Source organism: Nansenia antarctica, assembly GCF_963989245.1.
Source record: "Nansenia antarctica genome assembly, chromosome: 4".
NCBI classification, from domain to species: domain Eukaryota; kingdom Metazoa; phylum Chordata; class Actinopteri; order Argentiniformes; family Microstomatidae; genus Nansenia; species Nansenia antarctica.
The window spans coordinates 55410369-55477977 of NC_137689.1; the positions used below are offsets into that span (position 1 = coordinate 55410369).

At 42.6% G+C, this 67609-nt stretch overlaps 3 protein-coding genes across 3 annotated transcripts in view; all 3 read right to left on the minus strand.

The window, feature by feature from the left end:
• The window catches only part of LOC308156112 (meiotic recombination protein REC8 homolog), a gene marked incomplete at both ends in the record, with an annotated part of 15117 nt that extends 5436 nt beyond the window's left edge, over window positions 1-9681 (minus strand). The window contains 7 exons of the mRNA XM_080529471.1: window positions 2559-2629; window positions 3045-3120; window positions 3296-3416; window positions 6058-6133; window positions 6740-6882; window positions 7475-7543; window positions 9626-9681. Coding sequence (XP_080385597.1) covers window positions 2559-2629; window positions 3045-3120; window positions 3296-3416; window positions 6058-6133; window positions 6740-6882; window positions 7475-7543; window positions 9626-9681 — 612 coding nt within the window. The remainder of the gene's footprint in view (window positions 1-2558; window positions 2630-3044; window positions 3121-3295; window positions 3417-6057; window positions 6134-6739; window positions 6883-7474; window positions 7544-9625) is intronic.
• A 20732-nt stretch (window positions 9682-30413) lies between these two features.
• LOC308156113 (glycerol-3-phosphate acyltransferase 4-like) lies at window positions 30414-39561 on the minus strand (the record flags this gene model as incomplete). Its single annotated transcript, XM_080529472.1, has 12 exons — window positions 30414-30612; window positions 30694-30773; window positions 30948-31076; window positions 34605-34690; window positions 34825-34880; window positions 35039-35154; window positions 35513-35606; window positions 36824-36913; window positions 37040-37114; window positions 37669-37963; window positions 38097-38166; window positions 39406-39561. The coding sequence occupies 12 exons, from the start codon at window positions 39559-39561 to the stop codon at window positions 30414-30416; spliced, it is 1446 nt and encodes a 481-aa protein (XP_080385598.1).
• Window positions 39562-42142: 2581 nt separating this feature from the next.
• Window positions 42143-57872, minus strand: cabp1b (calcium binding protein 1b; the record flags this gene model as incomplete). Its single annotated transcript, XM_080529473.1, has 8 exons — window positions 42143-42168; window positions 42933-43005; window positions 43446-43520; window positions 45085-45194; window positions 45689-45832; window positions 46363-46393; window positions 47952-48122; window positions 57180-57872. 8 exons carry the CDS (start codon window positions 57870-57872, stop codon window positions 42143-42145), a joined length of 1323 nt encoding a protein of 440 aa, XP_080385599.1.
• Between the last annotated feature and the right edge of the window lie 9737 nt (window positions 57873-67609).

The window sequence follows — 67609 nt, forward strand, 5'->3', positions numbered from 1 at the left end:
CGATCTCTCTGGCGCTCTCTCTGGCGCTCTCTCTGGCGCTCTCTCCGGTGTTCTCTCTGTCCCCTTCTCTGACTCTTCCTCTCTCTCTGAGGAGTACGGGGCCTCTAGTGGCATCTCCATGGGCTGGCCCGTTTCCTTGTCCAGCAGCCACACACTGTCCCCCACCACCACCGTGTCCTTCAGCCTGGACATGCACACACACACACACACACACACACACACACACACACGCACACACACACACAATGGTGGGTACTATCTTAATAACCATCTAGCTTCCTCATTTATTGTAATCAGAAAACACACACAACAAAAATGAAGACTGTTCAAGTCCTAGCTGGACTTGAACAGTGACCACAGCCCTTGTGGCAGTAAGATCCGCCTGTGAAAGGGTCCCAGGGGACTTACTGGTCAATAGATGTCATGGCTCCCTCCTGGTCCCTTGTTCTCTCCGTCTCTCCCTCTCTCTCCCTTTCCCTCTCCTCAATCTCTGCGTCTGTCACACACACACACACACACACACACACACACACAACTTTTCACTCCTTTCACGCTAACAAATGTCCATATCGATCGCCTGTCATTACTTAGAGAATCCTACTATCCTCTCTCATCTCTCTTACCCCAGTCGAATTGGTCTGGCTGCTCCAGAAGCAAGTCGATCACTCTGCCTGTGGCTTCAGTTAGCTCCGCTCCCTCAAACTGATGGAGAGAGAGAGGGAGAGAGAGATAAGTAACCATAAAAACACCAGCTCAACACTCTTGTCTTGAGCCATTCAGTGGGGAACAGTATCCTTACGTCAACATCAACGAAATACAACATCAAAATATAAAACACAATTTTGGATTGGAAACAGTGCTAATAACTTAGTGAATCTTGATTTATTATTCAGCACAGTCTATGGCGGTGGTGGGTAAGGCTAAAACGTTCATCCTACGTTATTTGGCGTTCAGGAGACCTGTAAAGAATGGGATGGGTAATGTTTTGTATCTTGCTGTTCTTTTTTTGGGGATCTCGAGTTGGGTAGTTTCTGATTTGGCGATTTGATATTTCGGCTCTGGTAGGTGGCAGCCAGGTTCTGAAGGGGGAATTCAGAAGACCCAAGGCAAGGTCCTTGCACAGTGTATTTCTTCTGTCTTAAGTATGTTGCATCAGGTAAGGGACTACTGTTGTTATCAGGCCAAGAACCCACTGGTCTGATCCCATAACGTTAATGGGAGACTGTGGTATCAGTCAATTATTCAGTGCAGGAGTGCCAGTGTGTTTGGCTTGGTAGGCCAAAATGAACCCTGAGTGGTTAACTGTGGGCCAAAAAACCCTGACCATCCATTATCAATACCACCCCCCCCCTTCCAAAAAAGCAATATCCTAAAATGTTGGCTACAACGAATACTTGAAATTGTCCATTTGGGAATGCAATTATTCATATTATGATTTTATTACTAGTGACTAGTAGTGACCACTACTAGACCACATATGTGACATGTTCTAATGCTTTGATCCTCATATGATCAGACTTTTTTTTAGAAAAATGTGAATACAATTCCTCGTTGTTGAAAAATAAATGACACATCACTAGTCAACTAACGCAGCTTGTTTTGTGAGCCTGCTAAGTATTGTCATAGTTTAACTAGGTAGCAGTGGGGATTACTCACCGAATCCATTGCGTTGCAGTATTTTGGCTTGACTAGCGAGTTTGTGTTGTGATTCTCAACAATGTTGAAACGTAGTTCCGTGTTTCAAAAGAAAAGTCAGAACAATTTGACTGGTCGCCGATATGAGGACCAAAGCATTAGAACGTGTCACATAATGTTGCTGGTGAAAAGGTCTGTATGTCGGCGATTCTCACGTCACGCAAATGACCTTTTTTTTTAATATATATAAATGTGAAGTGTTGAAGTGTTGAAGAGCGCACCTGATATAATAATAATAATAATAATAATAATAATAATAATAATAATAACTTGCTTTAATCATTATATAATCATAATTTAATTATTGAGTCATTTAAAGGCAATATTTAAAAGATGGGTTTTTAGTCTTGACTTGAAAATATTTGCTGAGGTTATAACAAACAACAGTTTGTTACTTATGATTTGTGAATTGTATTCACTACATCATCTGCCATGGACTACTAGGTAAGTGATAGATGGCTTGTAAACAAACTTTTAGGACGTGTGCAAAAGCAAGGACTGTGTGATCATCTAATTATGTGGAGTTATGTGTTTTTAGCATGTTGATGTTCAATCAGCATGTTGTGATGTGATGCTACAAATGCAGTTAGGTGTTCATGGTGATGTTCCTTGCTAGCTACTAGCAACTGTTTTGCGTGTGTTTTGATTCAGAGCGTCTTTCTCCGGTATTTGGTTTGAGGGGTACCAACATTCAAATAAGCATATCTTCTTCAACTAGATTTCAGATGTCAATGTATGACACATCGTTTGAAAGCTTACAATCTGCACTTTCATAATATGGAAAAACAGTTAAAACGAATGAATTTCAAAATGACAATTTTCGATGCTAATCCAAGAACCCTCTCCCAGGCCCACGCCTTCACCTGAGTGAAGTGAAGCATGACCGGCTCCGTCTCTTTCAGGGTGATGGCTTCTGGCGTGGATTGGTTAAAACCTGAGGTGAGAGGGACATAGAGACAAGAGAAGGAAAAGAAAAAAGGGAGAGTGGAGGAAAAGTACCAACGTTAGAGACGCTGATCTCTTGGTGAAGATTTGTCATCTGATCTCAATAACAGACTATGTTTTAGCCCTGTCCGGAAGCAACGGTGTGCCCTTGAAACTCGTAAAGATCTTTAGAGGATTGTACAAGTGGAAGCAATATACCTATTCCATTCTGTCACATCCACACGTGCTTATATTAGGGGGGGGCAACTCTAACATGTCTTATTATCTTTCTAGCGGAAACTTCTGGTGAGTATTTTGACCTTATTCCCACTTTCTGTTTCAGTCTGTGTCTTTTTTTTTGCAACTCGAGAAAGAAGCTTCTTGTAGAGTTGCAACTAGTAGAGGTTGGCTAGGAATTGACTCACCCTCCCCCTCCGATGCGGTTCTGGAACTGACCACTGGAGAGCGCTGTGTAGTCACAGCCGCCATAATCTGCCATGGCTGGGGAAGTAACAGAATCGCCATAAAACAAGGTCAATCAATGTACCACCTTTTCTGTGTGCTAAGCCTTAGAATAATGCTTTGTAAATACATTCGATGAATCAACAGAGAATTTGAATTCTAACTCTAATTAAAGTAGAGAATTTTTTTTGTTGTTGGTTAACGTTGAAAGTACCTGAGGGATCCTGTAGGGACTGGGGAGCTGGTCTCCTGAGCCCATCACACCAAAGAAGGGGTCTGGAGCCCCCTCAGCCTCCTCCAGAAGGAACAGGGAATCAGCCACGTTCAGGGCTAGTCTGGGACACAAAAGGGCCAATGTTAAATGCAAAATGGCTGCTATGCATTGCCCAGGTGGGTCTGACACATAGGCAGGGAGTGGGGTGAGATGTCCTCATACTAGAGCATAAGTGTAAGCATAGTTACAAGCTTATGTTTGAGTTTATGGTTAGACCGAGGCTACAGGTAGGGTTATAGGCTGCTCATCCGGTTAGACTGAAACGTTATCCCTAACCAAACATAAACTTACTGTATACCTAACCACAACCTTTACCCTGAAGATAACAATTTCTTACAGTAAGCGTGTTGTGTTTCTGGGTTACGGGACTGATCTTTATTTATGATGGGGGTGGTACACGGATGGATTTAACCTCTAAAATACCAAAATTGACGACCCTCCCCTTACGCAAAATATATTTTCGCATAGCCCTCGAATACTTGAAAAACATACATTGGCTCTCCCCCTACAAAGATGAATGATTAAAACACAGTGGTGTTTCCACACGCTGTAAACATTTCAAGGCAAATTAAACTATATATTTAGTAATGATAGAGTAACTACCTTTGATCGACAACACTATTGTTGTTAAAACTAAAGCAAAAGTGAAAGCGTTATGATGTTCCTTTTGACAAGAATAAACGTGAGTCGGGTTGTGATCATGCAACCCAGCTCCATACTGTTCAAGAGTCCTGGGGAGAACCCTGCTGTCCATAGTGCCGTCATTTCAGCTAAACAGCTATTACAGAATCATTGGCGATTCATAATCTATATTTTGTACATTTCATGCAATTCCACAGCAACATTTCTAAACACTGGAGAAAAACCTGCCATCCTGCATCAATTTAGTGCCATACCAAGGGCCTATATTTCACTTTGAAAGAGTCAGTGTTGCACACAAGATCTAGATCGATCAAGTGTTTCATAGGCACTACTACACACATGAAATTAACATAGTACATGTTGTTTTTGATTAAATAATTTTCGCCCTAAAGTAACCTAGCTTTTAATTACTTTACTTTGGCTGCGTTTTTTATTATTATTCTGAAATACTGTACACATCTCAGCAATGACAGTTGGATTTGTAAAGTGTTCTTCATACAGAACAAACAACAGAAGAAGAAAAAAATAAGCCTTCTGCATATACTCTACACAAAGGCCACAAGACCTTGTCAACATCACAGGTAATGTTCTCCCTGGCCAAGCAGAGGGGAAAGTATCGCCTGGCATGACGAATCCAGCCCTGATATACTTCAGATATATTTCAACACAGGAGAGCTCACCTTTAGCCCTTATTGCTTAAGCTATGATTGCTAATTCAAATGCAATAGGTGTTTGCCCATATGGAGTGTGATTGATGTTTTGAGTTTAGCATTCTGAATGGTAGTGTTTTCCATGTGAACACAAGAGATTTGATCAAGGAAGTGTGTGCCAAATGTAGAGAATTGTATTTAGTGTTTTGTTAACTGGGTGGTTTAGAGTGGCAAAGACTGGGTGGTTTAGTAGTGATAAGCAAGAAATGTGTTTGTCAGAATTGGTGTGAGATAAAATACACCAGTTTCAGGTTTTGGTCATTGTGTTTGAGGTTTGGATGTTAGTGTTAAAGCGAAAACCTGTAAACACTTTATTTATTTGTTGTTCGACCACTGGTTGGTTTTGTGGCGCTGTTCCGACTTTCAGGACTTCAGAAATCGACAGTTTGTCTTGCTTATGTCTTGCTTTCAGACAGTTTCTTTCTTTAAACTGATCACTGTTGTTTTCATTCTCGAACTGCTATCACAGAATACTGTATACTTTAGCTCCTACATAAACTAAGAAGGACACAGGTTAAAGTATACCATTCGTTCTTGAGATCACTTTAGTACGGAGCCCCCCTGGGGTCACATGGTAGGAAAAAAATATTTGATGTGTGAATCCGTTCCCTCGGTTAAGTAAATCTGTTCCCTCGGTTTAGTAATTAGTTCGTTCGGTTTAGTAATTAGTTCCCTCGGTTTAGTCATTTGTTCCCTCGGTTTAGTAATTCGTTATGGTTAGGGTTAGGCCCTACGAGCCAGAACGATCGCAAGGATTCTAACCCTAAACCTAACCCTAACCCTGACCCTAAACCTGGTAGGGCCTAACCCTAACCCTTGGGACCCCAGGGGGGGTCCGTACTTTAGCCTTGTGAGAGGAAGGGGAATTAGCTCAAACACACAAAACGAGCGGCTCTTCAGATTTGCGATGACCCAACACTCGTTGTTGGTCAGTGGTCCACTGAACGAATACTACTGTGTATTTCCACCGTATTTCATATTTAGTAACATGTAAGCAAAAAACAAAGTTGTCAGAAGCAGAATTTGAACCCATGACTCCAGATGAGATTGCAACCTGAACCCAGTAACTAATATAGAGTTCTGTATATACCGTGGTAATATGATTCATTCGCGTATTATAATTATAATTTTTTACCGCGTAAAGGTTTGCCAAATTAACCGCGATCGTTAACGAATAAACTAATATTTCCCTTTTTAGCTTTGAGAACTTCTGAGAAGTACGGCTAAAACAAACCCTTTACTCTGAGTGTGTTGAGGGGAGACACCTAAATGCCTACTCTGGGGCAGGTGTGTGGGTGACATTGTGTATGTGTGTGTGTAAGCGTGTATGTATGATGTGTGTCCCCTGACCTGTCAGGCTCAGGCAAGTCGATGCTTATGTGTATCTTGGAGCGCAGCAGGCGCTCGATGGTCTGCTGAATCTCATCTGGAAAAGAGCAGGGAAGTTACTACAGTATATCATGAGGTCAAGGTACTGTGTGACATCACATTCATTTTACAGGCTGCACAGTTACCGTGGTGATTCTGCGTGGGTGACCTGGAAGATGATGTGATTCTGCATCTACAGTACCATCACAACTAACTTTGCTGAAGTGTTTATGGTTTATGCTGCATTCTGCGGTGGAGGAGGTCATAAATCTGACAGTTTGGCTGGTAACGAAAGATAAACTACTACTACGAATTAATTCTGCTTAATGGTAATAAAATAAAAGGTATTATTGTGTACCAGTGTTTTGAAGAGACGGTAAGTCTCATCCATTAGTGAGTTGTATCTACCTCTAATGACAATGTGCTGCATGTGCTGTGTTTTATCAATGAGTGTGTATGGAGGTGAGTGCGTGTAGTAGTAGGTCCTGTGGCTTTGGTGGTTTGTATTTCAGATCAACCAGTGCCCTTCACTGTGCAGCTGTCAGACCTGATGTATTACTTTACCTTACTCTCATTTCTGTGTGTATCGACAGCAGTTCTTTCCACAATGACATTTGTTATGCCCTGCCTTCCCCCAGCCCCACTCCCTCCCTCCCTCCCTCACCCAGAAGAAAAGCACACTGGCGGTGGTAGACGATGACTACGCCGTACTGGAGCTGGGAAGACAGGTAGAGGGAGAAGCGGGGCCGGGGGAGGCCTGGTTGGAGGGGAGGCACCCGCACCATCACATAGTCCATGATGTCATCACTAGGATCAACGTGACACATATCAGACACACACCCATCAAAGATTCTGATCTAAAGCACCAGTGTGTGACCTTCAGACCTGAGTCAAATACTATTTGAAATCCTTTCAAATACTTGAGCGTTTACTTGAGCCTGTCTGGAGTCCCTGAATGGCATGATTTGCACTTTTGGGGATTATTCAACAATGGTTCAATTGCTCCAGGCGCCATCAGTCAAGCACAGATATTTGAAATATAACATGTGTTATTTAAACCTATGTCTGGTGGCCTCATGCTGTACTGTAAAGTCTGACACACAATGTACATCATTAAGCATTTAGCAGATGCCTTTATCCAAAGCGACTTACACAAATACATTTGTCTGAAGTAAGTGAATCATCTATGCATCAGTGATTACAAGAAAGTAATCTATGCTATGACCAGGGGCCATTGGCAGTTACAATGCAGGACAGGTAAGATATAGTCTGAAGAGATCAGAAAGGTCTGTACAAGAATTAGTACTGCTGTGACAGAAGTTTCAATAAAACCATAATGCTAAATCAATACCTCGTATTCCCTCAGACAGTGGAGGGGATGGGGGGGGGGTTTACATACCATGTTTTCCCAACATTGACCTTCAGAAGCTCCCTGCGTGTTATTCTGGTTCCTTTCGTGGCTGCCAACCTAAAACCACCCAGATCAGGCATGAAAATGGGTCGGGGTGAAAAAGGTGAGAAGGATACGAGACCCGGAACCTTTTTTTTGTGGAACAATTAGCTTCCATGTGCTCATATCTGTTTTTTTGAGATTTACTCTAGTGGTGGTCACATGCAGAATTACAAGATTGAAAAAAAAAATAAGTATGGATGTCTATTTTGGATTCAAAACGGCGAATTTCGCCGAAAGGTGAGCGATTATCATGCCTGTATATTACATTACCTCAGAATACCACCAACAACATCACATTAACTATGTTACATTACCTCAGAATACCACCAACAACATCACATTAACTATATTACATTACCTCAGAATACACCAGGAACATCACATTAACTATATTACATGACCTCAGAATACACCAGGAACATCACATTAACTATGTTACATTACCTCAGAATACACTAGAAACATCACATTAACTATGTTACATTACCTCAGAATACACCAGGAACATCACATTAACTATGTTACATTACCTCAGAATACACCAGGAACATCACATTAACTATATTACATTACCTCAGAATACCACCAACAACATCACATTAACTATGTTACATTACCTCAGAATACACCAACAACATCACATTAACTATGTTACATTACCTCAGAATACACCAGGAACATCACATTAACTATGTTACATTACCTCAGAATACACCAGGAACATCACATTAACTATGTTACATTACCTCAGAATACACCAACAACATCACATTAACTATATTACATTACCTCAGAATACACCAACAACATCACATTAACTATATTACATTACCTCAGAATACTACCAACAACATCACATTAACTATGTTACATTACCTCAGAATACACCAGGAACATCACATTAACTATGTTACATTACCTCAGAATACACCAGGAACATCACATTAACTATATTACATTACCTCAGAATACACCAGAAACATCACATTAACTATGTTACATTACCTCAGAATACACCAGGAACATCACATTAACTATGTTACATTACCTCAGAATACACCAGGAACATCACATTAACTATGTTACATTACCTCAGAATACACCAGGAACATCACATTAACTATGTTACATTACCTCAGAATACACCAACAACATCACATTAACTATGTTACATTACCTCAGAATACACCAGGAACATCACATTAACTATGTTACATTACCTCAGAATACACCAGGAACATCACATTAACTATATTACATTACCTCAGAATACACCAGGAACATCACATTAACTATGTTACATTACCTCAGAATACACTAGAAACATCACATTAACTATGTTACATTACCTCAGAATACACCAGGAACATCACATTAACTATATTACATTACCTCAGAATACACCAGGAACATCACATTAACTATGTTACATTACCTCAGAATACCACCAACAACATCACATTAACTATTACATTACCTCAGAATACACCAGAAACATCACATTAACTATATTACATTACCTCAGAATACACCAGGAACATCACATTAACTATATTACATTACCTCAGAATACACCAGGAACATCACATTAACTATGTTACATTACCTCAGAATACCACCAACAACATCACATTAACTATTACATTACCTCAGAATACACCAGAAACATCACATTAACTATATTACATTACCTCAGAATACACCAGGAACATCACATTAACTATGTTACATTACCTCAGAATACACCAGGAACATCACATTAACTATGTTACATTACCTCAGAATACACTAGAAACATCACATTAACTATGTTACATTACCTCAGAATACACCAGGAACATCACATTAACTAGATGGAACAGCCAACACAGCATTGTAACATCAGGGTTCTTCCCAAAGAATGTAAGCGGTATTACATACAAATACATATCCAGCTATTCCTCACAGGTTGAACTGAAAAGGTGCAGGCTTTAGTTTCCAGTTGAGTTATATGAGCTAGATCCCTTTCAGTGAGGTTTTTATCAGAAGCGAGCTACAGAGGTAACTTGTTAGCATCAAGCTAAACTCTTAGCTAGCTACATGTTGTCATGGACTTACCAAATGGTGGAAAAGCAGCCACTGCGACGTCGAAGAACATTAGGATAATAAAACATTTCCTCACTCTCACAAAAGTGCCAACGTTGCAAAGGAAACGGGGTTGGTCGGTAGCTATCTCGGAATGAATTATTCGGGTTTCAAACTATGTGATGATTCTCCTAAATCCCCTCAGGAAAGTCCGCGAGTGAGGAGATTCCGCTGTTGACAAAGACTGAATTACTACTGGTTATTACTGGTCCAATCAGCGATGAGATTACCTTCTGGTCCAATCAGATGTGGGATTACCTGTTTTGACCAATCGCCTTTCTCTACTTGCCTTAGATACAACAATCTAAATATCTGTGACTGTAACCAAAGTGATAATAATATATACAACAGTTAGTTCCGACCAAGTAATTTGATTGGACAAGAGGCATTCCATGAGTTACGATATACAGTATAACAGCACTGGGACTTTTAACTATATGTTATGTAAAAAGGGTGACAACTGTGAAAGGGTGAATAACTGTCCGTGTAGCTACAGTTCACAATATTTTTTTTAAGCATTCTTTAATTCATTATAATTATGCCACCTGTTCTAACAGCCACTGTGTGTGTGTGTGTGTGTGTGTGTGTGTGTGTGTGTGTGTGTGTGTGTGTGTGTGTGTGTGTGTGTGTGTGTGTGTGTGTGTGTGTGTGTGTGTGTGTGTGTGTGTGTGTGTGTGTGTGTGTGTGTGTGTGTGTGTGTGTGTATGGAGGACCAAGTCTGACAAAATTAACAATAAATATATACACACATAAATGAATGTATGAACAAATACACACAGTATACCGCAATATTTCTATATGTATTTATTCTTTTCCACATTTATTCTTTCTTTTCCACATTGTTTTCCACATTCATTCTTTCTTTTCCACATTGTTTTCCACATTCATTCTTTCTTTTCCACATTGTTTTCCACATTGTTTTCCACATTAATTCTTTCTTTTCCACATTCAAGCTTTCATTCTTTCCCCGATTATCAGTAATGTATGCAAATATAGGGGCGTGTCTTGCATGTTGTCCTCGCCCCACGCATTTTCATTGGTTGATGCCCCACGCATTTTCATTGGTTGATACCGCGCGTGACGTGGTAAAAGCGACAAAGTTGAAAAGTCCACCACAGAAGAGAAGAGCACAATGGCTGTCACCTTACCTGAGAATCAGAATCAGAGAGCCTTGCTGGCCAGAGAATTGTTCGCCATAGCTGACCTGGCCGACACTGCTCCTCTTGATTATGTACTTTTCCGCGTGGAGGCTGTTGTTGATCGTGTGGCGGAGTTTGCGGCATCGACCGATGAAGAAGTTAACCCTGACATCTTCCGCATGTTGAATGAAGTCGTCCATGACATGAATGTTGCTCAGCTGCATTCAGCTAACACCACGACAGTGGGTAGGCCCTCGTATGTACTGCCCGTGGAGACACTTGAGGGTTATTTATCATCGGGGTTGTCTGTACGCGACATTGCCAGGCTTTTTTGAGTCAGTGACCGTACAATTCACAGACGAATGGCAGACATTGGCCTAAGGTAAGTCTTGTTTACCGGTATGATATTCCGATTTACGAGTAGCTCACGTTTAGCCCCGTAGTGACTTCAGATGAACCACTGTTGCTCCATCTAATCTCATCTGAAGGCGTACAGGGCTAGTTTATGCTATAAAAATAAACTATCATACTATGGATAAATAGCCTACAGTTGGCCTTGCTATGTAAATCAATAACGTAGTCTACCTATTTACCTATCCCAAAAAGTCCTGAGTCTGACCATAAAAACTCTTCTTTAGGGTTTCTGGCATGTATGCCAACATGGGGGATGCTGAGTTGGATGAAGTAGTCCAGGAAATCCTCGAGTATCACCCAAATTCCGGCTATAAAGCAATGGTTTCTCACCTTGATGCTCGAGGCATACGGATACAAAGTAAGTTAATTACCACTAACGTCTAGCCTAATGTTGATAGATTACTCACCATTTAACCGTAGCCAGGTAAGAATTTTCTAGGTTGTTATAAGTCATATTGTGTAATAGGCTACCTGTATTAGTATATGATTGAAAGATCAATGAAAGTATCCCAGGTCTATTCAAATAGGGAGATTCTCCTGTATTTGGTCATAAATCCACCTGACTTGTCCTATATTGACTACTTGGCCTATAGGCTACTTCCCCATCAACCATGCTAATACACTAGGCTACAGTATAATGACAATAAAGCTTTGAACTTTGTATAAGCAATCGTTATTTGCTTTGGGTTCTTATTTTGTTTTTTCCTGCTTCTATAAAGGACAGCGTGTCCAAGAAACCATGCGCTGTGTCAGTCCAGAGGGAATTGCGAGCCGCACTCTCCAGCTGCGTACAGTAAGGCGCAGAAGGTATTCTGTTCCGGCCCCCAATAGTTTATGGCACATCGATGGCAACCATAAACTTATACGGTAAGGCTATGGTTTTGAAAGATACACTGCATATGATACAGTAGCCTACCAAAATTATGCAATGCTGTTTTCCATGTGTGTAAGGGGATGGTATAATTGTTCTTTTTGTATACACAATTTGCAATTTCTTACATTACAGGTGGCGAATCGTAATTCACGGTGGCATTGATGGCTTTAGCCGTCTGGTGACATTCCTGAATCCTGTCACCAACAACCGTGCCTCCACAGTATTGACAAGCTTCCTTGAAGCAGTTCATATCTATGGAGTGCCGTCCCGTGTCAGGTCTGACAAGGGAGGGGAGAATGTCAAGGTTGCGCACTTCATGGTGTCCGCCAGAGGCCCAGGCCGGAATTCGCACCTCACAGGCCGAAGCACACACAACCAGAGGTATATCATGCTTCTCCAAATCAACGTCCAAAATATACATGTCCCAAACATTTCTCAAAAACTCTTTTTTTAAGTATGTTTTTTGTTTTGTGTAATATGTGTGTTTCCCCCCTCCCACCTTTTCCATACCCTATCTAGAATGGAGAGATTGTGGAGGGATGTGTTTGGGGGAGTGTTGGACCTCCTCTACACCATGTTCAACAATGGAGAGGGAGGGTTTGCTGGATCCTGATGATGAGGTCCACATGTATGCCCTCCATTGGACCTTCATGCCACACATCCGAAGGCATGCATTTGTTAATTCTTATTCTGGCACGGGTACTTCAACACTGGTTATGCTCTTGGATGCTGGTTTAACATAGGCTACTTACGATTTCTGATGACTGGCAGTTCTCCTGACCTTCAATGCCCAATGCACTGATTGTAAGTCACATTGTATAAAAGCGTCTACTAAATGACTAATGTAATGTAAATGTAATGAAGGCATCTACAGTCCTTCCGGGATGGCTGGAACCACCATCGCTTGCGTACAGAGGGCAATCGGTCACCACTGCAGCTGTGGACTTTCAACCCCCGGGAAGGAGATGAGGACCCAACCCAGGTTTGTACTCAGAGGAAGCACAATTCCAACCTCATGTAATTGCACAACACACTTTCAGTCCCAACATTGGAAAATGTACAATTTATATTTATTGTTCTTAATATCAAATAATCATCTCAGTAATCCAATCAGATTTCATTTGCAACTATAACATTAGGTAGACCTGGAGTATGGTATTGATTGGGAAGGTCCACACGGGCACCACCGAGAAGGAGTCCACATCCCAGACATCCAGCTTCCACGACCACTGACTGATGCAGAGATTCAGAGTTTGCCTGATCCCCAAGGTCCTTTGGTCAATGCGTTGCATGTATTTAATGACACAAAAGAGACACTAACTAGCATAATCTAAGGAAGAATATGTACAGTAGTGTGAGTCTTTATCATTGAAATTGAGTTGTGTGTGTATTGAAATATAGCTGAAAACTGCAGATCTGTTTTGTGTGTATCATTTTATTACAGTTTTTTACGGTCGCTAAGTCACAGTGTGCAATACTGAAGTCACAGAGTCACAACTCTTCATACAGTCAGCAAAGCAGAAGCCCATGTGAACAAAACTGTGACTCTTACTCTGTGATTTGTGCATTGCTTTCATACAAAATGCATTCAATGACCACGTTCTCCAAAATCCATAACACTTCTCTCATTCAAACTCCCCCACCTGCAAAACACTATGTATTTGCAACACATGTTTTCATTGTTAACATACTGTGTTCAAAACGGTGAAGAACACGTTCAAAACAAAATGATTTGGTGTATTTTTGCAGTAATCATATTCCTATCATATATGACAGAAAGCTCACAATAAACAGTTTTTTTGCACAGTGTTTGAGTGACTGTTATTTTGCACTCTATTGATACTCTTCAGTTCCAGCACCTCAGCAAAGTCTGATAAGGGATGAGCGGTGGTATTTTCACTATTTGCAGTAATCATATTGACATGTCTAGAAAATATTAGCAGAATATATACAATGAAATGAAATAGACTAGATGCATTGCCAGGGAAGACATTAGATGTGACCAGATGCAGACCAGAGGGTGGACCAAAACCCTCAGGAGTGAGACATTTCTGGTGTGATTGCTATTGTATTGTAGCCCTGGAATTTCTGTTTTTCTTTTTTGTTTGAACTTTGCATCTTCCACTTTATTTTCTACTTTTCATTTTACACAAGTAAATGTAGTGTACATTGAAGTAAATGTACCGTAACTTACTTTCTGCAAAGATACTGAAAAAAATAAATACACTTAAGGATAGAAGCAAATTGCGGCATTTCTGATTCATTCTTGTTGCCTAATACTTTACAGTTTTACAGTCAACTATTCTGTCTATGATTACTATAAATCAAACCATTCTTATAATGAAATATTCATTCTTGTAAAAATCATTCAGACTATGTAATGCTCCCTGTTGTTAATGTTTTGTAAGTCAGAATGTTATGAATGACTGTGTATGCTTTCTGAGTGAACATTGTTGCCAGTGTATGGTTGAACGAGCTTCTTTTGAGACATGAATGAAGTGATTGGCCAACATCCAAAGTGATATTTTAATCACGCTCTTATTCTGAAAGAATTATAGAAAAAAACGGGAGAGCTGTAGCAATTTATACAATAAACAACAATGAATACATTAACAAGTTCAAGTTCAAATTCAAATTCAGGTTTCTTTATTGAATATTCTTTTTGCATTTTGTGAAACTGAAATACAAAGAAAATGTATTCACGTGAACATCAATGAAATACAACATAAAAATATAAAACACAATTTTGGACTGTCTCTGGCGGTGGTGGGTGAGGCTGAAACGTTCATGCTGTGTTCAGGAGACCAGTGCAGAATGGGATGGGGGATGGTGTTTTGGGGATCTGGAGTTGGGTACTGTTTCCGGTTTGGCATTACTTCTTCTTGTTACAAAATCTCACAACATTTCTTATTCTAATTTAAACTTAAACTAATTCCTCAATGTACAAAGTTACTATTTAATTCCCATATTCCCAATAATATTATATATAATATAAATATATACAAAGTTGTATACTACAACTGAAAGCTGCCGCTACTACCGCTACCATGGCAACCGGAGACAAGCTACCGTAGTTCACATAAGGCTGGAAACGCTACAAGCACACACCTGACACCATCTCCAGGAACAACAACAAAAAACACAGAGGGAGATCAGGCACCTGTGAGGGAAGGAAAAGGTGATCATGTCAGATCTATGGTATAGAGCTACATGACTGGGGTCTTAATCGCTCTGTATAAATGATAGATGAATGTAATGATAGTGGTATCTCCAGATGTACGTCTGTGTGTGTATATGTGTGTGCCTGCATGTCATGAAAGTATACTTTATTATTTCTTTTATTCAATGTTATTTACCTTTAATACTGGCCAAAGCCATAGGAAGCGGTCGAAATGCTGGCCATCGGGTCGCACTGGAAGTTCTCATATGTCCGTGGATGTTTTGACAATTTCAGCTTCATGAAGCAAGTGGATGACTGTGGTAGAACACAGTCAACCACTTCCACTTGCAGGTATTCTGGAGGGACATCCCACCCAGTCCAAAAAGCCAGAAGTCTTTTCAGACCTTCAGACGAACCTAGGTAGTGGATAGGATATCAATTCAGAAACAATCCATTTCAACAAGGGCCAACAACGAATGTCTCCGCCCTAGGAGACCTATCCTAGAGCAATAGGTGGCAGATTTTGGCAGAATAAAGTAATTAATTGCAAGTGCCCTAGAGAGTGCTGTGGTCTAATGCGCTTGGTGCTTGTTCTGTATACACATCCATGTAAGGGCATCAGTATCGAATAATGAAAAATAGCCATACTTGTTTCGATGAAGGTCCTCAGGAATCCCAGCATCCTCTCCTGGCCCTCCTCATCGCCATCTTCCGAATCTGCCTCCGGCCATTACATTTTCTCCAGAATCATCTAATATAAAATGCACCGGTTACAATTTGCTCCCCCTTTATGCTTTTTCAATTACAAAAGCCGTTTCAATACACAATCTTGAAAAAAATAATCGAGACACATTTAATGCAAAGCTACATGTGATAAGTTCGCACTTTGGCGACCCCACTGGTCATGATAAAAATGATCATGTGTTTTAAGAACCATATCTCCTACAATTCCCTCCTCTCTTGCTGTGACACTGCTTTGTGGATTCCGAGGGGGGAGTGTTGATGTCGTTGCATGCTTAAAAAGTCACTTCTGGCAATATTTCCCATGGTATCTAGCCTAGACACCTATGTCTAAAATCTGAAATTCACAGGGTGTCATGTCCCGGAAAATATTTTGGGGATCTTGCTAAGGCCAATCCATACTCTCGTAACAAAAACAAGTGAATATTTAGCAATAAAAATGCTGTCACATGTAGCTTTAACGTTTTCATTTGCATTACCTGTGGCGTGATCCTGGTTTCTGCGGCTCTTGGCCATAAGACGGGCACAGTGTCCGGCCTGGAACTTAATAGCTCCCAGACACCGGTGTCTTTTAGCCCCCTCCTCAGGTGTTTGACCTGCTTTTTCGTCCTTTCCAGCACCTGTAAAAGGATGACCTGTCCTGGAAGAATAACACAACAGCCACCATCAAGAAGGCACAAACAGCGGCTCTACATCCTGAGAGTCCTCAGGAAGGAACACAACAAGCAGGAGATACTGGTGGCCTTCTACCGCAGCGCAGTGGAGAGCATCCTCACCTACGGCATCTGCAACTGGTTCTCCAGCTGCACAACCGCGGAGAGAAATGCGCTACAGAGAGTCGTGAGAACAGCCCAGAAGATCACCGGCGCCCCCCTCCCCTCTCTGGAAGAGCTGTACAACACACGCTGTCTCAGGAAGGCCTCCAAGATCTCCAGAGACCCAACCCACCCTGGGTACGAACACTTTACCCGGCTGCCCTCGAAAAGGCGGTACAGGACCATGGCCGCAAGGACAAACAGACTGAAGAACAGCTTCTACCCCAGGGCCATCCAGGCCCTGAACATAGCAAAGACCTAGGTTCTGGGCCTTGGACAGTCTGGACGGATTGATGGCAGCTGCTGGACTGAAAAAAATCTGGTGTAGTGCTGAGGCACAAATATGTACATTTCTAGCCTGCAAACTGCGACACTTCAAATGAATGTGCAATAACACTATGTGCAATATGACAACCCTAGTCGTCTATCTGTACAGTATAGTATAGTGGATAGTGTACATAGCCTTTATTTATTTATGTAAACCAGCTCCTTCCCTTCTTGTGTTTTTTTTAGTTTTCTTTTTCTTTCCTAGCACCGGGGGAGCCACCCCTCCTAAATTTCGTTGTTTGGTACCTGTACTATAGCAATGACAATAAAGACCATTCATTCATTCATTCAAAAAACAAATAAACCCCCCCAAAAACGTGTCATGGTTATATTAAGGCAACAGTGAATTCAATGAGAACCAGTGGTTTCGTTTAAATTCAAAGACTTAAGAAAGACAAACTTACAGCATGCACCAATAGTTTCTCCGCCAGCCACATCCTGTTTGCTGATGTAGGCCCTGGGAAATCCCATGCCTGGCATAGGGAGAGGACCTTCTCTTTGTGGTCCTCGGTGAGGTCATACAATGAGGTTACTTAACACATTGTAAATAGAGAGCAATATAACATCATGAAATACTGCACAATACTAGCAATTAAAAAGCTATTTCTAACCAGTTCCAGCGCCTCCCGAACATCCATGTCCACACAATCCAATGGGGAGACAATTGTCATGTGCTGCGCCCCCCAAAACAGGACATGTGCAATGGCTGGGCTCAGGCCGGTCAAGCATGGTCCACCATGCAGGAAACTGTGCCCCATCATGCGGCCCGCGACAATTAAGAAGTCGCTGTCGAGGAGGGTCTGGTCAGTAGACGGAACCAGATGGTCCGTCTCCCCGTGGAAAAGTAAGTGACAATTGCATTCTAAAATCAATTCATCTTAAAACCATATCCTCTGTGATGTTACTGACGTTGGCTTTTAGGAAGATAAGAAAAACCTTATTGTGTGTGTGTGTGTGTGTGTGTGTGTAGAATCGCGCAGAGGCTTCCAAGGTGATGCAGAGCAGACAGCCTCCTAGGAACTGCAGTAAGGCCTTCTCGAAGGACGGAGATCACATCTACAACAACCGCTTCTATTCCTCTGAACAGAAGAGGGCCTCCTACCTCAGCAGAGACTTCGAGGAAGAAATCAGGTGTGTGTGTGTGTGTGTGTGTGTGTGTACGTGTACGTGTACATTCATGACTGCATGTAACTCATACCATATTCGCAGATCTATTAGTTTTGAAGAGATCCCTCATACTTGTTCTCTCTGAGCCCCCATTTTTAATCTCTGCTTTACGTTTTCTCTCTCTCTCTATCCTCTTGACTCCCCCTTTTAACCACCCCATTTCTTCTTCTATCCCCCCCCTTCCCTTACTCCGTCCCTCCCAAATGCCAGGCACCTGCAGGGGGAAATAGAGAACCAGGATGCCCAGCTAGATCGCTTCCAGCAGCAGATGAAGCGGGTGGATGAGGACGTCAGGCAGAACCAGGGACTCCTAAAGAGGGCCTGTGATGACAGGAAGAAAGCTAAGGTAAGAACCAGGGACTCCTAAAGAGGGCCTATGATGACAGGAAGAAAGCTAAGGTACACCCACCTAATATATAACACTATCTGCCATTTAGCTGATGCTTTTATCCAAAGAGACTTACATTACAGTGAGTGCATACATTTTTCAGTATATATGGTCTGGACTGGTTACTATAGCAACTTAATTCTTCCTTCTTCTAGCGTTATGGCTGCCAATGGCCCCTGGTCCGGGCATAGATAACTTTTTCTTGCGATGACTGATGGATAGATGATTCACTTTCTTGGACAAATGTATTTTTTGTAAGTCGCTTTGGATAAATCCATCTGCTAAATGCCAAAAATGTAAATGTAACATAAATTCTTTGTAACATCAAATAAAACATGTCCTCTCCAAATGATGTCGACCTCAGTTCTCCTTATGTCATCTTATTGCAAGACCTGAAACCTGTTGCTGCGGAAGAATTCTACAACCGTTTAACATCTGTCTTCCTTTTCCTGCAGTTAACGAGTCCCTGAACTCATTGAAGGATTAGGGATGGACGGTTTCCAAATATTGAAACCGAAAAACCGTCAAAGACTAAAACCGGGGTTTTCCGGTTAACCGAAGAAAAAAAAAATATATATAAAAAAAAAATATATATACACAAAAAAAAGAGCGCCAATTTCAAATAATTGAGCCCTACTGCTACAATACACTCATGTCGAACACCATTAAAACACCGTAAGCACAGTCGCAACACATTTAGGCTACTTAGTTTCACAAATATAAGTGGAAAGGCAGACTTTTGTAAGCTACACCATACATGAAAACACATGAACACTTAACACACCAGCTCCGCTGATCCAGGGTGCACGCCTGCACGGAAGATCATCTCTTGGAACAGCGTCTTCATTGAATGAACTGCTTTCTCAATATCTTGGTTCTTAGACAAAGTTTCAGCTGCTGCTCAATGTATTGAAATATTTGAATACTGCTCAATAATCACTGAAATATTAGACTTAGAATTATGCAGTGAACATACTTAAAGCTTTTCATAAATACCACATGCCGCGAGACTGACTCGTCCTGAACTGTCGTAAGTCAATCAACAAAGAATGCCCCATCAAAATAAAAGTGCCCATGGTAGAGCTGTCAAAATAGAGCTTTCAAAATAAATGTACTAATACAGATAGAGATAAATACAGAACTACCTTTGCGTCACTAAGTGACCGCGTATCTTCTGAGACATGCGTTCTGTCATCACTTTCAGTAGCGCCTTCACACACAGTGGCGCTGTGCACAAACACTCTTGATCCGTATAGCTCTTGTTTTATTATATTGTGGTTTAGTAAATACTGCACTTGGAGTTACATTCAATGCAGGATTTGTGCTATAGAACATAAATAAAGTTTGATTGATTGATTGATATCAAATCAAATCACATTTTATTTCTATAGCGCATTTCTCACAAAAGTGACCCAATGCGCTTTACAGAGAGCAGCGAAAATGATCTTATTAAATGTAAGGGAGTAATTGTAAAAAAAAAACTTTCCTATCTACCAATAACTGAAGGCAACTATCTTTCCCATAGAGTGATTCGTTACCCTTAAATATAATCCCAATTAGATATTAATCCTCAGTTATTCTTCACAACTGACCAAACCTCTCACTCATTGCGCGGCAGATTCAGACTGTATCATTGTTATTTTCACACACGACAAACATGTGACATGTTCCAGTTTTATTCTTTGAACAACATAGAATATACAATAGAATAGAAAACGTTCGCGCTCGTTCACGCTAGCCATTGTTTTTTTTCTCCTCACTCTCTGCTCTGAAGAGAAGCTGTCACGTGACCCGTCTTTTTAGACATGTCATTTATTTGACAAGTTATAACAAAGTTATAGTGTTTACAAAATCACTTTTATAGCATCGTCAACCACACACTCTTGTACACACTCTAGGCATGTATTATATAGCAATCTATGATATTTTGATAAAATGTAAAAAAATAAAATAAAAAAAATACAAAGTCCGGTTTCAGACGGTTTTGATAAAAAAACGTTTCTATTTTTATAAACCCCGGTTTTCGGTATAACCGAAAAACCGTCCATCCCTATGAAGGATACATAGTCACTTGATTAGCACTTCTGCTCCTCCAGATAGGGAGCACTGTACTACTAACAGATTTTACACCATCTCATGATCCCATCTCCTTCTCCTCCTCTCTTTTCCTTCTCCTCTAGGATAAGTTCCGGAGACTGGAGATGGAGATGAGTGACTTGCAGAACGTGGAGGAGCCGCAGTCAGAGGACCTCAACCCACTGGTGGGTCGTAATGAACATCAGTGTCTGTTCTTATGACGTGTCTCAGATTGGATGGAACTCATGGACTTTCTCCACATCTCTTCTGTATTACACACACACACACACACACACACACACACACACACACACACACACACTCCCCTATAGGAGGAAGAGCTGCAAGAGATCATTGTGAAGATCTCTGTGTCGCGTGCTGAGAAGGATGCCGCTTGCGTCCAGATGGCCCAGCTGAAGGCCTCCAGCGAGGAGGCGGAGCAGAGGTACAGACAGCACAAAGACACCATCACCGCTGTGAGCGAGGAGGCCGAACCCATCAAGGTCAGTTTAACCAACGCCTCTGAGCATTCTGGGAAAATTTGTTCTCTAGAATGGCAGTAGAACAGGTGCTAGATCTGCTAACTCTGGACATTTCAGGCTGCATTCAGTGTGAAAGATGGTTTATAGCTTAGATTGCCTTTAATTGTGATGGATTAAGGTGTGTAAATTCTACAACTAGTTGAAGTGATACAGGATGTTTATATGATGTCAGCCTCTGGTTCTAAAATCTGCCAAAAACTGGCCCCGACAATTCAGTGGCGATTCTAGAGATTTATACATGGGGTGGCAAAGGGGTGGCAAGCAGATATTTTAGTGTGGCCATCATTTTGATAAGTGGCTATCTTAATGTCTTACATTTATGTATATTTATCATCCCTTACAGCCTGTTCTACATATAGAACTAGTGTGTGCATGTGTACAGGTTTCTCTCTCATCCAGTAAATTATTACAAAGACATAGGTTTGTGGGAGAAAAAAACTCTGGGAATGAAAATCTCTTTCATTCTGAGACAATAAACAAGGAACATGAACAATGCGCGCTGAACTTGATCGTCAGAACAAACAAGAATGAGAGGTTTCATGTCCAAGCAAGACCTTGAAAAACTCATCCATGCATTTGTTTGGAGTAGACTTGAGTATTGTAGTCTACTAACAGGCCTATCTAAAGGAGCTGTTCGTAAATTGCAGCTCATCCAAAACACCGCTGCTAGGGTCCTAACAAAAACAAAGAACTTTGAACACATTACACCAATCCTGAGATCCCTGCACTGGCTACCAGTCTCTCAGAGAATTGAATTCAAAATCCTCCTAATTACATACATTTTTTTAAAAACGTATTTTTAAATAATGTAAAGCACTTTGAATTGCCCCTGTTGTATAAGTGCTATACAAATAAACTTGCCTTGCCACAAAATCTGCTATTAAAAAAATAAATAATACAAAAATACAAATAAATACATTTACAAAAGCTGAATGCGACGATTGCTATGCTGTGCAGCAAATCACTTCACAAACTCATCCAAATTGAGAGCTTTTGCACGTTTAGACTCAATGCTGAGAACTGCAATACTTGTTAATCTATTCTCTGCCATGGTAGAGCGCAGGTGATTCTTTATTATTTTAAGAGTTGAAAAACTCCTCTCACATGCTGCACTGGTGACCGGCAATACTACAGCTATTTTACATAATCTGAACATCTCCAAGAAAACCATCTTGTATGGATCCAAAAAAATAACTAATTCCATTAAACTGGAGGGACTTTGTTTTCCATTTGTTGCTTGTTGATCCAACAATCTTCTAATCTGCTGCAGTTCGTGTTTAAGGTTATCTACATTTGATCCATCCTAAAAGATTAACTGCCTCCTCATTCAAAAAGCTGCTGCTGGATGGATTCAGTGCCTGGATACCCTGCATGATGTGACAGTTAAAGCTAGAGAATCGTCTTTGCATTTCACCAATCATGCAATCAATGACAGGATAAAATATTTTAGTTAGAAAAGACTTTTTGCTGTCTGGTATTGTGTGCTGTCCTAGTGTAGACGTGATAACACTACCTTTAAGTTTCTTTGTTATCCGTCTTGCCCTCTTATGAGTGTGAGTTGTAGAAATGTTACAACTTTCACAGGTGTTGAGTATTTCAATCCAAAGCTCATCAAAATATGTCTCAGTACGATAGTTTTTTAGAGTCTGTTGTAGTGTTTCAATTAGCTCAACAGCTTTAGTAAGGTCAAGCTGTGTTGACTGGAGCATATCTGACAAAAATCGGGTGTCACCTAGTACTTTTCTAAAAACTGTAAGGCATCCAATAAAATTCAGATCAATTTGAACCAGTAGCCCTCTTGCTTCAACAGCTCTGTCCGGATTGTCCTCATCTGAAATGTCTTCAAGTACTTGCATTAAAGCAGGCAACCTATCCATAACATTGCGACAAGCTAAATATCTGCAGGCCCATCGTGTATCGCTGAGCCGCTGGAGTTCCCTTGGTTCACCATCAAACATCTCCCTCTGCACCGCCAACCATTTGGGATGGACATAAGACCCTGATATAAATACATACAGTCGCTCTAACAATGAAAATAAATTTGCAGCGTCGGGTACAGATTTCACACTGTCCACTATCACTAAGTTTAAGCAGTGTGCACTGCAATGAACGTAAAATGCATGCTTGGCTACTTCTTTTATTTTGGCTTGGACACCAGAATGCTTCCCACTCATAGTTGATGCTCCATCGTAGCCTTGACCAACTAGGTTTTTCTTATATTCTAGCCCATGCTTCTCTAAACAGCCTATCATTTTTTCTGTTAAACTGGCAGCATCCAGTTTCTCTGCCTCTTGAAACTCCAGAAAACTCTCATGTACTACACCGTTATAGTAGTAACGAAGAACAAAAGACATCTGCTCTTTTTTCTTGACATCTTTCGTTTCATCCACTAGAACAGAAAACTGTGCACTCTCTTTGACCTCCTTTATGATCTCCTCTTGAACCATCCCTGCCAAACACTGGAGTATTTCATTTTGGATACTGCTGCATGCGTATTTAGCATTTTTGGCTTGCTCTTCCATTATTTTCTTTAAAAATGGGTCATGCTTGCATAGGACATCTAAAATCTCTAAGAAATTGCCTCTATTATCAGACTCAGGAGATTCCCTGTGACCCCGCTGGGAAATATTTTGAGTTGCTGTTAACAGCAGAACTTCACCTAGTGTTTTGATATATTTCTGATTTTCGATTACTTTTTTTCTGGACTCTTCATCCATCATTACTAACATTGATGTGTTTTTATCTATCATTTTCTTATTCTCTGTCCACGCAAACATTGCATTAACATGGCTCTCAGATTTAGCATGGGAACAAAATCCACTGTCCTTAAATGTGGCTTTCTTCCAATTTGAATATCCATCCATAAACACACTCTTAGGGGCATTAGGCAGAGAAAAGTGTCTACAAGAGAAACAATAACTTGCGTCTTTCGACTGGGAGTATTCCAGCCAGGGATGTATCTTGTACCAGTCGGCACGGAAACTCCTTCTGGCTCCACCCTGCAATGTCTTGGGAAACGTCTCCAAGGATGGTTGTGTCGGGCCATCTCCTCTGTGTTTGGAAATATCTAGGAAAATAAAAATAAAGGAGGGGAAAAAAATCAGATATAGGTCTGATCGGATTACTCCCTGATGGTCAATGTCACAACTTATATTCACCAAGTAAATATACTTTTGATTAAAGCTAACACATGATACTGTACTGTAGCTTTGATAACATGTCACTACTTGTATTATATGGGTTTGATTCAAATGTAATAATGGACTGGAACAAAAAGTGGAAATCATAAACATTCATACCATGAGGACCAGCTGCAGCTGAACTAGGGACAACTGGTGTCTCTTCCTCAGCCTCTGTACTGCCATGACTCGCTTCCTCAGCCTCTGTACTGCCATGACTCGCTTCCTCAGCCTCTGTACTGCCATGATCTGGCTGATGTCGCTTGCCAAATAGTTGTCACAAGCCCAGAGCGCCCTCTCGCGGCTGTAGACGGTAATGTAAAACTATGAAAAAAAGTGTGACTTATAGTCTGGAAAATACGGTACATTTGTTTGTTTGTTTTTCTTCTGTCATCACATCTCTTGACAATTTTGGGTTTTGAATTGCCTCAAAGAATTAAAGAATGTAAACAATTATATATTTTAACATCAAGAAGATCCATATCTGGGGTGTAGCTAGGCTAATTTAGCATGAGGGCATTGTTTAGCTAGGCTAATTTAGCATGAGAGCACAATGTAGCTAGGCTAATTTAGCATGAGGGCATTGTTTAGCTAGGCTAATTTAGCATGAGAGCACAATGTAGCTAGGCTAATTTAGCATGAGAGCACAATGTAGCTAGGCTAATTTAGCATAAGGGTATTGTTTAGCTAGGCTAATTTAGCATGAGAGCACAATTTTGCTAGGCTAATTTAGCATGAGAGCACAATGTAGATAGGCTTATTTAGCATAAGGGCATTGTTTAGCTAGGCTAATTTCGCATAAGAGCATTATGTAACTAGACTAATTTAGCATGAGAGCACAATGTAGCTAGGCTCATTTAGCAAAATGTGGTTAAATGGCTGGTTTGTCTTCCCCTAGTTCACTCCCAGTGAACAAGATGATCCAAATCATCCGCCTGAAAGACCCTGACCGTGGTCAAACCACACTGCCATTTGGCCAGAGGAACCAGGAAGGGGAAGACTGAGAATCCTCTTCTTTAAAGCCACACCGAACAGAACACCTGCCTGTGTCTGTCTGCTTGCCTGCCTGCCTTCCTGTCTGCCTGTTTTGATCTCTGACATTGCAGTGCTCAAGGAATGACTTAATAAACTTTTCTTTTTTGTGATCAATTTTTTTATTTTATGTTATGTACAAACACACAAAGGACAATGACAAAACAATTACCAAAATACACAACATTCATACCTGCATACATTCCACCTACCCACCCTCCCACACCAAGGTCTTACTCCGCCCAAAAACCCTCAAGAAGGATTTAAACCAGCTCAACATAAATGCCACCAAATAAAATAAATAAACATAATAGGATAAACATAAAACATTAAATACTATAATATTCAAATATCAATACCCACACCATTACAATTATTAATAGTAGCCTATTTAAGATTATTATAATAGTATTTTAGTACTATAATGTTATAAACATAATGAATGGCCTTTGAAAGAAGAGAATAAAGAAAGGAAAATGGAAGAGAAGGAAAAAAAATATATATAATCATACTAGTGGAATAACCATAAGTTATGCATATCACCTCTGCATACATTCTATAAAGGAAGTCCATAAACTAATATTCTCTTCTTGGGCGCCATGCATGCTGGCCACGGACCTTTCTAGTTTGGCTAGATCTAACACAGTGTTTAACCAATGCTGATAGGACAAGTCATGGGGGTCTTTCCACCTCTGAGCTACCAGTTTTTTGGCGGCTGTGAGGCCTACCAGAAGCCAGCGTTGGTGCATCATTGATAAATTTAAACTGGTAAAATCATTCAGTAGTAGAATTATTGGGGAGCAGGGGATAGAGGACCCAAGAAACTCAGACATCTTATTGATGGCCATACCCCAGAATGATTTAACACCAGGTCAATCCCACACCATATGGATGAAAGTTCCTGTTGTGTTTAATGAGCATAACTGACAGTTTGGCGAGGGTGTTAATTTCATAAAAAAAAGTTTGCGGGGTGTACAGTATAGCCTGTGTGCAAAGTTATAGTGAATCATCTGATGATTGGGGTTGCGAGATGCTAAGTTGATCTTAGTCCAAACCGTAGTCCAATTGATTGTAGATGGTGAGATAGAAAGGTCATGGCTCCAACGCAAGTTAATTTGTAGAGGGATATCTGCACATTTGATCATAAGTGTGTAAAGGTTAGAGACTAAGGCTGTGGTAGGTTTACCAACAAACATTTTGTGGATGGGATGTACCTTCAAGTCTTCTCCCCAGGGGACTCCGTATGCCCGTAGGGCACTGCGGAGCTGGAGGTAGAAAAAGAAAGAGGTGCCAGGTAAATTAAAGTGAGATTGCAGGTCTTGAAATGATCTAAATTCATTACCTACAGTGATGTCAGATAGGGTGTAAACCACTTTTCCACTCCACTGAGAACCTCCTGAGCAAATGGCAAAGTTATTAAATAACGGAATGTAAGGATGGAACTTCAGATGAATGTTGGCCTGCATTTCTACAGTTCTCCATGTGGCGACAAGATGAGAGATTAAAGGGCCAAACTTGGATTTACAGGTTTTGAGAGGAATGTTAGAATAGATAACATCCTGAAGCCTATGTGGGCTCACCAACTTCTCCTCCAGAGATCGCCAGGCTACTTGTGCATCTGGGTTGAGCCAGGTGTGAAGAGCACGAAGGGTTGTTGACCAAAAATAAAACTGGAAATTAGGCAATCCAAGACCACCAGAGGATGTGTGTTTCTGCAGAGTGGACATTTTCATCCGTGGGCGTTTCCCTTTCCAGACATACCTGGAGACCAATTTATGTAATTTGTCCCAGTGTCCAGCAGGTGGAGCCAAGGGGAGCATAGCACTACAGAAGTTAACCCGGGGCAAGATGTTCATCTTAATAATGGAAACTCTAGATCGGAAAGAGTTGGGAATAGATGACCAGCGCTCCAGATCCGTCTCCACTTGTTTCAAGGTAGAGTTATAATTATAAGGTATTGTAGTTTGTAGTGATGGATAGATTGATAAACCTAGATATTTGAAATGGTCAACCACTGGGATATATCTGATGGTAGTGATGCCTGCCTTGAGGCCTCATTGATGGGAAGGAAAGCCGACTTGGACCAGTTAATTTTATAACCGGAAATGCTCCCATACTGGTGAAAAATAGATAAAAGATGTGGGGTTGAATTTACGGCATCACCAAGATAGAGTAGAATGTCGTCACAATAAAGTGAGATATAATGATCCGTGCCATGGGCAGTTATCGGAATGTGGGGTGACTGACGCACAGCCTGGGCTAAAGGCTCCAAAGATAAAGTGAACAAAAGTGGAGAAAAAACGCAGCCTTGGCGCGAGGAGCGTCCGACAGGAAATAAAGAGGAACACACATTCCCAGTCATAACCATAGCTGAAGGAGAGGAATAAAGGGTCTTTATGTAACGATGGTCAAACAGGCAACCTTCTTTACATCAATTCTTTTTATTTGACCTGCAGAGAAGACATATAAAACACAATTCTTCTCTGTTCTGCAACTCTTGTGAATCCATTAAGATGGCGGCCATGTTCTGGTACCACCGTCTATGTATATTTCACATCAGGATAATTTGTTTACAGAACGAACACAAATTTCCCTCAAACATTACAAATAACAATTACAAACAACATGTGGAGCAACATACCTGCAGAGAAGACATATAAAACACAATTCTTCTCTGTTCTGCAACTCTTGTGAATCTGCGCGTTCAAAATAACATACAATAAATGTTCTGTTTCACATCATCACAATACATGTAAAAACAAACAGCACAGTACTACACCAACATTTTCACCCTACATTACAAGATTCTCCACACAAACAACAAAACACGAGGAGCATTTCACATCACGCACATACCCATTAAGATGGCGGCCATGTTCTGGTACCACCGTAGGTACGGCAACAAGAGAAGGACAAAAGAACGCGCAGACCTGCAGTACACCCAAACTCCAAAGGGGGGCTCCAACAACAACCAGGGCTGCTCAAGCACGGCGAAACTCATCTACATTCACCACAACTAAACATACATTCCCAACTCTGTTACATTTATCATGTTGGTGAAATTTGTCCCGAAACCCATAAGCTGGAGAACAGACCATAGGTAGTGCCACTCCAGACGGTCAAAAGCTTTCTCTGCATCCAGAGAAAGGACCGCACAGGGAGTAGCATTATCAGCAGAATAAACTTTTCTAAATATAACTTGAGGCTAAATAATTAGGCTACTTTAAATCATCTCATTTTGACATGTTTTTTTTTGCAACCAGTCCTTGGTATTGTGGCTATCATAAAGTAAGTCATATTCTTCATTAAAATCAAGATGTAGGCCTATGTATTAAATTGAGTTTCCCTATAATTGTGAACATGACGGACTGTGGCTTTAAGGGCACTGTGCCAAATCCTACTAGCGCATAAGACCAGTCCATTGGAATTCACGCACATAACTTCAGTTGACAACATCCCTCAGGAAGTGGCACTTCTCATTCCAGCACTGCAGCACAGAACGCCAGCAACCACCTGACCCTCACCAAAATGAAGCCCAAATCAGTCGTATCGAGGTTATTTGATGGCAACACAGAATTGTCAGGTGAGACGCACGCAGGAGGAGCAAGGTATCAGCGACAGGTAGACAGTTCGGAACGGCTGGGGAGCACTGCACCTGGCGATGGCTCACAGGTAGAGAATGGGAACAAGAAGAAAGAGAAGTTTTACAGAGAGGTTCATTTCGCCTTTTTACCGGAGAGGTATGAGCCCCTAATTGAGGAGGATGAGGCAAGGGAAAGAGCGAAAGAAGAAAAGAAAAACAAGAAGAAAGAAACATACAAGAAAGTCAAGAAGGTACAGTGTGATAAAATCCTTCTTTCACCGACTACACCGGGTCGTCGGGTGGTTCTCCCCTTCGACGGGCATCAAACAAAGTATGAATTCATGGCTTTCTCCTTTTACTCACTTTATTCACACTAAACGCGAGGTCCAACCGTCGAGTTGCGGGGAAGCTCACCTTCTGTTGTTGAATTTAACGGCAGCTTGCATCCTTACGTCTATGGAAGCATATAGCTGACTCAATTCAAATGCTAATGCTATATGAGATTGCAATTGCATGTTCCACTTTTGCATGCATTCTTTCAGACAATATTCAAATTCAAATGCAATTCTAATGATTTGCATTTTCATTTTCATGTACCCGATGTGCACATTCGCTGTCAATATTACAATTATAATGCAAAGCCATTTGACATTTAATTTCCAAAGTCATGCGCTGCTTTGTAGCTGACAAAATTCAAAAGTTCATTCTAATGTGCAAATGACTTTGCAATCCCAAAATAGCATACTCATTTGCCACTTTTGCCTGCGTTATTTGAGTCAATATTCAAATTGTAGCATGTTTTAATTACAAATACAACAGTCGAGGTTACAAGGTTACAATGGTAATGCAGCCCTTCAAAGCATGGTTCCAAGTGTACTGTGAGAACATACAAAAGAGCAAATCCTGACCTATCATGTTTTATTTATCTGTCACAGTCTGCACTTCATTGGCCTATAACCCCATATCCTTAAAATATCTACTTGTAACCCTTCCTCCTATTTCACAACATGCACAAATGAGTAACAACAACATACATACTCATACAAATATTAAATAAAAACATTAAAACTATTAACATTAATCAAATCATGTGAGCATAGTGCAGCACTTTTTGGCTTGCAGCCAAATGGAGAATAGAGAATAATATTGTTTCAGTCACACTGAACGTTTGAAAAGCTCTTACATATTCTCAATCTATTCTAGTAGTGTATTTGATTGAGGTCATTAACTTTGAGATTTCCAGTCATATAGTTTAGTGACTTGTATCAGATGACTAAAACAGTGACCTGGGCTCTGCCACCACTTCGTAAGAGGAAAACCATCTTCATTGGTCCTTTTTGGTCTCTGAGCCTCTCTCCTGATTGAGTTGTTCCTGCTCCTCTGCTTCCTGTTCCTGTGGTCCATCTTCAAGAAGCCTATCTTCACTAAGGTCCTCCTGGTCCCCAACCAGCACCTTGCTGTACAGCTTCTGCTGCTCCTCTTTAAAGGTGTCTTTCACCTTAGCTCTCTTCAGCCCTCCATCCCTGAGAGAGCAGACAAATACATCAATAAATGCAAGGGAAGGCAAATCCCAAAGTGTGTGTGTGTGTGTCTTCAAAACTCACCAAAGCAGGTCCACTAGCCCTCCCTGTGTGGCGATGGCTGCTTTCACTCTGTTGGCAAACTGCACAGCATCCTCTCCCTCCTTAACAGAGAAACACATGAAAAGGAATTAGTCTGAACATGAGTCAACATGGACTCTCATCTACAGCAGTGTTCAGTGTTGACTTATCTCAATCGCTCCTGAACTAGAAGTCCTTATTAACCCAAAAAAGTATCACACAGGCCAACAACCTCAGGTGTACATGACAGGTCTCACCTCTCTCCTCATGGGTGGCAGGTACCAGACGCTACAGACGATGGCCCAGCTGCTCATCATCCTCAGCAAGTAGTTCACCATTCCAAACTTACTGCTGTTCCAGAACGCATCGCCGAACCGAGGGTCGTACTGTCACACAGAGCAGGACACAGGTTAGAGTGTTAGAACACATCGGATCAGAAAGAAAGAGAAAGATGTGCATACACTAGAAAATCATTGTTGGCCATCTTTGGTTTATAAGTAATGCACTTTGCAAGGTAGAATGTTATCAACAAGTGTCTTGAACGACAACATGTTGAATGAATGAATGAATGGACTTTATTGTCATTGCTACAGTACAGGTACCAAACAACGAAATTTAGGAGGGGTGGCTCCTCTGGTGTTAGGAAAGGAAAAAAAAAAAAAAAAAACTTTTAGAAAAAGAAAAAATCACAAGAAGGTAAGGAGCTGGTTTACATAAATAAAGGCTATGTACACAATCCACTGTACTATACTGCACAGATAGTCAACTAGGGTTGTCATATTGCACAGTAGTATTTTTTCACGTTATTTAAAGTGTCACAGTTTGCAGGCTTGAAATGTACATGTTTGTGCCTCAGCTCTACACCTGATTTTTTCAGTCCAGCAGCTGCCATACAATCCGTCCAGACTGTCCAGGGCCCAGAACTTAGGTCTTTGCTGTGTTCAGGGCCTGGACGGCCCTGTGGTAGAAGCAGTTCTTCAGTCTGTTTGTCTTAGCGGCCAGGGTCCTGAACCTCCTTTTCGAGGGCAGCCTGGTAAAGTGTACGTGCCCAGGGTGGGTCGGGTCCCTGGAGATCTTTGAGGCCTTCCTGAGACAGCGTGTGTTGTACAGCTCTTCCAGAGAGGGGAGGGGGGCGCCGGTGATCTTCTGTGCTGTTCTCACTACTCTCTGTAGCGCATTTCTCTCCGCTGTTGTGCAGCTGGAGAACCAGTTGCAGATGCCGTAGGTGAGGATGCTCTCCACTGCGCCGCGGTAGAAGGCCACCAGTATCTCCTGCTTGTTGTGTTCCTTCCTGAGGCATCTCAGGGTGTATAGCCGCTGTTGTGCCCTCTTGATGGTGCCTTTTGTGTTGTCCTTCCAGGTCAGGTCATCCCGCATGTGATGTCCCAGGAATCGGAGGGTTGAGACTCTCTCCACGCTCTCTCCGTCGATGAGCAGGGGCTGGATCTCGGACTTTTTCCTCCTGAAGTCTACGATGAATTCCTGGGTCTTTGACTTGTTCAGCAGCAGGTTGTTAACCTTGCACAGCTTGCTCAGTTGCTCTACCTCATCCCTGTACGCCGCCTCGTCCCCCCCCGAGATACATCCCACCACGGTGGTGTCGTCTGCAAACTTTACGATGTAGTTGCTGGGGTGGACGGGGGTGAAGTCGTGGGTGTAGAGGTTGTAGAGGATGGGGCTTAGCACGCAGCCCTGGGGGGACCCAGTGCTGAGGCTGAGGGCTGTGGAGGTGTGGGGGCCCACCCGCACCCTCTGGGGGCGGTCGGTCAGGAAGTCCTTGATCCACGCACATATAGAGTGTGATAGACCCAGGTCTAGTAGTTTGGTCACTAGCCTGTCTGGAAGGATGGTGTTGAAGGCGGAGCTGAAGTCCACGAAGAGCAGTCTCGCGTAGCTGTTTCCCCTCTCCAGGTGGGATAGAGTGGCGTGGAGAGTCGTCGCGATGGCGTCCTCTGTGGACCTGTGGGCTCTGTAGGCGAACTGGTATGGATCCAGGTTGGGCGGGAGGCGTGTGAGTATGTGGGCCCGGACTAGTTTCTCGAAGCACTTCATGATGATTGGTGTGTGTGCCACCGGGCGGTAGTCGTTTAGGCAGCTCACCGTGCTTTTCTTCGGGACTGGGATGATAGTTGAGGTTTTCAGGCAGGGTGGGACGGTGGCCTGGGACAGGGACTGGTTAAAGATGTTGGTGAAAACCCCGGCCAGCTGGTCGGCGCAGTCTCTCAGCACCCGTCCCAGGACGCCATCCGGCCCCGAGGCTTTCCTGGGGTCCACCGCCTTCAGTACGCGTCTCACTTCATGCTCTGTGAGGGTGAGGCTGCTGAGAGCTGGAGAGAGTGGTGTTTGTGTTGCGGTTACCTCCGTTCGCCCCTCGTCGAACCGGGCGTAGAAGGTGTTCAGCTTTCCCGCCAGCAGGGGGTCGTCCTCTGCGGCTGTGAGCCTGTTGGCTCTGAAGTTTGTCATCTGCTGAACCCCCTGCCACATCCGCCTGGAGTCGTTGCTCAGGAGGCATTCCTCAATCTTCTCTCTGTGCTCTGCCTTGGCCGCTTTGATTCCGCGCTTTAGGTTGGCCCTGGTGGAGCTGTACAGCGGTGTGCTCTTCCCTGCGAAGAAGGCGTTGTCCCTCTCGTTGATCAGTTTTTGGACCTTCCCAGTCATCCATGGCTTCGTGTTGGGGTAGACCCGGACCCGTTTGTCCACGGTGACTGAGTTGGTGCAGTTCACTATGTGGTTCAGAACCGACGACGTGTACTGTTCCAGGTCCTCATGTTCATATTCCTGCCATAGGGTGTCATTTAGGCAGATCTGCAGTGGAGCGGACCCTTCTGGCCAGGTTCTGACAGTCTTAGTGGTGATGGGAGCACTTTTCCCCATGGTAGTGTATGCAGGAATCAGGAGGATTGACACATGGTCAGACATGCCTAGATGAGCTAGCGGACTAGCCTTGTAAGCACGTTTGATGTTGGTGTATACCTTGTCCAGTGTTTTTTCTCCTCTCGTTGCACATTTCACATGCTGATAGAACTTGGGTAGTACTGCCTTCAGGTCGACATGATTGAAATCCCCCGCTATGATGTGAATAGCCTGTGGATCAGTGCTTTGTTGGCCACTGATGACTTCATATAGTCGCGCCAATGCTAGGCTGCTGTCTGCGCTAGGCGCTATGTACACACATGTTATTAGCACCGCGTTAAACTCCCTCGGGAGGTATGTGGGTCGGCATTTAACAGTCAAGTATTCCAGGTCTGGGGAGCAGTGGCTACTTACAGTTTTCGTGTTTAAGCACCAGCTATCCTTCGTCGATATTATGATCCCACCTCCTCTTGACTTGCCGCTAAGCTCCGTTCGGTCAGCGCGATGTAGCGTGCGCCCCTCCAAGCTAACAGCTGCGTCCACAATGTTGTCATTTAGCCAGGTTTCGGTCAGAATAATCACACAGCTATCCCCTACGATGTTGTTTTTGGCAACCTGTAGTCTCAGTTCATCCATCTTGTTCGTCAGGGATCTGACGTTGGAGAGGAAAATACTTGGCAAAGCAGGTTTGTTTGGGCTACGTCTTAATCTTGCTAGCAGGCCTCCCCGGCGTTTCCGCCTCAGGGAGGGAACTGAGTACCAAGGTTCTCCCGGTAGACGGGCGATCTCTTTGTTTATCCTGTTTTGCTCCAGAAACTCCGCCGTAACTATCTTGTCGTTTTGCGTGCCGACTTCTAATAAGTCGAGCCTGCTGTAGGTACAATTTACGCAACTGTTCCCTATAAGTACTAAAATAAAAGTGTACATACAAATGTACTTAAAAACACAAAGAAACACCAGTGTGGAAGCCACTCCAGCTGCAGCGTCTAAGCGCGCGGCCATCTTGGACTGTTGCCAGCGTGGTAGATGTGGACAGCCCTTCAGAGAGGACGAGTTCCTACCTTGATTGCCACGGGGTAGACAGTGCAGCCGATCTCAAAGCTGCCCTTCTTGAACATCATCACCGAGGTGTTGTTGATGCAAGTACCTACGTGGAAAATATATCAATGACATGCCATCATTTGCATTAGACATTAGCACAGTGAAACAGACATAGCTTACAATCATCTATGCTGACAATCTATGCAATGTATTAACTACTCCCAACCTCACCATACTAACCCTCTGGGAAGATGAGAATAGGCAGTTTAGTTTTGTCCGCCACATGGTCACTAAGCCTGAAATAAAATTTAAAAAACCTCTTAGTCAATAACAAACTGTGTTCACCAGATTATGAGGCGGTGGTGGTGTTGCTGCTTTTTAAGTCCCTTTAACAATAGTCTGAGAATGACAAATTGTGTGTGTGGTGTTTCTCAACAATCAGCTGCAGTGTTACCTTTTGGCCACATGGTGTCTGTCTTTGACTTGAGATCGCTCAAACCAGATGTGGGGGCAGGATTTCACCATGGCTCTCTGGACGACCCCCATAAGCCCTCCGTGTGCCTGACCAACCTGAAGAAGAAGGTTCACACTCAGCTTCATAACAACACAACTCCAGATGTGGGTGACACATTTACAATAATATGCTGTCCATATGATACCACATGTAGCAGAGGTGATTTGGAATCCCTGCCTGTAACCTCTAAGCCTAGATATAATGTACATGTACCACGAGGATGTCCTCTTGGTATACTGCTTTACATCTGTGGTATCCAGGCAAGAGGTCCCCAGTTCAAACCCTGCCAGTGGCACACACATGATGCTAACCATGCCCATAGGATTCATACACAACTTATAAGAAAGTCACCCCTTATTAGGGTTAGGGTTAGGGTATCAACACTAGACAGTTTCATCCTGGGAATATCCATACCATAGCATAGCAGCCATCATTGGCCAAGATGATGACATCAATGGGAGTTGTGTGATTGGCCACACAGATGCCTCCATTCTTAGGTTTGTTCTCACTGTGGACAGAGCAAATGGACTGAATGATAGTCTACAAAGCACCAACAATCCGTGAGTACCCTGTAGCATCCTAATGGACATACAGTAGCCTGAGTAAGTAATGGGACAGTGAAGAATGTTTTCTTCTTGTGGCTCTATACTCCAAAATGTTGGATTTGAAAATCAAACAATTACTATTAGGTCAAAGTAGGGATTCTCCGTTTTTATTTGAGTATCCATGTAGGCTAAATAATATGGTTTCACTATTTAGAAATCACAATACATTTTATAAATTGTTAAATCACCAAGAGTAATGGAACAATGGCTTGACAGGTGTTTCTGCTAAGTCAGGTGTGTTCCATCACATCATTTGCACAGGCATAACAGAGCTATCACTGTGTAGTATTGATTCTAGGCTTTGTGTTTGCCTTTGGAGTCTGCTATTGGTGTGTCAACATGAGGACCAAAGAGGTGTCAATGAAAGTCAAGGAAGCCATTATTAGGCTGAAAAATCTGAAAACAACTATAAGAAACATAGCCAAAATCTTACACTTGCCAAAATCAACAGATTGTAACATAATTCAAGAGAAAAATCTTGTGGGGTCAATGGGTCACAGACTTCCGGCAGTTATTGCATGCAAAGGATTGTCAACCAAATACTAAACATCAGTGCTTAATTTGGACATTATATGAATCTGTCCCATATGGTACCATGAAATAGGAGGACTATGTATAAAACATGTTGTAATTTCTAAATGGTGAAACCAATGTACACAAATACTATGAAAAATAAGATAATGTCTACTTAACCTAATAATTGTTTGATTTCAAACCAAACCTTTTGAAACAGAAGTAGTATATAGCCAAAAGAAGAAAAAGTGCTTCACTATCCCATTACACTGTCTCACTGTATGTCATGCTTAGGGCTTACACACCAGCAGTTCCGAACGCCGGTTCGCGTTCGCGTTCGGAAACCTCCGAACGTTGGCGCTGTCTGGCGAACGATACACTGGTATGAACACGGGCTCGTTCGCCAGACAGCGCCAACGTTCGGAGGTTTCCGAACGCGAACGCGAACCGGCGTTCGGAACTGCCGGTGTGAAAGCCCTAGCTCTGAGCTCAGCACAAGGTGGGTATTAAGTCACTGAATAGAATAAGTGAGAGCTCTCCTGAAGTTGCTGTGTGTTTCTGTTGTGCCAGAGCCCTCACCTGCCAGTGAGTATTTGGTATACAGTACCTGTGGTGGTAAGTGATGATGGCGGTGAGGGCTCTCACACAGATGCGGAAACACATCAGATGAACTTTCTCACTGAGGTATGTCCTCAACCTGAGGAGAGAACATACTGGGAATAAGCCTTTCACTCACAGAGAAACCTGCCATAAGAACAGTACACCTTGTTCTGTATAAAGTATGTCAGTCTGGGTGTATTCTAGGAAAGTGTTGGAAACTTACTTGCCGTTTGGAAAAAAGCCCAATATAGTAGTCAGGACCAAGAACAGACCAACACTAGTGGCAGCCAGAGTCACCCTGTAGAAGAATGAATTGAATCTGAATGTTAATCTTGTCCACCACACTGGTACATCAACCTACTGAACAGCATGAGAGAACTACGTTGCTGTGTCATAACATAGCCTTGTCCGGAGCGGTTCACTTATTCTTGATAAGGACATCCTCTTATTCACTGTTCTCATAAACTCATCTCATTCTCATAACTTGTGGCGTACGAGTCCAACACCAAAACAAAAGCTCTTTATTCAATTTCTTACACTGTCATAGAAGTTTCCTGAACTGGCCTGACCCTCTCTGGCCTGAGCCTCTCTGTCCTGATACTCTCTGACCTGACCCTCTCTGTCCTGACCCTCTCTGACCTGACCCTCTCTGACCTGATACTCTCTGACCTGACCCTCTCTGTCCTGACCCTCTCTGTCCTGACCCTCTCACTCTCTGGCCTGAGCCTCTCTGTCCTGATACTCTCTGTCCTGACCTTCTCTGACCTGAGCCTCTCTGGCCTGAGCCTCTCTGGCCTGAGCCTCTCTGGCCTGAGCCTCTCTGGCCTGATACTCTCTGACCTGAGCCCTGACCTGAGTGGCAGCAGAAAGCCGTAGCGTATGAGGAGGCCCAGGCCCCAGAGCACGCTGAGCCTCAGGCTGATGTGGCGGAAGTTGTAGTTGCTGCGAGTCAGCAGGTTCCAGGACTCCAGCTCCTCGGCTGAGAAGCGCTTGGTCACCTCGTCGTCCACGATGCTCTCCACTCCGCGCCGGCAGAAGTAAAAGATGTCAGCCATCTCAAACTCAGGCTCAGAGCCCAGACCGCTGCCAGTCCCTCGGATCGCCTGGATCTCCTGCTCCCAAGAGGAGGGCTCTTTAGCAATGATACCTGAGAGAGATGGAGAGAGGGAGAGAGATGGGGAGAGGGAGGGACAGAGAAATAGACATATAGAAAGATTAAAGTTGCTGACCGTGAACAATTCCCATAAGTGAAAGAGACTACTGATAATCAAAGCCTTTACCATTGCTATAGGGTTTATGCAGATGTTGATTCTTCTCTTTTGCTCCTCTCTCCATACGCAGAGTGGCCCACTAAAAAGATACGGTAATATTATGTAATATTAATATAATTTCATTATTAGAATGAAACAAGAAATGTGTGGACACTGACTAACTGTCATCAAGCAATGCATTACATTTCCACTTTTGTGCTACCACAGAACTGACATCACCTCACATGCCAATCAATTAGTCTTTTATGGGGCAGAGATTAGCAATCAACATAATTTCAGATGGCCAACTCCAGTAGTTGTGGGTTAACACACTTCACTCAATGTTATGTAATAACAGAATACTGGGAGGACAGCAGACTGTACGTCTAGATGTAATATCCCTGCCTAAATGATTTCCTCGCCAACTTGCCACATCTAATTAACTAATGTTTGTTTTTCTTTGAAAGAACCACAATCCTTTGTTAGAATGAGGTAGTAGATGATAATAATGATTGTATCCATGAAATGCCCAACACCACATCAGTGAATTGATCTACAGTAAGATGGCCTGAGGCATACCATATGTGTGGGCGGTGCTGCAATCCTTGAAACTGTTCAACAGCAGCAGGGAGGAATTGTGAAATGTAGTGCAGAAAAGTCAGCCCATACAGCAGGGAACACTGTCAGATGCTTATGTCTAATGCAACAGGTTGGTGTCTGATCATGTGTTAAGGGCAGACACAACAGGACCAAGCCCTTGAAAATCCAGGGGCCAATCTTTTTTTTTTTTACATTGAATCCAGATCCCTAATTAATCCTCATTAATTTGTTGATACTCTATTCTCATTCTTCCGATGTGCATTAATGTGATGTTGTGCTCTAGATAAAGGTTCTGTTCAAATAAAACATAATTGTCACCAGGTTAACTCAGAGTTCACCATTAATGTCTAATGTTCACATGCACGTAGACTCGAGGTAATGGACCATGTGTAAACTCCTCATGTTTTCTTCTAACTTGAAAGCATGGTAATACCACTGGCTAGTCTTAATGGAATCTAGGATCCAACATGATCAAGGGTCTGTCACACAGGGATGAGCAAATCATTATCGATCCTAAAAAATATTTTGGAGTCAGATATAACGTAATGATAACTTGTGTTAGGCTAGTTGGTCATGTGACCACTAGTGTGTAGAGTCTGCTTTATAATGTCCCTGAAGTTGTCTTTATTCGTAACCCGTCCAGTCCTTTCTCCATCCTTGAAGTAGGTGAACTGTCCTATATCAAAGATAATTCAAGACAGACATTGAGTTGAGTCTGTGTCTGACCAGGTGAATTCACCTCAAAGACCTTGAGAAGGGTCTTCATGTAGAGTCTCCGGATCCCAAAGGAAACACCAAGGATAGCTGGCACAATGATGAAGACCAACCACACAGTTAGGGAGATGCCAAGGAACATGCACAGTAGGTTATCAACGGGGAAGACGAACCAGTCCATGTTGGCACAGTTGGGGGGTTAGGTGCAGCAGGGTAGTGAAGGTTGGAGGATAGCTAGACCACGTGCTGCATTATAGCCTCAGCTTTTGAAGCCTGTTAGGGGCTGTTAGAAAAATACATTATGTCTGTTAGAAATATAAATTTTGCCCAATATCTTTCATTATAGAGATGCAGCAACGTTAGAGCAGAGAGTATCCACTTCACAGCTCTCATCTGTATCCAAGCACCTGCAATAGGAATAGGAATATTACTTCATTATGCGGTTCACTAGATCCAAGTAAGTAAGATAAACAAACATGTCTCTAGCTAGCTAATAATAGAGTTGTTTTGAAATGTATACGTGGTCACAGTGAGTGGGTGGCCATCGCCAAAATGATGACAGCTAGCCTATCACTGTAACAGGCCAAACAGTTGCATGCAGAAAACAAAAGCACATTATGACATTCATGAAGTCATTGTGTTGAAGTTAGCTAGCAATGTAATACCGGTAATTAGCTCTCTGTCTCTGCTCTGAGCACAGGCTACAGTAACAGGACGCTAGACGGAGAGCATCCTCGTCTATTCAGTGCTCTGGGCAGAGAAGTATTCACTTTGCCCTGTATCGAAATAAACACGACCCCGTCAAGACAGTGTGATCAAATCCTTCTTTCACCGACTACACCGGGTGGTTCTACCCTTCGACTGGCATCAAACAAAGTATGAATTCATGGCTTTCTCCTTTTACTCACTTTATTCACACTAAACGCGAGGTCCAACCGTCGAGTTGCGGGGAAGCTCACCTTCTGTTGTTGAATTTAACGGCAGCTTGCATCCTTACGTCTGCTGTCACATCTTCGATAATCCTCTTTAGACACACTGACAAGTTCATTGCCTGCACCCGAGTGACACCTAGTGGTTGCATACATACACCTTCTCTACCTGGCTGAGAATGGGTTTTTCAAGATCCCTAAATAGATCCCTAAATATAAAGAGGATACACTCTTATACAGTACAAGTATACGTTATACTTTCCTTTTTTGCTTTCTTAAAGTATGTTACATCTATATAATCACTGACACTATTAATGTATTTATTTTGCACAACCCATTACTATCCTTCTAATGATTGATGCCATAGAAGTCCAAGTCCACACACACACACACACACACACACACACACACACACACACACACACACACACACACACACAATAAATACCCTCAATAAAACCCTTAAAACCCTATTCTCACACATACACAGTTGCAATAAAATCCTTTATTCTCATCTACTTTGCTACAAACAGTTGTATTTGGCATGCTTAGAATCACACAAATATAAGACAAATTTAAGCTCACAAATAGACTCTCTAGGAGTAGGACAGTATTACCCAACACCACATCCCTCACACACAAAAATACAAATACACTCTCTTCAATGCAGAAATACACATACAGTATTACCTCAGTCACACGAGATCTCTCACAGCTTCCAGTGTTCTTGTTCAATGCTTAAAATGTAATTAAAGTGTGTTTGTTTGTTTGTTTTCTGTAGTGCACATCCTGGATTGTGCAAGGGAGGTGACTGTCTCTGACTGGTAAAATCAGAAGTGCAGTATGCATTAATCTCAATATTCATGCAGGACCATGTGCAAAATGGGGTATCAGGTAAGCCAGAAGTAAATAGTTCATGAGTCATGACTCTCTAACTCACGTGTCCCAACACTAAGAGTCTGCTGTTTTCTGTTTTCATGAAACAGCCTTCCTTAATGGGAGCAATTTCCCATATAAGGATGTTCAAAGCCCATAAAATGGAACTTGTATGATATGTTTGATAATGACTTTAAAAATATGAAGTGCATCAGTGCTAATATACATACATACATACGTATATAACATGTCATTCAAAACAGAGAGTTGGCTAGCATTATGCCATGGGTTTGACACTCACTCTTTACAGTAGATTTAAGACATGATGGACTCATACAATGGAGGGAAATCTAGGACTGCACAAACACTAAAACGCACACACACACACACACACAACATTGACAGTGTACAGAATATTGCCATTGAAAATTGTGGATAAATATTCCACTATCCCATAGGGGAATATGCTGTAGTTACAGGAGACGCTGGCTATGTTAGAAAGTGCTAAAAATGTGTCCCCATTAAAATGCTACAGCCATAACTAACAATGGCACTGGGTGTGTGAGAGAGGAAGAAGCCCAAACACCACATTGCTCTTTAATCCTGTAAACACATAGCAGTAGAAATGGTTTCAATAGGATTTGAAATGTACAATGTAAAACTGTCTGAGGCTGACTGTTGCTCAGTTCTTCTGTTAGAGACAGCATCATCACCAACAACATCATCATCATCATCATCATCATCATCATCATCAATGACATTGTTGTTCTGTCAGCCTCTGTGTTTGAATGTGGCAGATTCAGGGCAGGGCTTGATATGTTTTGCCTTTGATGTTGAGGAGTCCGAGGTTAGAGGTCGTCAGTCAGTACTCTATCATCTCTGCCTCTCCGTCTCCTCCTCTCTCATCAGGAAAGGCTCCAGACGCTACCGTGACCTACACATGTTTTACCTTGTACTTTAGCGAGACATCATCCGCACAAACTCTGGGGATGAGGAAAAAGAGAGAAATCAATCCAGCAAGAGAGACGAGACACAATGTATAAACCCCTGTAAAGAAAAGTAGAGCTAAAAAAGTGAATACAATGATGGAACTGCATGTGGGCACTACCAGTCAAATCAATGATACATTTTCTCATATCAATGCTGCTAGATCAAATTTAGACTTAACATTATAAATATTGATGGATTGAGTGCATAAAATGTGGGGAGCGAAGCTAACTGATGCAGCTAGCAGAACATACGGTCGGCTCTAGTAAGAATTGCAGTACATGCTATTTTTGTCCATCTGCCTGTATGCTTTCCTTCTTTTAGTAATCTATGAGGTGGCATAATCCTTATGGGGTGTGGAGATAATCCTGGTGTGGAGATAATCTGACAGACAAGCCTATTCCTTTCATCCTCCCACCTCACTGTCAGCATGATGCTGGAGTGTGTGTGTGTGTGTGTGTGTGTGTGTGTGTGTGTGTGTGTGTGTGTGTGTGGGTGTGTGTGTGTGTGTGTGTGTGTGTGTGTGTGTGTGTGTGTGTCTGTGCAAGTGAGTGTGCATGTTGTGAAAGAATAAGAGACCGGACAGCTGTGTTTATTTTGGGGGGTGTAAGATCCTCAGGGGTGTTCAAGCAAAATTGCTATTCCCACAATAGGAGATTTATGAACAGGGTACCTATTTTGCCAGGCTCTGTAGCAAAACCTTTGATTACAACAGACAAAACATCCAGAGGTCCACAAAGTGACCAACGAGATAGCTCACCTTCGAAGTCTACGTGTCCATCGCCATTCAGGTCAATGTCCCGTAAGATGTCCTCTAGGTCTCTGTGACCCACCTACCAGACATAGACAGAATATGACAGCTCAGTTGGAGACTACAGTGGGAAAAGCTCAGATATGTGCATGTAGACAGACAGACTGAATGGAAATGAATGAAGAAAGTGTGCTGGAAATGGTGCAATGTCCAGATTGAGACAGACAAGGTCACTGTGACTTGGTAAATATAAGTAAATGAAGGCAGCTGGTCATGCCAGGCAAATAAGAATGGACAAATCCCAACCAATGAATTGATAGATAATGGTGGGAAGGCTGAGGAAGTGTGTTCTCAAACAGTATAAAAGTAGATGTATTTTCAGTTAATGATTCGGTTGTTCTGCAGACCAACTCCAGGTCTCTGTTACTTAAATAAAGATCTGTATTCCTCTGACGTCTTCGCCTCCTGAAACTTTTTCCACTACGAAAACCAGGCCGACAGACAGACTCTTCTTTATCTTACCTGCTGACCTAGAAGTTTCTTCATTGCTTCTCTGAGTTCTGCAGTACTGATCTGACCATCGCCATTAGTGTCAAACTGAGAGAGGTAAAGAGTGAAATGTTACTGTAGCAATATATTGAGTAATGAGTCATTATTTTTACTGCATTCTACTATTGAAATCACCTAGATGATTACCTTCTTTTTAATAACATTTCTTCCTTCTCTTTCAGCTTAAGAATCTTTCTCTTCCTCTATTATCTCTCTCTCTTCCCTTTACTCCCCCATTACTCCCCCCGTATTCGATTAACAACTCTCTCTCTCTCTCTCTCTCCATCCCCTAGACCAGGGGTGCCCAATACGTCGATCGCGATCGACCGGTCGATCGCAAAGGTAGTATGGGTAGATCGCATGGCATTGAACAAAACGGAAAAAAAAAAGAAGAAAAAAGCCATCCTCACTATGGCTTTTGCCACTTGATTGACGTACAGGTAAGCCAGTCTGAGATCTGATCTTTTCACCTACACCTAACACGCGGTTCACCACGCATGCGCAGTCAACAGCACCAACTACAAAATACAAAATACCGGCGAGACTAATTACCTAGTTAGCCTTCCAATTTCTACTATTTACTATATAATACTAAATAAAGGCTATACAAATGAGTGGGGAAGCTGGACCAAGTAAGAAACCAATAACGTATAACTTCCATCCAGAATGATGTGATATTGGAAATGCTTCTGTCTGATCTGCAAACCTACGATGGCTATTTCGAAGAAGGGAAATGTGGCAAAAGAGCGAAAACGTACGGCTGCAACGATAGCTTCTTATCGCGTCAGTCACGTTCTTGTTAAACACAAGAAGTCATTCAAAGATGGCGAAATTGTGAAAAAAGTTTCTTGAGGCTGCAGATTGCCTTTTCGATGACAGATCCACAGTGGCTGGTGACACCTTGCAACCAGCTCCTACAGCCCTGACTACTAGAAACTAGCTGCCTCCTCCCAGTGCCAGGTCTCCCACTAAGGTAGAGAAATGCATTTATTTCCTCCTTTCAAACTAGGGAACTACCTGTTTTGTATCTGGTTTACTTTTCTGTTTGTTGGATCAGTAGTTGGCTATGGTACTGCAGACTGGCTGTCAGTGTGTGAGTGAGAGAAAGTGAGTGTGTGTGTGTGTGTGTGTGTGTGTGTGTGTGTGTGTGTGTGTGTGTGTGTGTGTGTGTGTGTGTGTGTGTGTGTGTGTAAGAGAGTGAGAGAGAGAGAGGGAGAGAGAGGGGGAGAGAGAGGGAGGGTTTGTGCTATGGCTCCCTATGCAGACTGGCAAATGTGTGTGTGTGTGTGTGTGTGTGTGTGTGTGTGTGTGTGTGTGTGTGTGTGTGTGTGTGTGTGTGTGTGTGAATGTGTGTGAGCGAGAATAGCAAAGAGGGAGGGTTTGTGATGGTCTTCTCCTGTGGTTGTGTGACAGAGAGAGGGAAAGTGTATTGTGAGTTTACTATGCAGGCTGGGAACTGTGTGTGTGTGTGTGTGTGTGTGTGTGTGTGTGTTTGTAGTACGTGCATGTACGTTTGCGATGTTGAAACTAGACTGGTAGATCTTGGCAGACTGGCTACTTGAAAAGTAGATCTTGGTTCCAAAAAGTGTGAGCACCCCTGCCCTAGACTCACCTCTTTGAAAGCATCCCTCAGCTCTTTGACCCCTATCATATCTGCCGTTTCAGCCAGCAGTTTGGGACCCATCAACTCTACAAAGTCCTCAAAGTCCACATGGCCTCCTACTGTGAGACAGAGTAAACAGGGATTCATTAAGAGGTGTCAATGTCAGAAATAAACAAACAAAACCGTTTAAACTGTATACAGTATATCTACATGGATGTTTTCACAATAAAACACATACACAGTAGCTTACATGAACACATTAATAATCTCTCTCCCTATGAGAGATGAGAGAGAGAGGGCTGACCAGATTTAAGCTCTACCATGTAGACACATCATATCAATATGCTTTAAGCCCCAAGACTATTTATAGAGGCGGCTGTGTTTTATGGCCTTTTCGGGGCTAATTGTTAAAGGGATCTGTGTCAGAGCTATTGGACCTTGAATTTTCAGAGCCCGCATGTGTAATGGTGTGTGCAAAATGCAAATATCTATCAAAGAAGAGAGAAGGCAGAGAGAGAGAACAAGAGAGAAAGAGAGCGAGAGAGAGAAAAGGGACAGCATGCATGCTTGTACACACACACACACACACACACACACACACACAGTTACTCACAATTCATGTTGATCTGCTGGCTGAGTTCTATCAACTCCATTTCAGTGGGCATGTATCCCATGGTTCTCATGCAGTTGCCTAGGTCCTTACAGCCGATAAACCCATCTTTGTCTTTATCAAACTCTTTAAATGCTTCACGCAACTCTGAGAAAGGCGGCATAGGGGAAGAAATATCAATATTAAGATCAATATCAAACTAAATGTCCTCAGTTTATGAAATCAGATAATTCAATCAGTTACATAGATTACTAATGAGAGTGAATGCATTTTTGTATTTAAATAATGGTACAGTAGACACAAGAACAGATGCTTTCGATAACCACCATGTTCACATCGTTAGTGGGAAATACTTCACCATGACGCAATGGAAAGGCACTCAAAGGCATCCACTATTAGAATGAAACTCAATAAACCATGCCTCTTTTTAACAATGCATTTTACCTAGGTAATTGTCTTAACTGAAATATTTATATATAATATATATAATGCACATATTTTGGCCAGCTCAAGGTTGTTTAGAGTTTAAATTAAAATAAATTAGAGTTTAGGTATTGAGTTTGGGTTTAGAATAATCCTGCAGTATGCCTAAACCCCAAATATCAAAATACCAACCTAGCCTGGATCACGTGATATCATGCAACATTGCGTTCATTGCAGCTCATCTGCTCACTCACCATCCATTTCCTCTGGCCTCAACTCGCGGTCCTGTGAAAAATCACATGCCAAGGTTAGGATGAAAATCACCATGTTGAGATTCTATTAGTCACCTCATGACCCCCCCAAACCTCTCAAATAACTCTTGTGTAAGATACCATCAACAAAACACTTGTCTGCAAAATGTTATGCCAAATATTTTGGGCATTTGGGGAGGAATAGCTAGGCATTTAATGAATGATCCATTCCTGTGTAATATTGATGTAACTGCTGTGACCCAGCCGGCATGTTAACATTTATTCACGGATGAATCAACGTCTTGGAGCAAGGTTGAATCACTGTTGAATTTTGTTTTGATTTTTGAAAGGAAATTTTGCATTAAACGTTGTTTCGATGTTGTTTTTTTCAACGTTGAAACAGCAACTGACATATTTCACATATTTCAACGTTGAGGGTCACGGGCCGGCTGGGGAGTTTTTTTTTGATGGCAGGGTATCTACTCGATACGGAGGGGCGGTGGTGGTGAGTCGCAGACACCTTAGGGGAAACAAACTGAATCAGTTCCTTCTTGTTCTCTATCAAGCTAGGTCTGGACTTTGAATTAGCCTGACCCCATCTCCACCTCTGCATCCCCTTAATATCCTCACAGGGCACATTATCAGGACAGGCTCTGAAGTGGTGGCAGTCTGCCAGGGACAGGTCAGAGTAGTTCTCTCCCTAATGACAGGACACTAACTCTTGCAAATTATTGTTGCTTATGCTAATGTTTGATAGTACTTTACCCTGACAATTGACCCAATCCGTAACAACTCAAAGTGAATGCCCAATACTGCCTAACCACCACACAAGTCGTAATTCCTCTCTCGATATGTAACTCTCAGTAACATATCTTGCAATTCATGTAACTCTAATGGAGCATATTTTTTGTATCTTTTTGACGTATCTTACAGCACCACACGTGGTCAACGCTGGTATAGCTAGATAATATGTGCACAGAGAACATATTCTTTGGTCTGCAGAAGCGATGCCCCTGATTGTATTCCGTTGGAGACTATGTTGACTATACGTCAAACGTGCTATATCTACCACAAGCATTTACAGTTTATCAGAGTGACAAAGAGCTCTAGTAGTGCCATCCCCCACACACACACACACGCACACAAGCACACACAAACGAACACACACACACACACAAGACAGGCATTCTATATGTATTGGGTTCTACGGGTTCTATACAGATACTATTGTAGATTGTACACCGGCACATTTTGGAGACCATTACCTGAACCTTTTCCAAGATGAATGTTTTGGCAAATGTGGGTAAAAAAAAAAAGTGAAGCAGAGAGAGAGAGATGTTAGGTGAGTATGACTGGCTGGTTATGTCTGTGAGTTTTTATAGCTGTAGAGGAACATAGGTGTCAGTATGTGAGTGTATGTATGTGTGTGTCTGTGTGTGTCTGTGTGTGTGTGTGTGTGTGTGTGTGTGTGTGTGTGTGTGTGTGTGTGTGTGTGTGTGTGTATGCGTATGCGTGAGTGTGTGTGTGTGTGTGTGTGTGTGTGTATGCATGCACATGTGCACGTGTGCATGTCTGTGTCTGGACTTACGTACAGCCTGCCGGCTCTCAGCGAAGCCCTTGCGTAGAAAGATGCAGGCAGGCCCCAGTACGTTGTGCATGTTGGCGCCGCTCTGGGCCAAGGCCACTAGGGGCTCAAGATAGTTCCCACCGTGGTGGCCCCCCTCCTCATAGGATGCTACTGCTTTGTAGCTCTTCTTCTGGTCCTGGGGCCACATCCAAGGTTGGATGTGGGGGGGCACATCCCAAGGTGGGGAGGGGGGGACCAGGAGAGAGGGGACGCAGGGGCAGAGACAAGGGTAGAGACCATCACTCCACTTGTGGACAACATGATGGAGCCCAACCAACAACAGAGGGCCTGGATGGTGGTGGGAGGAGTTAGAGGCTAAGGACATGTCTGTCAGTCAATCTACAGGGTCATGGAGTGGCTGGGTCATGGGTTCAGTCAAGGCAGAGGATAGTGACACAAGCTGAGGTTACATTTAGTACAACAGGGCAACAAACACCATCCCTCCTGTACCATTCCCAAAGAATGTTTTCTCTGCAGCTGAGGACACTTGTTTGCAACACAGCACACAGAGATCACGCTCAGAAGATAATCAATCCGACACAAGCTGTCGTGGGTCACAGTGATTTGGGGTTAAAATGGGAGGGTATTAAAAATAAAATAAAAACATCACTTTGTGCAAACACAAATGCTAAGTTATATTCATGCCAAGAATGCCACCCGAATACAAAGAAGGATGGCTTATTTGCACACACAGTCCAATTAGCCATTGTCCAAATAGAAGGAATAAAATCATTCAGCCATTACATTATAATGACCAGTTAGTTAGACCGGAGGGCAAAGGCAGAGCACACAACACACAACACCCAATTACAGTGGGATCTACAGGTTAATTAGAGGCATCATAGCCCACTGTTGAAGCCTCCAAATATATCTGTAATAAACTAATCTGTACTAAAGCTAATAAGGGCAGACCTTTCTCCAGTCAGAGAAGAGGTCTGTACACACACACACACACACACACACACACACACACACACACACATACTGTATTTGCCCCTCTAATGTGCATGACCTTCACACTCCATCTGTTGCAGGCCAGTTCCAGTGCCAGCTCCTGCCTTATGGTGCTGGCCACCACAGGAAGCATTGCCCAATGGGTAATCTTAGCAAGTGATGCATAGAACAGTGTCCTTAATTTGACGGTCCAATGTGGGGACATGTTCAAATCTAAGAAAATGTTTTAGACATTATATTAGAATGGGAGTCACTTAAGCAAGAACTTCCCTACAATTCCCTTCTACTGCAGACATATGGCTTTAACAGTTGGTTGTCATATTGTACAGCATCAACTCAAGGACGTACAGCTGTGTGGATGAAATGTATTAACGAGCCGGTTCCCTGATGCATGAAAAACCAATCCACTGCATTGCATAAATGTCTGATCTACAGTACAATTACACTTACAGTACCTTTAAGTATGACATTTTCTTTATTATTTTATTTTGTTCATGAGATCCATGTTCTCAAACAAACAATGGTTCTCAGTGTGGATACTTAAGAGTTCTGAGTACATCAGGGAATTATCCAAACACAGTTGTCACACTGAATAATCATGTAATGCTTGCAGCGGTAGTTGAGCCCTCTCAGAACAATGACATCCACTCAAACTGCTTGCCCTAGGGGGTTTGGCTCTGTAGTGCTTCTACGGGTTCAGTACAAATCAACAGGGCAGCGCCACCTGTTGACCGATCGGCTCCTCTGTCTGGATTCCGTAAGAAGAGGTGAAGAGGCAACGCCTGGACTCTCTTTGACTCATGTGGTTGATTGTGACATGAGCCTGCTTATTGACACTCATCCAACTCAGATAGTCAAGGGCAACACTAGACACTGGACTAATAGAGAGAGAGGGCAGGCAGAGTATCACTGGCTTCCACTGAGGATACACTCCAACACTATTGACATTCTACAGTCATGCTTACATTTAGCTATTCCTATGACAATCACCATCTATGGAAATCCCAACGCAGTCCTACGTAAACAATACAGAGACAACTATACAGTGCATACAGTATAGTATGCACAAAACATTGGTAAATAACGCCACTGTCCAGAGATCGTCAAAGTGCAGTCCCCCCCCAAAAATATTGAAAGCATCACAAGTCAGTATTTGAGGCTGGTCAGTGAACTATTCAATTCATCGATGCTCAATGAGGTGGATGAGAAAAACAGCAGTAGATTCTGGGCTGTTCTGTCTCCTCTAATATCCTCTAGCTTGTGAAAGAGCCCAGCTCCTCAAGACGCAGGGATACAGCTCAGTGCAGCACAGCGGTCAAAACCCAGTCATATAGTCCCATATACTATACAACAGGGTCAAAAGTCCAGAAGTCCAGTCCGATCAGGTCCAATAGCCTCCAGTCAATTATGGGACAGACAGTGAGACAGACATGCACAGACAGTCGGGGGGAGGGATCAGGCAGTCCATAGCCAGAGCGCCGTACAGAAAACCTTACCTTCTTGGAGAAATTTCTGACACAGTTCCCCATAGCAAAGTCCCTCTCGGTGTGTGTTTTGTCTGTACCTGTGTCTGTGTGTGCGTGTGTGCGTGCACATGTATGTGTGTGTGTTTGCATGTGCGTGTGTTTCTGTGCATGCATGGGATAAAGCGAGGTTGAGGGAATGAAGGTTCAGTGGGTCATCAACTGAGACAATAGGACATTTAGTGAGAGGGAGACAGAGAGCAGGAGAGATAGAGAGACAAGGATAGAGAAAGAGAGACAGATATAAGAAGAGAGACAGATGAAGAGAGCAGAGGGAGACAAACATAGAGAGTAGGGGTGTGCAGGATCAACAGAGGACCTACAGTACAGGGCAGGACATTGGGAGTCAAGGTGAGAGGAGGAGAGAGAGAGAAGGAAGAGGGGAGGTAAACTAAAACGGAGGACAAGAGAGAAAAACAGGAACGAACAAAAGATCGAAGAGAGACAAAGACATGAGAGGGAGAGGAGGCATGCGTGTCTTCTCAGTGAGATGCAAGTGCTCAGAGCACAAAATGCAAGATTGCTTATTCATTTGCTCACCATCCTCTCTCTCTCTTCTCTCTCTCCCTCAGTATCTCTCTTGCTCCCTCCCTCTTTTCTTCCCTCTCCCTTTGCTCTCTCTCTCTCTCACACACACACACACACACACACACACACTCTGTTGCACAGTTTTAAACCATCTATGCGAAGGGAGAGTGACAAAGAAGCTCGCATCGGACAAGCATATTACCTTCCCCCGAGCAAGAAACTGGAGACACTAATCCAAACACACACGCGTGCATACACCCGATTAAACACACACAAGGATGTGGGGCTATGGAGCTAAAAATATAACGCTCTCTCTCTCTCTCTCTCTCTCTCTCACACACACACACACACATACACATACACACACGCTCATCACAAAGTCATGTTAAGCTAGAAGGAATAGTAGTGAGATCAAAGCCAAAGCTCTACAAAATATACAAGAAGCAAACACGAAAGGCATGTGGATGCTGGACCACCCAGAATACACACACAAACACACACACACAAACACACACAAACACACACACACACAAAATCACAATCTGAAGCCAGTGAGTACCTGTGTATGCACCACACAAATCACTGTGTACAATCATGGGGGTCTGGGCATACTGCTTCAAAAAATGCAAGTGGCAAGAGTAATCCCAGAAATCACCTGCAAAGGCTGCCAACGATCACATAATGAATCGTTCATTTATTATCTCTCCTTCTTTATGTTTCTCTGCTGATGATTCATTCAGCCCCTCACCGTAGGCTCATTGTGAGCTTCAGATCACATCAGATATCAGACAGGAGCCGTCGGCTCTCATAATGTCAGCCCAGTGTGTGCACAGGCATGCACACAAACAAACACACACGCACACACACACACACACACACACATTCACACAATCACACACAGACACTGACACACACACACACACACACACAGACACTGACACACGTGCACACACATGCGCACACACGTGCACACACACACACACACACACACCACACTCACACACTGCTTACTGCACAAATAAACATGTGAAGATTAACAAAAAAACGTATGGCTAACTGCTTCTCATGCAGACCGTATTGGACAGATTTAACACCCACAGCCATCAAATTGCACACTCAAACGAAAGCACACATCACACACGCATACCCCCAAGCATGCTTTACAACATACACAGACACACACACATACAGACACACGTACATGCATACATTAGTCTGTCATGGGAGAGACAGCTAATTCCAAGAGGAAAATGGTAATAATTGCTTTTGCGGTTTAAAGAAGATTTGAGGTCAAAGATAATCCTGTTTGATCCAGTGCCAACTAGTGAGCTAAATTGGCTAGGAGATGAGATGAGAAGGTAGGTGGGGGGGGGGAGACTGGGTGGATTGGTAATAGTAACATCTCTCATCATGCCTCTGCCAAGCTCTCTTTATGTACCAGTGAATGTCCTGATGAAGCCATTAGTCATGTACAACCGACGTTTAGTACCTAATCTTGTTGATGATACCATATCACCTTACGCTCTCATTTCAATATTGACTTGCTCGCGTTTCATTTTCATATGATCCTGTTCCTTATATTTTATTACTCTGCATGGACCTACTGTATATAGCCCTGGAATGATTGGATGTTTCAGACGGCTCTGTGTGTCCTGACTGTCCTGTTGAAGATCACCAGAGGAGGAGTCAGTGATCCGAAAAAAAACATCTCAGGCAGAAAAAGACTGCAAGTGACCTTCACTGTGATAGGTCATTTCCTGGGGTGAAATATGACTGGTTCTCATTTGAGTATGAATCATTTATACGGTTGAATATGGTTATACTTGCACTGCAATAAAGTTGTCATCTTTCTATTTAAGACTAAATGATTCCCTTCCAACACTAGTGTAGTAATGATGACGGTATGCTTTTTTGTAAACCTTAGTTTTACAATATAATACATTTATTCATTGGTGTATTTCAACACATCATTCATGTCAATACATTTTTCCTATTTTTCAATATGCTTTTTCACCTTGTCTAACCTCTGTCTGTCTCCCTGTCACACACTGATTTGCTTTTCAATGGCTGCAACTATCTTCAGGTTTCCATAAATATTTATTAACATGCAGGTGCATACACTCACATGCGAGCACACACACACACACATACACACACACACACGCATGCACACGCACACACACACACACACACTTCATGGTGATGACGTCTACAGCACCTCTTTTACAACCTTCCTTCAGAAAATCGCAAACCCAGTCTCTATAAATAGCCTTTGGGCTATAAACATCTTGAAGACAGAAATGAAGTATGACAGTACTATCATAGCAGCTCATTCACCTTCTCCCTCTCCTATGGTACACAGACCTTTCATCATCATCTCTCTTCCCCGTCATAGAGGCACCCTCTGTTTTTCTCCGCCCCCTTCTTTCTTCTCTCCCTTTCAGACATCGTCAAGGTCAGTCTGACCCAGGCAGGAGACAGGGACGGAGAGAAAGAGAGGGAGGGAAGGAAGGAGGAAAGGAGGGATGGCCAGAGTACCAATGAAAAATGAAAAGGAGCAGCATTGACATAGTAGAGAGACATAAGGGGGGGAGAGAGAGAGAGAAAGAGATATTGGTGGAAGCAAGAAGATTCAGTGAAAGAAGGGAGATGGAAAGGGAATGGTGGGAGTGGAGAGGAGCAAACAGAAAAGGGAGAGAGGAAACCTTTTGCTGGACAGGTTTCCGTACATTGTCTGCAAAGCTGTCAGCTGCTGTAAGACAGAGGGAGCTGACGAGTGTTGTCCTTACGTAACCATGCCCATGTCTGACTACCTACCTATTCTTCTTCCTCCAATTTATCCAATTCCTTCACTCTTCATATCTCTGCTCTGTCACTACTGTTCCTGCTGATATGAAACAAGATGTAGAGTTGCTTCTGGGGCATACACATAACCATACAAACACACACAAACACACAAAAACACACACACACACACACACACACACACACACTTATCAACTAACAAACACCTGCACAAAATCCCGTGGCTCTTCCTCCCACTGTATAGTGATTTAAAATGAGTGAGCAAAAACAATGATATACTGTATGTCCTGCCACCCAATGAGCAGTTCTGAATTATTTTTCACAACTCAAAGGAAGCGTTTCTTTCTTGGGTATCATCGTCAATGACTTTGTTGTGGCTCAGAAAATAGGCTGAAGGTCTCATGGTGAGAATTCCATGTGGGACACACACACATTTCTGCCCTTGACCAAAGTGACCTGAATGACTAAATGAATTAATGTTAAAATGCACACACAGTAGGTCAAGTATGTCTCTCTGGACCTCATTGGAGCTATCATGCAGAACATGTACAGTGCACGAACGTACTGTATGGAGCCATGTTCAAAAAGCTAGCTACAAACATTAACGTTTTGTTTTCCTCAATGTTATTGAGGGAAGATGCTGTTATCATAGCTGACCAATTGGATGTCATCATATTTTAGTATATGTACCCTCTATATGTGCTACATAATATATAATAATAATCATAATAATAATAATCATAATAATAATAATCATAATAATAATAATAATAATACATTAGACTTATATAGCGCTTTTCTAGACACTCAAAGACACTAGACAGGCATACTGTATCTGCATCAAGGTTGTTGTTGTTTTTTTTGCAGGAATCAATCACCTTAAACCACTCAACATTCTCATGTGCTTTTCTCTCGATGTACCCCACCTCCCCCACCCACCCCCACAGATCATCTATTACCATAATTCAGTACAATAAAAAATTAAAGCATGGTATTTATATGGATGCCTATTAAAAAAAATGTTTTGCTTCATGCTGAAATCCCTGCTTTAGTCACCAATTTGCAAACAGGCTTTGTCAGGTAGCGTGGTATCCGAAGGATTTGAATATTTTCACCATGACACAAAAAGGCCCTTCTCCTCCGCGCTCTTATAATCAGGTCTTGGGAGAGCTATATTTAGCTTCCACTGGCAGCAAATGAGTTCTATAGGGATTGTATTCAGACCTTGATGTTACATAAGAAAATATGAAATATGAAATCTCAGCGGGTATAAGCTCACTCTATGTCAGAATATCCATTAAAAGACTTACTATTAAAAGACTAGTAAAATGATGCTCATGTAAAGGTGAAAGGAAGTATCACTTACTCAATCACTCACTCACACAGACACACACACACAGTATGAGTACATCTAGATGCTACGTTATGTAGCAGTGGTCTGTGGTTGTGTAGCAGTGGTCATCCATGTAAGATGGGCCTTTATGAGGGTAACACAGAATCCAAATGGAATCAAACAAATAGATCAAAAATACTATTTTGACCTTGGTCAGCTGGAAATATCTGTATACAGATATACAACATTGAAAGCGTTTCTATCAATTAGCATAATTGCACATGCCAACTATAGTGATTTGGCATGGCCTCTCATATTTATATTGAGAAATAATCACAATGTCAACAATGTCTGAGAGCTTTACTGACAAGCATACAATGAAACACTGTAACCTTGCCCACCCTTTTCCAATGTCACAGTCAACCAAGCATTAATTTGACATATATTGTCATTAGAGCTCCTTTAATATTCCCATTTCAAAACATCCCGACTGGATAAAGTGACAGAGGGGCTAACACATGGATTCTCACTGTAGAGCAGGTTGAGAAGAGATGCTGTATGTAGCACAGCAGCACTGCATGGATTTGCTTTGGCTGGAGCTCCTTTGTCTGATTGAAGCTCTGGCCTGGATTGAGTGAAGTTATTTCTGGCACACATTAGCACATGGGGAACTTATTGTCTCGTCCTGAGCTTTCTAACTCCCTCAACACTGAGACGAAAATCGCCACACGAAGAAAAGAAGAGAACCCAGTAACTGGAGAGCAACAAAAGCATGGAAGGAATATGAGGACTTGAGGAAGGATTTTGTATTAGTATGGGGTTCAGGAGATAGGATGCAGGAAAGAAGAGATGGGAAGGAACACCCCTATTTTGTCATCCACCCTCACACACCATCTTTGCCCATCCATCTAACAGTTCACAGCCCTCTAACATATGGTAGATCATAGATCATCCTTTGTTTCCTTGCTTCTTGAACTCTGACATAAGATTATGTGGCAACTAATTTAGTTCCATATCTTGTTGCTAATTGAACAAATATTGATTTTGATGTGCGTGTGTGTGTGTGTGTGTGTGTGTGTGTGTGTGCGTGTGCCCTCCTCCTCCCCACTAATTTTTCCACAGGACTGGATACATGATCCACCTGCCATTGCTTAGGTGACAGGCATGATGAGAGTACCCTCATTCATATCGGGACGCATGATAGCCTGCCATTCTTTTCCATCAAACTAATGGTTATTAGATACAAATAAGATTTGGACTCAAAACACACATACATTTTTTATGTGGTCAGATGAGGTGAGCGGGTGTCCAGTCACACCTGGGTTGGATTCCTGCTCCATCTGCTGCTCACCTTTGAACCTAAATCAACCTGACACTAGAAGGAAGTATCACTTATGTCTAAACTGTCAATAATTTAGCTCTGATAATATGATGATGCCAGAAGGTAAACAAAGAAACTCCATCTAAAGGAAATCCTGTGTATAAATCATTGAATTTTATTTGACTTCATATTACAAACATTAAACTAAAACGTCTGATATAAAATGCATTATGGCCTTGAAAACGTTGAGAGCTGTTAGAGTGTAAATAACCTAATGCTTTATTATCCCTATACTACACTGTTGACATTAACTATGTGGGTTGTACAGTAAGACATAGGCTAGTCCTTCCCTACTGAACAACAACTCAACATTCATTAAATTACTGTTAAAGATGTGATTTCCCCGTCGCATTGTGTTACACAACAGAACACCTACGCGTGTATGTGTGCTTGAGTGAGCACTGCAAGCCATTGCATCATAATTGAGGACTTTAGTGTAGAGTTTATTTTCCTGGATTTTGTTGGGAAATTCTTAGACTGTAAGACTTGTAGGCCTATAGGGGGTATTTTAATTTACATTTGAATTGTGCAATTTTATTACGCGCGTAATTTGTATGTAGTAGGCTAAGTGACTTAACATAGTCTGCTCCCCAACTACTTGTTGAATCGCTTAACTAACTTTGAATGTGTTCGAAAGTCATGAATTTGTCCAGACACTGAGCTGCTTACCTGCCCGAAGACCGATTTCACTATCGGGTGAAGATTGGCGTCATGCTCGGACGAGGGTGCGCTGCGTCTTTTGGAGGTGCGGCTGGACACTGCTGGCACTGGCGAGGACGTGGCAGGTGGATCAGAGTTTAAACTCGTGGACGACCCCACGTCAGTTTTGTCCTTCGGTTCAAAAAAATAAGCAGTATCGTCTGGGTGCTTTGGATACGAGGGAGTTGGCGAGGACCTTCGGTCCGGGCGTGAGTTGCCGTGTTGTTGAGGCGCCGGCGGCAGGTCACCTCTGGAAGTGTTGTGTTGGTGGGCTGGGTGTCTGGTCGGTTTACTGTGCCCTTTCCCGCTCCGATCCACCCGCTGGCTCCTGTCCTCCTGGCCGTAGACGTCGTCGACGACGGTGCTGCTTTGGTGGTGATGGTTGTGGTGGTGGTGGTGGTGATGCTGGCTTTTGTGTCCCCGTTTATCATCCCCATTACGGAGACCAGCGTGTCTTGGTTGACAAAGGGGTCTACGCGCGCTCGCCTCGCAGTCCTCGGTCCAGCCCGTCTCCTCGGGCACATGGCTACCTTCGGCATAACGATGGTGACTGCTGCGGTGGCTGTGCGACCCGTGCTCAGGGTGGTGAGCAGACCTGCGATTTACTGCTGAAGATCTCAGCAGAGAAGTGGTCGAATCGCTCTTTGGAAGAGAGGTGCTCATTGCCGTTCCCTTTGCCTCGGTGAATTACTATGTGCAGATGCAGATGCCACGACTAGACTGGAGATCGCGAAGACAGTTCCCCCCATGTACAGGTGTTCAGCATTAAGCCAGCGTGTACTCAGAGTCTCAGATTCAGGGCAGCCTGTTTGATCCCTGAGTGTTTTCGTGTAGGATATTTATCTGTACAATGCTAGCAACACCCACCTACACACGCTCATGGTGATAAAGTTCTGAATGCCACCTGCTTGTTCAGTTGGAGAGACGCGAGGACTGACAGTCAGTGTTCGTTACATGCAGGCAAAGTGGTCCTTACGTGCACCACGGGCAGCTTGCGTCAGTGATTTTGGGTGCATTTAGAGGAGGATTTCTACTGTTGCCTGTGGCATGTGGTGTGTCGTTCGGTCCCGCGTCACGTATCATAATGACCTGTATTATAAGATGACACATTACATTTCTAAAGAATCTCAAATGAGGTTCAGAGTCACGTGTGAGACAGGATACGGTGAGAGAGAGAGAAGCCTAATTAACGATACTGACTGACGCTTTCCTGACAAGTTTGATTCACAGTTATTAATGACCCAACACAGAACTCATGTGACTCACTATAGGCCTAATTGACAGTTTGTTAGAGCTCATTTATTAACGTGAAGCTCTATTGCTCAATGGGAGTAGCCTGAAAGAAAACCAAATATACATTTAGTTTTCAACAATGTCTAAAAATGCTCACTCCTACTGGCGTTTTGCTCTTTTCAGTCCCCTCTGTCACTCTGCCCTCTCTTCTTTCCCGCTTCTCTGTGGGGTAAACTGATGTTCACACACTGACAGTTGGGTAGGTTAATGTAACTCATACTGTAGTATCATACATTCACCTCTCATCACTCAACGAGATTCCTCCAACAACCATCAGATGAAATAGTCTCAATGGTGTAGGTCTACACCCCAAAACAGTACAATCATGAGTAAATGAGTAATACAAACTAAACATTTCTTCAGTTCATTTCTCATAGGTTTCACTTTTCTGGTAAGGGCCCCATGTTGCCTTGGATTCAGCGTAGTGGTAAATTGAGTTATGCTGGGGTGTGCACAGAGGTTTAGAAAAAGGATTTTGGTACCCTAAATACCTGTGATTATCTCACACGTACAGTATGTGTCCAATGCATACCAGTCTCAATGGAAAAGGCAAAAAGGAAAGTGAAGAATGTCAATAGCCTATACATTCTTGACCATGCTGCATTTATGAGAGCACCAAAGATAACAAAGATGTAGGGCAATAGAAGAGTTAGCTGTAAATACATTTGTTTTTCATCAATTTGGAGCATAGCATATCTTTGTTTACAGTTATGTTACATAATGGAAGAACTGCAGTGAGTTAATAAGCAACGAAAGTGAAGCAGAGTACAGTGGCTGCAGTAAAACGTGACAGTCCTCCAGTCCCATCTGCATGCCCATGGTCTTGACTCTCCTAGCAGATGTCCAGAGATTGAGGGCAGAAGTGTATACATACACTATGTGAGTCAGAACAACGTTAACAGACCCAATTAGACACCCAAGCTCCCACAAACTGTGTTTGAGCGTGTGAAGCTGATAAGTGAGCATTACCCCCACTGCCCCCCCCCCCCCACACACACACACACACCACCCCTCTCCCCTCCCTCCTGTGTCTCTCGGGAGTTTGTGTTCTCTGACATCTGTGTCTCTGTCTACGCTGCTCGAGGGAGAGGCAGAGTATCTCACTTCATCTCTCTTTCTCCCCCCTTCTCATCAGCCTGCTCTAATTCCTGTTCTACTTCCATCCTCTCATCTCACACCGTTTGTCTCTCCCTGTCTTACCTGTCCTGGTTTTCTGATGCCAAAATGTCACCAAATGATGATTTGCGGCTCTAAAGATGATCTGGAAAATCTGATAATAGGGTACTTTGGGGAAGCTCATCAACAACGTTATGTTTTCTAAATCTGTTACTGTGGTAAGTCAGTAATTTTTACCTTTATTAGAGACAAGTGAATCATAGTATATTAGCATAATGAAAGATGCTGTTTCTTGTTGACTCTCTCATACATACATACATACTCTCTCTCTCTATCTCTCCCCCCCTCTTTTCAGAATGCACTGAGCTCCAGCAGGGGACCCATGGGCCTCAGGGTGCAATATGGCCCATTTACAGTCCACACAGAGACAAACTAAAACAACACAAAGTTCTGGCTGGGTCAAATCAGCATCTCTCTGGGTTTACTGTACAGTTGCCATCCTCCTCTGTTTAAATGTGTGTGTGTGTTGATGAACGAGGTTGTTGTTATTTTATTGAATAGAGAACAACAATATTGTATAATGATAAGCTCAAATCTCCCTGTCTAAATACTACTCGTTCAGTGGAGTGTAATTCTGACATAACTCATACCCACGTCCGATTCCTCTTAGACTGCTATGTAACAGTTACTGAAACAGGTTTAAGTCACCTTTCTCTCACTATCAGTTAGAGAAACTAACTTGTATTTAACATTTAGAACTGTATTTTCTTTCTTATTCTCTCTCTTGCTCGTCTTACATTTTAGGCTTTCTCATCTCATTCTAAATGCAAGAAAATCTTTTCCCAAGAGAACTCAACAAATGTGTTTGCTTGTCCACGTTGCCCTCTCCGTGTCTTATCACTGGCCACATCTTGCACCCCAATTAACCTGGTCCCCTGGCACAGTTTGGTACCACTGAAAGATTAATCAGAAGGTTGAATAATTAATCACACAGCAGCTTGGAGCCTACAAGGTGAGGACAGGCATTGAATTAATTAATAATTAATGTTTTATCTGATACTCATATCACAGGTACAGTTGGGTCAGGAGGACATACGTCTACTGTTTTAAAGCCACATAATTGTATTCAGTGTTCATGTCAAGTGCCCACGTGAACTTAGAAAGAAACAGAATAATACATGTGTTTAATATATGTATTATCTGATGAACCATATAATGTTTGCTTTGTGAAGAGGCATCTCTCTCTCCCTCTATCTATCTCTTTTTTAATAATTTGATGAATTAATTCCTCCAATGGCTATGTCTCTCACCTTTTCACAGCCTTACCTCCTTTAATGCCATCCTATATACTCTACCATGAAATTTATGAAAATAGGTTGAAATAACTTGTAACTTATCTGTGTCTCAAGTGTACTGCATTGTACACCCAAACAGTGTTTAGCAAACACACACACTTTTCTCTGTACTTTTAAAAAATGTTCTCCAACGGAAACCCCATTCCATCTCTCTTTCTCTCTCTGTTCCTCTCTTTTGCTCATTCATCTGTTTGTCTGTTCATCTACCTCCAAGTGCATCTTAACACTTGCTGGCCTCTAACCTTGTTGAGAACTAGTTGAGAACAACGTGGAGGAATGGCTATGCAGACTAGTCGGCCTCTAATGACAGAAATGACCAAAAAGCATGAGAAAAAAAAAAAGAGCAAACAAAAGATTGTATGTGCTATGTGGTAATGATCACAGTTCTACAAGTATACGAAGGACTTAATAGGGACTGTTAAAGATTGTGAAAATTACAAGAATGACTGAGAATATCCATAACCCCAAACACAGTGGAGACTGCAGGGGAGGTGGATGTGGATGGGAGGGAACGGGGGGTTGGTTTGGGTGGGGGGGTTTGAAGGATGCAAAAAGGACAGAATAATAACTAATACTATTTATAGAAGCCCAAAGACATTTGTCTCGCTACAAAACACACACCCCTGCCCCATCTGCGTGCGCTCTTGCTTTCAATTAAGTAATTAGTTGATAACATAGCAGCTATTATGAGTAGATAATTATAGCAATTGATTCGGTATGACATACTTTATATGATGTCTAAGCTAAACAATAGAAGAAAAAAAATACAAGTTAAAAACAAACAATTAAAATTGCTTTCTGGAACGTTATGAACTACTGCATGTCTCTGCTCTGCACCGCATTGATTTTAAATGATCCTTGACCGTTTTTAAAGCACTCAATGGATTGGCCCCTCTCTACCTCTCTGAGATTTTGCACCGCCACACCCCCTCCAGATCCTTTAGATCAGCAGATCAGCTACTGCTGGTGGTGCCCAGAACCAGGCTAAAAACCATGGGAGACAGAGCTTTTGCGGCCGCTGCACCCAAGCTTTGGAACAGCCTCCCTCTCCACGTACGGGCCGCTCAGACCCTGGAGGTTTTTAAATCCCTCCCAAAAACCCACCTGTTTTCCCTGGCCTTCCCCCCCCACTTAGCCATCGTTAGGTCCCTGGCTTTTATTGTTTTATTGTTGTTAGTCCTTTTATCTTCTCTTCTTTTAATTTGATCATATCTTGTATTGTGTTGCATTTGATTTACTATCCTGCACTTTACCTGTTCTACACCTGTGAAGCACTTTGGTTCAGCTGCTGCTGTATGTAAATGTGCTATATAAATAAAGCTGACTTGACTTGACTTGCTCTACTTGGTCTTTGCTCTCAACCACAATTCATCAGAACAATATCCACTCATATAATACCACAAACATTCTGGCCATTCTGGAATAATCAACATCTTTATGCTTTTCCCCCCATCACAGTGTTTTATCTAAAGCAAAAGGACAAATGTAAAGGTTAAAAAGCCTGCATACTGTACTAATGACGCTGTAATGAGTCTATTCTGCTCATTAATTATCATGAGCATGGTTTCTCTGAGTTCTTATGTTACCTATGAAGAACATGTCCAGATGTCCTGGTGTTAAGTTGCTAGACCAAAGTTCTATCATTAAACGCGGAAGACGGTTGCTTTACTTTAAATCATAGCTTATTAATCAAATGATTGTGCTCTATTGAATACTTAGATATCCCACAACTACTCTGTTGTTGACATTGATTGGATAGTTTATATTAATATGATATTCACCTCATCCCATCAACCCAACTCATTACCCCTAAGAAATTAAATACAGTTGTATTCAATTGATGTTTTAAATCAAGCATATACTGTACAAACCTGAAAAGGTATCTCAGAAAGCTGTGGATTAGATTCACTCAAAAAAATGTTTTACCTTTATTTAACCAGGCAAACATGTAAGAACAAATTATTATTTACAAATGCAGCCTGACCAAAAAGCAATGGCTCTTTGGGGGGGGGGGGGGGGGCTAGAATAAAACAAGGTTAAATAATTTACAACAATAAAACAATAAAACACTGGCAAATACAGATGCATTAAAATAGTCCTCAGTCAGAGAGAGGGGAGAGAGAAGGAGGAGGTAGGGGAGAGGAAGAGCGGAGGTGAGGGATTAGCGGGGGTAGTGGAGCAGGGGTACTTAAAATGAGGCAGTGATGGGTTATGGAATGGGTGAGAGACGGTGATCAGCAGGTGCAGTGATCGACTATGGTTCGATGCAGGATTTGTTTGAAAGCAGTGAGTGAGGTGAGGGCGGTGAGTTTGAGGGTGTTCTGTAAGGTGTTCCAGTCGTGTGCTGCAGCGAACCGGAAAGCGCTGCGACCGACAACGGTACGGGCTTTGGGGATTGATTAATTGATTGATTGAAAACTTTATTAGAAGATTTGCAGAAGTAGGTACATGAAAGTACATATTACATACAAGGTCAACTAACAGGATAAAAACCCAAGAAAGCCACTGGCTTATTTCAATTGGGGTCCTTGATACTCAATTAATCGTTACATGTAAGACAGACAAAAAACTAGTACTATCTACAAGATAATACAGACAAATAACTAGTACTATCTACAAGATAAACATACATCCAACATGGGAAGAACAATACAACAAAACATAAGGTATGTACAGCGGGTAGGACAGGTGGGGACATACACCACAGGTGGGGGCGGGGGACAAAACACAAAGTATGTACAGTGGGTAGTTCGGGCAGGGGGACAGACATATAATATGTACAATGGGTAGTTCGGGCGGGGGGACAAAACAACAAGTATGTACAGTGTGTGGTCATGGTGGGGGGGGGGGGGGGGGGTACAAAAACACCAGTAGATTTAGGCGGGGGGGAGGGGGGGGGGCGACATAACAACATTGCGTTTGCTCAGAGTGTAGACCAGGTAGGGGGGTGAGGATTGGGGGATGGGGGGGTTGTCCATTGTTCCACGGTTTCGGTAGAGAGTCTCCGGGTGGTGGGGGAGGGGGGGTCGTCGCCGGGTGGGGGAGGGAGGGGGGAGGGGGGGTCGTCGCCGACTGAAGCCTTTGGTCGTGTAAGCCTGTCTAACCTCGCTGCAGCTCCGGGCTTTCATCTGGGATGGTGAGTCGGACAAGATCACTGGATCTTAGAACGATGACGGGGCGGTGAGAGAGGTGCAGAAGGGATGAGAGGTAGAGAGGTGTTTTGCAAAGTATGGATTTGTAGATAAGATGAAGCCAGTGACAGAGCTTAGATGTGGATGTCTCTATTGAAAAGCTCACCATCGCCTCCTGGTGTTGAAGACTAGAGTATTGAATATTCCATTTAATATTCTATTCACTACACTAGTCACTACACTGTATCATTACACCATGTAGTGTATATAAAAAGTATGTAAAAAGCTTTATTTATCATTATCAGACTTAGAACATTTGAGTGAACTGTCGCTATTATCAGATAACGAAGTATTTATCTCCATGGTCCAGTTTTCGCATGTTGAGATTTACAGTAAACCTATGGAATATCCTCTTCTTTTTGTTTTGGTGATACATTTTTTATTATTATTTCAGGGAATAATACAAGGGAGTGGTAACAAACAATGAAACACAAGAGAGAAATACAATGACAAAAAGTACAAATACAAAATTCCCATAAACCTTCCACCCCCCTCCCCGCCCATCTCCCTTTGCCCCAACAGTCCCTCACCTCCCCCTCCTCCCACAAATGTCCCTCCCCCACATACCTCCAAACCACCCGCCCAATCACGGCCCCCCTCACTCCACAGGACCCCATGGAAGGAGCAAATAGATTAGGTTGCAAATAGTAAGGACTTGAGAGTAGTAATGGTTTGATCCCAGCATGAAAAATTATCATTATCAGAGATTGCCTGATGCCTGTTAGCTATCCAGTGTTCCATGGCTATGGAACATGGCTGGATATGTCTATGAAGCCAAATCGCCGTGTAGTCTAGGCCTAAGATCCACCTCTGCGTAGTCAAAGAATGGGTGACTTCCACCTGCAAGCTAGTGTGGTATATTTTGGCCTGTCCTGCTGGGAATGGGGGTTGGGAATGGGGGTTTTATGACTCTGTGTTGGAGAGACCTCCTGGCCTCTCCCTCTTGACCATCTAGGTAATGTGATAGGACCACTGGCTGTGACTGCATTTTGACTTTGTTTATAAGTAAGGGTGTGGGCTCTGAGGGAGGGTTCTTCTTCTCTCCCACCTCTTGACCAAGCAGCTCTCTCTCTCTCTCTCTCTCTCTCTCTCTCTCTCTCTCTCTCTCTCTACCAGGCCGCTCCTCTCTGGCCCTCTCTCTCTCTCTCTCTCTCTCTCTCTCTCTCTACCAGGCCGCTCCTCTCTGGCCCTCTCTCTCTCTCTCTCTGTGCCTGACCAAGCAGCTCCTCTCTGTCCCCCTCCCCCTCTCTCTCTCTCTCTCTCTCTCTCTCTCTCTCTCTCTCTCTCTCTCTCTCTCTCTCTCTCTCTGCCAGACCAGCGTCCAGCTTTGATGTCTGTATACTTTTGTATTTTGAATAAATGGTCTTAACCTGCTCAATAACTATTCTTCATTTTAGTAGCCAACAGGTTAGAAATATACAACACTAGCCTTTTGGCTATGGAGGACCAAGTCTGTCAAAATTAACAATAAATATATAGATAAATAAATGAGTGTATGAATAAATAAATGAATGAATACACACAGTAATAACGAAATACATTTCTATATTTATTTATTCTTTTACGCATTCATTCTTTGTTTTCCACATTCATTCTTTGTTTTCCACATTGTTTTCCACATTCATTCTTTCTTTTCCACATTGTTTTCCACATTGTTTTCCACATTCATTCTTTCATTCTTTCCCCGATTATCAGATCTGTATGCAAATATAGGGGCGTGTCTCGCATTGTCATTGGTTGATGTCCCACGCATTTTCATTGGTTGATGCCCCACGCATTTTCATTGGTTGATACCGCGCGTGACGTGGAAAAAGCGACAAAGTCGAGATAGTCCTTGGGCCAAACCATTTTTCATTACCATCTGGGTGGGCAAATTCTAGATGTTATTTTTTTTATTCCTATACATCCCTAGATTATGTTTTGATATGATAGACCTTTTGGTTTGGCAGCTTATTAGTGGTTAGTGGTTAGGGTTAGGGTTAGGTCCCTTGCCATATCTTGCTCCCTTTCGCATGATTCGCGCGTAGCTGTGCTGTGGTTGTGATAGAGACATGATAGAGACATATCACAAACCGTCCTCCAGAAATCAGCAACTCCAGGGCACTCCCATACCATATGGGGAAAGGTGCCAACTGTATTTTGTGTGCACAGAGTGCAGTTAGGTGAGGGTATGGTTTTTATTTGATGTAACAGATATGGAGTAATGGAGTATGCCCTATGTATAAAATTGAAATGAATGACCTGGTGGTTGGGATTTCTGGAGGATAGCGATATGTTTTGCCAAATGAATTGCCAGTTTAAACTGTTGTGTGGTATAGTCTCTTTCCACACTCTGTCAATGTTTTAGTGGTTTTAAAGAAGCCTTAACCAGGATGGAGTAAAAAGCTGAGACCTGACCCCTGGATCTGGTGAGTTCTATGTGAAATGGATGCGTTAGTGAGCTATAGGGTACCCCGTAAGTGTGCATTGCTGTGCGTAACTGAAGATAGAAAAGGAGGTACCCGGTAAATTCAAGTGTCTCAGAATGTCTTGGAATGAAGGAATATCCTCTTCTGTTTATAGAATAAGACCCAGGGTAATGCTCTGTTGAGCATCTGGGTATGCTCAACATAAGGGCCTACATTCACTCTGTGTCATTGACATCCAGTTCACATCCTCTAAAACTGTGCTCTCTCTGTCAAGGCAAAGTCCTGCTTGTCCTGCTTGTCCTGCTTGTCCTGCTTGTCCTGCTTGTTTCTGCACACTGCATCTGACAGTAGAGTGAGAAATTACAGGAAAAGGATAGCAAGGGTCAGCATGAGAGTTATTAAGTAAAGTGACAGTAGTGGCACTAGAAGTACAGTTTGTCCTAGAATGTGTGAAACTCTCTCTCTCTCTTTCTCTCTCGCTCTCTCTCTCTCACGCACACACACACACACACACACACACACACACACACACACACACACGCACGCACGCACGCACGCACACACACACACACACACACACACACACACGCACACACACACACACACACACACACACACACACACACACACACACACACACACACACACACACACACACACACACACACACACACACACACACACACAGTATTATGTCCTAGTCCTTCAAAGTATCCCACTTACGTTAGTCAAGTCAAATCAGGCTTATGAGAGATAGGCTACAGATAAACTGATGCTTTACAAATGCACAGAAACCGATCTAATAAATAGCTACAAGTAAAAAAGCAAAGATGATCATTTACTTCCCATAATGAATGACATTCCTAAACAAAATCACATTCGCTTTCACTACAGAGGGAGGGGGGGAGGAGGTAGCGGGTAAGTTGCGCCGTGACAACTTTGCCAAAGAGACTCGCTGACTTCATTGTGCGCATTTGAGAGACAGATCAGTAGCCTAGTCTGCGCTTGGCAAAGTGTGAAGTCTTGAGGGGAAAAGG